Below are 72089 nucleotides of genomic sequence, written 5' to 3'. Positions count from 1 at the left end.
TTTGGTGCTGGCTGTGGAACAAGTTTGATATTACTGTACAGAACAACTGACGCTGGTGGAGGCATGTCTGAGGTGTGATTGTGCAAGGACACAATTTTCACCCTCAGTTCATTGGAAAGCTTATCAAGCTGCTTAGCATGAATAGGTTGAGGTTGTCTATTAATTCATGGCCACGGGCTCTTTCTGTGATTTCCTGTGTTCTCATTCTCACACTTTCCTGAAGGTGATAATTCCTCCTTGAAGTAAGGAAGGAATTTACCTACTTTATCAGGTGCAATGACTTGAATGTCCTGGGAGACTAATGGGGATTCTTTCTGGTGATGCAGAGGTCACAAGGGAGAAAGGAATGGATCCATGGCAGAGGACTGCCCCCCTCTTTGGTGTGGTTATATTTACATGGACTTCAGTAGGAGCAAAATTCACTTCTGTCCAATGGTTTGAGACAGTGTTAGTTCAATTAGTAATAGAATAATTCTAGTAATCAAATACCCAACAGAGTTAATGCTTAGGTTGTTATGTAGTTCTTAGCACTGGTTTTGATCCTATTGGCAGCAATGTGTTCCAAGTGGGATAACTTGTACAGGAAAATCAGGGAGGCAGCCATCCATTGAGCAGCATCCTTCAGGGTAAGGGTGTATTTCCAGGCTTGGTGCTGGCAACAGCTGGAATTGTCAGAAGCTGAATGGAATAGGACAAGTCCAATTTTTGTGTGCCTGGGATCTAGGCTAACACAAACCACTTTCAGAAAGGTTTGCAGGAGGTGAACTTAATAGCAATATAAAGTTCCTGAAAGCCTGGCTAGTCCATGGTTTTCTCTGAGAATGATTGAGACCAGTTATATCTGACAAGTTATCAACAATCCCCTGTTTTAGATGAAATATCATCTAAAATCTACAAAATATCCTCTTAATCCTGAAGAGAGATTAGATAAAATCTTGAGGCACAGGGTTTCTGTCCTTCCCAAAATATTCCTGGCATTATAGTTCAACATCTGGATATTCATGTCTTCTTCTAAATATATTGCCAAATCTAATCCTGCTTTAAATCTTTCCTTATTGTTACTTTTTGATGCTGTGTCAAGACATGTATCCCTATAGGTGCCAAAATGTAAAGAAATATTTTCCTGCTTCCATTTTGGACCTGCTATCTTTGAATTTCTTTTACTGTCTCCTCCTTCTTATGGTACAAGACAGAAGAATCAACAAAGAAAACAGAAAAGCCTTCTGACCTGCCCCACTTTGGGTAAATGAGGTGTAGGAGAAGAAAGTCACCATCTTCTAAACTGTTATAGCAAACACACACAAGAATGGTCACTAACAAGCTGTGCTGGGAGAAAAATACCTACTAGGTAAAAGCCCAAAGAAAATCTGGCATGTAGGCAACAACTCCAAGTCAAGCCTTTACAGGTCTAAGCATCTCACAACTCCCTTTTCTGCAGTACAGAGACTGTCTTGCAAGCATCTTCTCTTCACAGAAGACGATAGCTGTCCTCATCTTGTGTATACATTAAATATGTTTTAGATTTTGGCTGGGCTGGAATTTTTTCACTCACTTCATTCTGAATGTATGTCTGAGTGGGGCATTTAAACTGGAAGTGACAGTGTGTCTGCCTGTACCACAGCCCTGTCAATCCAGTTGCTGACAAGGAGAAAAAGTGAGAGTCATGCTGCTTCAGTTCAGCTTCTCTCTCAAAAATAGATACCAATGTGAAGCAGCCATGAAAGGGCTTTTTGTGTGTGGCTTTATCCTGTCATAGCAGGGGTTGCTGTAATGAACTGAGGAAATGTGAGATGAAGTGGGAATATAGACATAGATGAAAAAACTGACAAAATGTCAGGAATCCTTTTTTTGTAAATCTAAATGCAGCACTGAAACCAGAGCTGAAATGTATTAAATAACTGTCAAATGGAGAATTACAGGGAGCTGCCTTCCAATCTGTGTAGAAGATGCCTTTCAAAATACTAAGTAGCATCATTTTCGTCTGATGTTTCACACAGCAGTTTACAGTAATGCTAAATTGGGACTAGATGCACAGCCCGGGCAGAATGACAATCCTGCTACAGGCTTTGGTGAACAACACTGATTAACACCCAGTGGAAACCTGCCCCCTGCGCAGAAGAGCTGTGGAGGTGTAGAAATGTCCAATAACTCCTCTGTTGTGGCCTTGCGCTGGGACCTTGTGAAAGGGAAAATCCTGATCAAAGCTGTCAAGATCTTGGAATGCAGGGAGACCATCTTTGACATTTCAGGTGAGATCACAAAAGAAAGAAGGAACTATGCACAAAAGGAGCTGACTGAGTCATGGACAATATTGTGAGCCCAGGCCAGTTAGATACTTTGTCAATGACCTCACGGATTGCCATCACCACCTGGTCTGTTTTATCCTTCCTTCTCCCCTGCAAAAAACAGCGAGAGCTCCCCACCATGAGTTCTACAGACAAAATGTAGGATTGGAGTTTGAAGTCCGCAGCTCTGCTGTGCCTGGGTCATAGGTTTTGGTGTGCTGTGCTCAAAGACAGTCACGCCTGTGTCATGGTGATGGCCACAGGAGGAACTGACATGTGGAAAAGAAAAGATCTGAGGAAACTTTGATACCATATACAGATTCTTACAGAAATCTGGAGAAAAAAAGTAGAGAACACCAGAGCAATCAAGGACAGTGTTTGAACTTTCTGCTTCACCTTTCCTTGCTATGGTCCCGTGCTGGCTAGCATGATGTCCTGGGCACTGAGCAAACTTCTGCCTGCCTTGAGCAAGGACGGATGGAGACCGAGCATGGTGCAGGAGGGCAGGTGAAGCACCTGCTTGGGTTCACCTCGCCCACCAGTGTCGGAGGTGTGCAAGGAGGTAGGAAAAAGGCGGAGGGACTTCTTTGTGGGGGAAAGGGTTTATTGCAGGGAAAAATCCATAGAGAGAAGCCTAAGCCGCATGGCTTGCAGGGAGTTCTGTACTCCCACAATCTGGGTGTGGAAAACACACAGTAACCAATGGAACATCAGCCAGGGGGTGTTACTGAGGTGGGGAGAAGGAATTACAGCAAATGGGAGAAGGGGCAGGTGGGGACGAGTAACAAGGGGCAATTAACAACTGAAGAACATAGAACTCTCTGGAAATACAACCAAATATGAGAAATAAGGAGAGGGGAGGGCTGTAAGGCACAGGTTTATGTATTTTTCATGAATGCTCAAAGCTTTGGGGCTATGGCAGCATCAAACCAATGACTTCTGGGTCCACTTGATCCGGCTGACCCTGGCTTTGGCCATGGTTCACCGCAACATTTCCTGATGAATGGCTGAAACGAAGGTGTGTTTCTTGAAATTGACTCTCTCCTTGGTCAGTCACCCATCCTGTGAGGGCAGTGCACTCTGAGGCGTGCCTGTGAAACTGTCCATCTGACTTCACACTGCATGAAAACACTTCATAAATAATTAATTTATGCCTCCAAACAAGTTTTAATGGCACTATCGTATACCCTCCCTATCCACTGACACCAAGAGAGCTCCTCCATTCAGCAGGGGAACACACTGGTGCTTGGTTTTTCTGAGCTTTGTTTGATCAATAAAAGCACAGGTCAGCAAAGGCCACAGCCTAAAAACTATGCCAGACCTTGCTGACAGTGTTATCTTGTGTTGACCTGAGGTGGGACCATTGCAAAAACCTCTCTCATTCATTTTGACAAGTCATCTCTCAAATGCCCAAGCTCATTAAGCTTATTAATCTACCTGATGAAAGAGATATAAAAACTTTCTGCTACACCAACTAATCCCCCAAATATACGTGAACCAGGCTTCAACTTTGGCTCTCTCAAAGAGTGTGACATTGAATTGCAGTTCTCTGTCTCATCACAAGAAGCTCAGCTGTTGTGCTGGTAGAATCTCACTGCAGGGATCGCATTCAGATGTGGCACTCATAAACCAGATGTGTGGCATATTCACCCCAAGGCATTTGCTTCAGAATGCCTGTCCTTGTTTCTAGACCACTCTAAGGCTGTGGGATGACTTCTGAACCAAATCAAGGGCAGATTAGTGAATGCTAACTGTGCTTGCATAAAGGCACTGGTTCCAGCCACCATCCCCATGGACCAAGCCTAGGAAGGATGCTGAAAAACTCCAAGCTGGCTGTGGGACACATCCTGTCTTCTGGGCATTGCATAATTATGCCATCCTTTACTTATTTTTGTTTCATTTTGTTTTGTCTTAAATACAAAAACTAAGAAAAGGAGTGGGAGGGTAAAGACAGAGACTGAAACAATCTTGCAAACACTATGACTTCACCTTTTATGGTAGGTATTGCTGTTGCATTTAGCCTACATTATGGCTTTGCCTAGTATTTGATCTCAGACTCAATACTTGAACAGATTTGCCATAACAAAATACTGCTTTTAAATGATGTTTGCTTTAAGTAAGTCTGAGTGTGATTATTGTGACTGGAGAAAATAACAGACTGTTTGTTTTGTTTTAACTGAATTCATAACATATGTTTGTAATAAATGGACTTGGGCAGTTGTCCTGGTGATAAATGGGCCAAAATTTGAAATTAGTACAGCCTTGATGAAATTTCATCTCTGCAAAATCCAACAAAAAAAAAAAAATCATGTGTGAAAGTTAACAACTGAGTTGAGTGAGGGACCTTGGGGTTAGGATTTACGGCTGCACAGAATACTGGGGGACAGGGAGCAGTGGAAATGCGTGCTCAGAGGGAAGAAGGAGTTTCTGAGGCCCCCAGCAAGTGTGTGCCCTGTTGCTGTTTTTGGGGCTGCAGACCGGGCTGAGCCGTCAGCCACCTGTATTTCTGCTCAGGAGCAGCAGTTCCTGCTCAGACCACCTACTTTGAAACCAAAGCCAGTTAAGGCAACATTTAACAGCTCTGGCTCAAGACAGTGATGCAAACTGCCAGTTACCCAGGGAGCCTAAGCTGAAGGACTTCTTTGGCTGGCTGTGCCTCCAGCTTTGTCTGAAAAGTTCACAGAGTACCTCTAAATGCAGTGTGTTGTTGATGGGCTGAACTGGTGGACTGAATTTCACTGGGGAAATTTCATCTCTCAGCTCTCACCACCTCCTCATTTGATGAGAGAAAGTCTTGGATGGACAGCAAAAGCACTGACCTCTGACTACAGAAACTGGTCTTTTGTAATGGATTTCATAAAACCAAAGACAAGTTTGCTGATTACAGTTGCTTTACAGTGCATATGCTCTGCTTCTGCCTCTTTTGTCTTGAAAAACAAGAGAAAATGTCACTCTGTGCCCTTCACATTTGCAGGGTATACAGAGTCTCTAAGTTCCATGGGCTCCCCAGGTTCACCTCCCCTGCTCTGCAGCCATCATAGCTCAGATGGGACCGTTGTCTCAATTTCTTTATTGTGATTTCCTTAGTAAATTAGACTAAGCCTTGGACTTAATCCCAGCACAGTAAGCACTGATTGAAGCAGTGAACAAAGCCTTGAGGGAAAACCCCACAAGAACATTTTAGAATCAAAGCTTCTAAAAGCAAATAAAATTATAAAACAATAAAGTCTACAACATAAGGGCCCCACCCTCCATCTTATCTTTTTTGAACTTGTGCTTGCAAAGAGCATCCTTGTATTTACTTCTTTGTTTCTTGCTTCGTGAGAAAGGACTTGTAGTACTTTAACTCTCTTCTGATCTCTTTATTTCAGGGATATGAGTGGACAAAAAGACTCTACTGTTTCAGCCTGTGGTCAGGAAACATGCAGATGTTCTGAAATGACTCTCTGATTCAATTTCAAGAAGTTTTTCATCTTGATACACTATATTACTTCCCAGATTTTTTTTCCAACAAAACAAGTGAAAACATTCATACAGAGAATAATTCTTTATTGCACAGAAACTGATTCTTTCTGTCAGTTAAGCTCTAATTGTTGTACACACAACAAGCCAGATATGGTCTTGGGGATGGGGAGCAGAGGGCCAGGGGAGGTGAGGGCTAAGTTAATGTGACCAACCACATTCCCACTTGCACACAGAGCAACTCTGTGAACACCTCATTTAGTCTATGGAAGGTTGTCACTGCTTGGGTCAATGGCCATGGCCCTGCTAAATCCCTCCATACCTGCCACACTGACAGGAGAAAGACAAAATCTCTCAGGAAACTTATCTATGGGGTTGGACACATGTTGTCTGCCAGTGGCTGAAACTGCAGACAGGGGTGATGGGATTTTCCTTGACTGAGGGCTATGTTGCATTTGCTTCTGGGTGGCACATCAGACACTGTTCCTTTTACATGAGAAGGATGTCCCAGGTCTTTCATTTACATTCCTACTGATTACTGTGCAAAGAAGTAATGCAGCTGTTCTTATGGACCAATATTACACCTTAGGTAGACCTTTCCTGCTCCAGTCTAAACTGTCATTACTGATACTGCTTCCCATCTTTACAGTTTTGCTTAGAAATGGCATTATTTTTAGTATATTTTAACTCTCTTTTACTTATGAGGCCCATACAAAGAACTTTCGGTGCAACTTTAGACAATTATTATGTTACCGTGGGAAAAGCTGTACTTTTCTATACATCATAACCCAAATGGGGTCAAGTTATACTTCTAACACATATGTGCTACAGGGTGCACTGTTAATGGGAGGATATCCTCAGCAGAAATCACAGAAGTTCTTAGTAAAGACAGTATCTGCACACACCAGAGACTGCAAAGACAGCAGCAAAAGGCTTGCATATCTTCAGGCTGTTGCCTCTGCTGAGTAGCAGTTTCTGGGGGAAGGATGCTGTAATGTCATTCTGTGCTCAGCCAAGAACAGCACTTTGTGGTGTGTTGTTCTTAGGATACCCTGTAAGGAAGGCAACACAGACTGTGTGGTGGGCATGCAAAGGATATATCCTTCATAATTACTACACAAGCACGTTAGAACCAGGTACTATATCTTAGGGCAAACTCTTCTGATGACGTCCAGTTACATTTCCAGTCAACATTACTTTTGAATCATGACTGTAACTAAATCCTTTAAAGGCTTATGGAAAAGGTATGCCCCTTCTGCAGTATCTGAGGGCCCTAAAGCTGCACAATATACTGAGAGACTATGGAGTCTTTCATTATACAAGTAATTAAATTTAAAATTTCATTAAACTTGTTAATAAAGACGTAAAACATACAGCTTCATACTTCGCTTTGATTTGTTGCAAGTTTTCACTAAATCCACACTACCCTGGTACATGAATATGAGTGCCCTGTGTTTAAAGCTACTCTGGTTTAACTGCATAAATACAAAGTAGTGCTGAGAGAGCTGTGAAGCTCATTTCTGGAGCTTATTATGATCTCTTTTAAAGATGAAGGGGGGTCAGAAAGGGGGATAGCTGTGAGAGACAAACTCCTCAAAGACAGTCCAGAGAGGTGTCTCAGTCCTTTGACTCCTGGAGGAGCCAGAGAGGGATTCTGGATCCAAGAAACAGCCCACCATTACTTCTTCTTGCCTTATTCCTTCAGACTTCAGGCTTTAGTTCCCAGAGGGTACTCACTGAAACATAGGCTCAGGTCCTTATTTTAAACTTACTTAGTTTTATAGAACATAATGAAAAATAAAAGTCTTCCCCTGTGAGCTTCCTTGTCTATTTAGAGGAAAGACAGGTTTCAAATACTGAGTTCTTTTTCTCTCTCCTTTTCCAGGAAAAAAAGTTGAAGACCCACAATCAATATAGCAACAGGAACATTCCTGTGATGCCAACAGTAAAGAAATGTGCTCCACAACAAAAGGTCAGTGATGCTAGAGGCCATACAATTTTCTTTATAATGACATCCTTCACATGATTGGCTTCATAGAGCTTAATTTTCAGAGGTCTGCTGTGATCACACATTTTAGGAAAGACATGCAGAAAATTTTATTCTTGTTTCAAATAAGAACTATAATATACTCATACTTGTGCTGTTAAAAGCACAGATTATAAAACACAAACTCTACAAGGTGGCCTCCCTGGCTCTGCTATTCTACAGCTTACTCAGTTCATTTTTAAACATTTACATTTGTTCCTCAGACATTAACATACCTTTTGCTCTGCCATGCACTGTGAAATAAATTTGTGTTCCTAGGACAAGCCAATGAAGTAAAAGTTCATAAAACTACTCAGATTCACAGCTGTAACTTGAAGCAATTTTGACCTTTCACGGGAGGAGAGAAAACAGAGAGGAAGAAGGGTATGTGTATATTCATTATAGGCCTTAAAGTTTACAGAAACACAGGCTCCCAAGAGCCTTCTCAATAATGGTTTTAGTCAAATATTTATATTTCTATAACTTTATATGTTTAATGATTTTCCCCATTAAGGTTTTTGTGGTTTACCAAGGAAAATCCAAATATTCTTGATGATGATTGGTGAGTTAAAATCTCTTGTAGCAAGACAGTGTATAAAAACCTCTCCAAAAAACTGCCTTTTTCACACATCTGGAAAGACTCCATTTTTTTATCTGCTGGAGCCTTACAAGGGCAGCTTATTGCATAAATAAACAGAAGAATACATGCAGTCACAGAATGACTGAATTGAGTATAATCTTACAAAAACAAACCCTGTCTCAAAACTCCTTTGTTTGTTGCTTTTTGGCACTATTATTGACTCTCCTGTGTGTATTGTATAATCATTACTGCCCCCACTTTCTCCCTGATGTGAAACATGTCCAGGTGGTCAGCAACAAGGCCAAGGCTCGCCTAGCACTGCAACCTTCTGGAGCTGAGTGCATCCTGGGAGTGGGATCTCTGGTTCTCACTCATTTTCCAAGTGCATAAGAGCACCATCACTGTTCAAGAACTTATAGATGATGTATATAAAAAATCTGACCTGCTGAGGCACCAGTAATTTCTTCTCAGAGACTCTACAAAGAAGGTAAGGGACCTGAAACATAGAATCATAGAATTATTTTGGTTTGAAAGGACCTCTAAGGTTCTTGAGTCCAGCCATGGCCATGAACATCCCAAAAAGTACTTTGTACTGGAACACTAATTCTGTCAGATGGAAGGAGAAAGCTCATGAGCACTCATAGGGGAGAAAATATTCCCAGAAACCAGAGGGAATTCACTCCTGTGTGAATTAAAACCATCTTCTAGTCTCTTGCAGATCCATCTATGAATGCCACTTGCCACTGAGAGAAGATGCTGTCACATTATTCCCATTCAACAGGCACTCTGTAGGGTGTTAACTCCCACTCAGTCCTTTGATGGGAAGGGAACTGTGCTGCTGCAGCACACCAGGCCCAACTATAAATGTCTGTTTCATACACTCATTGGTGAAACATGACTCTGCTGGGTCAGGACTGCATTACAAAATCTGGCACCTTCTGGCACTGAAAAGATTGGAACACTCTGAAAGCATGGGATGTACTTCCATATATAGAAGGTGCATGGCATTATAACTCTGGCAGCAGAGATACTTTAGTTTCTGTGTATATTTGTAATTTCAACAATTTTATTTAGTAGAGCAAAACAGAAAATAAAAGGTATTAAATGTATTTTCTTATTGCTATCTATCTTAATCTGGTCCTAGAAGCAATAAAAAGGCACACAAAAAACTGAGTAGTCTAATCAGATGACATTTACTGAAAACACATTTTCATTTCCATCTGTTAAGATAACTTTTATTTTTTGAGTCATGATTTCTGTGATACAGCTCTATTCATTCACCCTATTGCAACAAATACCAGCTACACAGATAAAGGCTTATCTCCTGCATTTCTTGAAGCTTGGGAAAGCAAGGAGGTTACTTCCCAGTAATGCCTTTAACACAGAGTTCATAATTTAGCAACATTTGTGTGATGCTGCCACTTAAAGTGAAGGGAAGTTAGGAAGTGTGTGCCTGAAGTTCAGACTTGTCTACAAGTATTCATGTGTTGGCTGAAGGAATTAAGTTCCAATATGTAAGTAAAGTTCAGCCCAAACCCTGGAAACCCAAAACTGAAAATAATTTTTCTGCTTGGCATCATCTTAACTGTAGGCTCTGTGCTCCCCCAGGCACAGCAGTTTGGAAATGAGAAACCTCAGGCTGCAATTGCTCAAAGCTTAGGGTGCCACATGTGGTTCTTGCTCTTCTTCTGCCGTGGCTCTGACAGAGGAGGGAGGCTGAGGTAGGATGCTGTATCTGGGACATCACACATTTAGTTGCCTGCACAGCTCTGTGGCTGCTCTGGTACCCTGGGACTCAGCAGCTCAGAGCGGCCGGCGCAGGGCAGGGATACTCACCATGTGTAACACAGCAAGGCAAAACAGAAGAGAAGCCATGCTGCTTCACAGGCAACCTGAGCTACCCCCACAATCAGCTAGAAATGTAGGAAGCAGATGGAAGGGTCACAAAACCAGAAGTTCTGGGACATAAACACAACATTGTGAAGTAGGAGGACCTCGACCTGTGGAATTGCAAATGTCATCTTTCATAGCCAGCCACCAACCCGTGTCCAGCCAGAAATAAGCCCATAGATCTCAGGGACAGGAACAGGGGCAGAGTGCCTGGCAGTGCTCCTGAGCACCAGCTGGGGAGCACAGGGGCATAAAACACCCAGAAGAGTAACACATTGTTTTGCTTGTCATTAGAAAGTTAAGCCAGTTCCAAAATGGCAAACACCCACATATAGTGAACTCAGCTTTCCACATTTATGGAGCTGAGTACTGAAAAGGACTCATTTAGGGGAGAAGACAGTGAGCTATTTTGCTAAGATCCTTCAGATGCCATGGTTTAAATGTGTTCACCACGTTAACCCAGCTCTGCTTCACTGAATCGTGTGCTGCAAACAGGCCCTCCACACACACCTCTGATCAACCCTGTCATTACAATTTGCCACACACCTCATTTCACATTCGGTGTTCTATGCTATGTCCTCCATATCGCTGTAGGCTGGAGCAAAGCATGAATGGGGGTGGGGATAGAAAGCAGGAATGGGAGGACAGAAAAGAAGGAAATTGCAGGTATCAGAAACTACCAAATTTCCTCTGGAGGTCTGACATTTCTAGTAGAAATAAATCAGTGCCCTGACAGTGAACACAGTATAGTGGAGGCATGCTCAAGCTGATTTAAAGGTACCGTCAGCATCCTCAAACCCATGGAAAGAGGAGCTGGTTACAAAATCAGCAGAGCTGCGTAGTGAATGCTCAGCTCTGAACCACCATGGAGAGACAGCTGTCAGCATCTGGATCTGCCAGTCTAATGTTAGAATGGCCACATCACTCTGCAACATAACCAAATGGAGCATGTGGACACATCTACAAGGAAAGATGCATCTTTGCTGCATCTTCTTTTGAATCTTAACCTGTTACCCATCATCTGTCACATATTTGTACATTCTCTTTGGGGCAGTAAGGCCAAAGCATACAACAAAGGAGATGTAGTTTGATTTTTTAAATTATTTTCATTTTGTTGGGTTTTTCCTTCTCCTGATGTCAAGTCATTCCTTCAAAAAGGTAAAAATATCTATAAAGTAAAAATTGCCATGTATTTGCAGAAAACTTAGCAAAGTGTTGTACTCAAGTTTATGTAAAATATGATACTGGTTCCTGTCCTAGGGCATCCATGCAAACCTCTTTTTTAATTTTACTGATCTAATAGCATTTAGTTTTGCCTTGGAAAAAAAGCTGGTGATGAAAAACAAAAGTAACAAAAGCAGAACAGTGAGAGGACATAATTTCCATTCCACAAGTAATACTGATATTTGATATCACTTTGCCTGAAATCAGAAGACAACTAATTTTCAACTGAAGTTGGAATATTTTTTAAAAAATCAGTTATACACTTTGGGTCGCTGAAAGAGCTTAAGTTCGGGAAAATGAAAAGAGTTCAGTACAGAATGTCTCCTCTTCAATTAATAATTGCTTCCGTTTCATTCTATTTCTAAAGTGAACTCTAGAAAAATAATCAAATGAAAAATAGAATTTCAAGTTAAGTGTTTGATTTCCCCTAATTTCTCAAGAAAAATGTACTGAAATACTTTTCCAACTCAGTAAAAAGTCCTTAATGCACAGCTTACATCCACAATGCAAAAGGCAAAAAAAGTCACAGTCAGATAAATATATGGCTTGAGACAATAACCAGGCTGTGGAAAGGTTGCTAAAATCAGGAAAGTGTTCTGGTGTGAACAGCTGTGGCAGAATCACAGAATCATAGAATTGCTGAGGTTGGGAAAGACTTTTAAGGTTACTGAGTCCAACTGTAAACCTAACACTGCCAGATCCACTCATCTTTTAGCAGCATTCTTAGGATAATCCTTCTCCCCTAGCATTCACTTTGATGGAGAGAAATAAGCTGTCAGTAAGAACACAACTTTTCTCAGCAGAAATACGTGGGCTTTTGTTAAACTGTCTGTATATGAAGCACTTACAAAAACCCCTCAGCATAAGCCTCACTTACGGCAAATTGCCTGCAGCTTTTGTCAGCAAAACACGCAAGAAAAGGAAAAGTCATCCTAGATAACTCTACCTAATGGTTTCTCCTGATTTTGTTACCCCAACAAAAACCAAAACAAATCCCTCCTCCATCCTCCACCCATTCCCTCCTACGTTAAAAGAGAGGCAGCAGCCTGCTCAGGCTATAAAAGTTCCCAGTCTTTTCACAGCCCCAGTCCCCAAGGACTGGTTGAGCAGCCAGCTCCCACTAACCTCCTTCCAAAGAACACCCCCACCCCTAGTGAGTGAGTCATTTTCATAGGGCTCCCCAGGGTCTTCCAGGCTGCTTTTGCCCAGAAATCCTGCTCCGCTGCTCCAGGCTTTCCACCTGTGAGGAGGTGGCCTGCAGGAGACCGGGCACATTTAGGTTACCTCCTCGCCTACCAGATGCAGGGTGGGGTCTCTCACACTCCTACATTGCATGATGTCAAAGCTCTTTTTTTTTTTTCTTTTTAACTTAAAATTTAAAAATCCTCTGTGTTTACATTTCAGGAACTTTTAATTCTCCTTCTCATGCTTTGTATGTTGTATTGAACTGGTGAATCTTTCTCATTCACTGAGGCTGATTAGAAAATCTTTGATGTTACTTGTATGGGTTTTTTCAACTGGAAAATGTAGTTGTTTTAAAATCAAAATGCCATATGTAAAATCATTGCAGTTATGTTTGAATCTCCTTTTGAAAGTGAACCAGGAATAAATGGTCTGACTCAGCTGAAATCTCTGTCCCACTTCAGCATTTTTTGTGATGAGTCTTTGTCCCATTTCAACATTTGTTATGATGAGTCTCTTGAGTATTCCATTCAAAATAACCTTGAGTTTATGACATTTTTCTATTTTGTATGTTGTATGCCTCTATGAAAATGTCCCAAATCAAAATGAAACACTTTGTTCAATGCAACAATATTTGTATCCAATTTCTCTTAGAGTTTCAAAACTTGGTGGTTTTGTTCTGAATTGACAAAAAAGTTCTTTTATGGAGATAAAAAAATGTGTATTATGACCAAATGCCTGTGTGAGGAGAGTGCTTGGGCAATGTCTATTTTTTAAAGCTCTACTTGTGGAAAGCCATCTGTGACTGTCTTCCTGTGACTGTAATTATCTGAACAACACATTTTTGTAGCACACAACCTGCAGTATTTACTTTGCATCCCTCCCCCATCAGTGCTGATCTCCAGGATTTAGTGCTTTTCAGCTCTCAGCATTACATCGCTGAATTTTCAGGCCCAGACCATATATCCGTAAGCCTAGGAGAGATGTTCGTGCCCTGAGCGAGTAGGCTGGAGCTAACAAGTGTGAACAAAGGAGCAGAATGCTGGCCAAAAGCAGTGCTTTGAGGAAATAAATTCACTAGAAACATTAGAGAATAAGGGGATTTCTTAAGTCCCTCTCCACTCTGCAGTAGCCTTGGATAGCTACTTTCCCCACTAGATGATGTTACTTTCCTTGGAGGATTCATGCCTTGAACTCTGCTGAGAAAGGGGGAAACTATGACATTGAAAATACAATGTTAGCAGCAACATTATATTTTCCAGATTTATTTTCTGCCCTTATTGCTCTGATTATGTCCAGGTCAAGATCTGACCAGACATGAGCTGGCAATGTGCACTTGCAGCCCAGAAAGCCTGGGCTGCGTCAGAAGCCCCATGGGTGGCAGGTCAAGGGAAAGGATTCTGCCTTTCTACTCCACTGTCCTGAGACTCCACCCTTAGCACTGCACCCATCTCTGGGGTCCTCAACACAGGAAGGACATGGACCAGTTGGAGCAAGTCCAGAGGAGGCCACAAAGATGATCAGAGGGCTGGAGCATCTCTCCTATGAGGAGAGGCTGGGAGAATTGGGATTGTTCAGCCTGGAGAAGGGAAAGACCTTACTGCACCTTCCAGTACCTGATGGGTGCTTACAAGAGAGCTGGAGAAAGACTTTTTATAAGAGCATGTAGTGACAGAAGAAGGGGTAAGGGCTTTACACTAAAAGAGGGTAGTTTCAGAGTGGTTATTAGAAAGAAATTCTTGACTGTGAGGATGGTGGGGCACTGGCACAGGTTGCCCAGAGAAGCTGTGGATGCCTCATCCCAGGAACTGTTAAAGGCCAGACTGGAGCCCTGAGCAACCTGATCTAGTGGAAGGTGTCCCTGACCATGGCAGGAGGGTTGGAACTGGATGATATTTAAAGGACTTTTCCAACCCAAACCATTCCATGATTCTAATATTGACCTGTTCTCCTGCTGCTGGCATGAAATTCAGCAGAAAATCTGGCAAGTGCCCACATGCTGAGGCTGATCTGGAGTCATGGAGCTGGGGAGTACTGCACTGTGCAGGTCTTGTGGTAATGATGGGGAAGTCACAAATGCCAGTAAATTTTTAACTGAGTCCTTCTTTGGAATTCATTTTTAACAACTCTCTGACACACAAGTGGGTGCCTCCCCACAAACCTTACTGAGCCCTGCTTTCACAGGATTACAGAATCAAATAAGTTGGAAAGGTCCTTTGAGATCATCAAGTCCACCACCACTTTGCATAGTGCACAGAAAAAGGGTGGGAAGTTCCTTCTAAACTTGGGTTTTTTTTCAGAGGATAAGAATGCTTAAGGTTAAAATCTAAATTGTTTTCAGGCAAAGATATGTTTGGGAGATTTTGAATGTCCACAGAAGTCAATTTCATAGCAGTTTTAACACTACTGGAGAAATCATATCTCTGACTGTGCAGCAGAACTAAATCATCAATTTTGCTTCACAAAGCTGCTTTTTATTGTGTAAGGACAGCAGGAAAAACCCTCAAAGAGCTCCCCAAGCATCATGAGAGAGAGAGAGAGAGAGATGTTGTGACTCATCTCCATGGCAACTGGGGCTGATGACGTGAGTGGACACCCTGGATTATTCTTGTTTAGCAACAAGACTACAATTCATAAATACATGTTTAGTGACTAGAGTGTTACAAAGAAAATGATCAATTGTCTGCAGATCCTTATCCATTGAACTAGCCAGTAAACCTGTGGGTGATAGAGATTACTGGAAACCAACATGGTTAATAACAGGAGCTGCTGTTCTGCTGGTTTAATTTTCCTTTTAATATGAAGATAAACAGAAGGAAGTTATAGTATACCTAAAGGATTTTGTTCTGGAAGAATTAAGAGGTTACTTTAATTGTTATTTATTTTTTAGGATGCAGCCTACATTGACAGGTGTTAAAATCTCTGCCTGTGTGATGACCCTCTCCTGGGCTGTGACAGAGGTGTGATGTGGGAGCCCGGAGCTGCCAACTGTCCACCACCATCTGTCAGCAAAAGGAAACAACTGTTGCGTTTGAACCACTGGGATGTTTTTTCACATCTGCATGAACTGCACACACATAGTTGCAGCCATAGTGTGCACTCAGGCAAGAGCAGGCTTTTCACAAGCTGCTCTAGCCATTGAATTTCTTTACTGAGTATGGAAAATGCATATTGTGGTAATGATGTCCTTTTTATAGATCCTTTCTAAGAAACATGAAGAAATGCCCTGCTCTGTAGCAATTAAAAATGTTTTTTTCTTTTCTTCCTGAAAAAGAGGTTACTTCCTGTTTTAAAAGGACCCACACCCCTACCTTATGCATCCCACCTGCATTTCTATAATACCTCTCTATTTAATCTGTAGCACTTTCCCATGTGTCCAAGGAGTATCACTTCTCTTCAGAGTGCCCTTTCCAAGCTATGTGCACTTCTGCACCTGGGTGGCAGGTCAGACCCTTGGAGCAGCTCTGCTTTGTAACTGAGTCATAGCAGACAGTAATGCTGCAATGGAGAGGATGTCCTTTCACTCAAGTAGCTGTCACTGTCTAACTCATACCTATGACCAGACTGGAAGTGACTGAGATGTCTGAGATGAAATATCTAAGCTGACTGTGACTCTAGAGGCAGGAAGCACAGCTAGATGAACCACCACTATGACATTTTCTTTGTTGCTGTGACCTGTAAGCCTTTATCTACTAATCAAAGTACTTTTCAAACTGTTTTTCCATATCCCCTTTTTCCAATCAGGCAGACTTTTTCCCTTCCCCTTTTTGGGGGAAGCCCCCTACCTCAATTGGTATTGTGGCTTCCAGGTAATAACACAAAATAATAACACAAAAGAGTTACATCCATTTCGGAAGCACCTCATGCGAGGCAGCAACTCAGAATGGGGAAATCAATTCTTTTTGCTGAACTGTGGATCAATTATAAAATACATCCTCGCCAATATTAAATCAGAATTATGATAGGGAGAGAGTGAGCAACAGGCAGCCTACCACAGCATGAGACAGCCCTGCACACATAAAGCCTTACTGAAAGGCACACAATGCTAAATCCTCCACCACAGCCAGAGGAAACAAAAGTCACCTCCATGCTGAAGGAGGCTGTTTCCAAATGAAAGCAGTCTGGCAGCTCTCCTGGAGTGAGCAAGTATCTGGCTGCACAGCAATTTGGACAGCTTATCTCCCTGTTTGCCTGGCAGCTGGAGATGCAAGACATGCTTCATTAAGAAGGATCACTAGATAGGGATGGGCTTGTTTTTTAAAACAGAAAATAAGCAACATTCCTGTTACTTTAAAGTATCGGTTTTCTTTGGAAATTTAGCAGAGGCCTGGTAACAATTACCATATTTTAATGGTTATCAACAAAGGGAATATGTAAGTCAGAGCAAAATTTTAGAAAATAGTTGGTGGTTCTGAAAACATACATTTTTGGTGCATGACTTGCATGAGTTCTCCGGAGCCTGATTTTCAAAGGTCCAAATGTTCAGTGCTTTCAGAAAATGAGATGGATTTATAACTTGGATCAAAAACCAGGAGGCATTCAAACGCATAAATTTGAAAATCTCGACATTGTATGGGCTATTTGTGCCTGCTTATCCAATTAACTTCCCATTATGTGCACAGCTACCAAATGGACTGTCAGAACCTGTACCTGTGCTCCTGCTACTGTCGTCTTGCCAATCCAGAGAGTTTAAGTATTATAAATCAGCTTCTTCTCTCCACAAAAAAAAAAAACCCAAAAAAACCAAACTTAAAAAAACTAAGAAAAAAAGGAAAAAAAAAGAAAAAAAGAAATTTTTTGCTAAATGTATAGGTATTTTTCTCCAAAATGTTTGAGTTGATCTACAAGACCTATTGAGGTACCTTCCAATTTAAACTATTCTCTGATTGTCTCATCCTAATCATGTATGAGTTTGGTCCTTTCCTTTCCTTTTTGTGCTATCTACCATTCCCAGCAGTCATAGGAAAGAATTCTTCCAGCTTTCTCCTGCGCATGCTGGTGTAAAGTTGAGCTTCCCAAGGTCCCACAGGCTCCAGCTGGCTCTCAAAGTTTGTATCAATCTGAACTACTTTCTGCATGTTGAAGCAATATTCAGCTCTTATGCAGATAAAAAAGTTGGCATCAGTTGGCCATCCCTTCCGATGCCATCCTTGTCTATTGCTGCCACTAATTTTATGTCTGAGTGTCTCAGCTGAGACCACTGATCTGAGCCTTGGACAAGCAATGACCAGGCACGAATCCCTCCTCAAGCAATTGCATACTAAATGTAAGACCAGGATAAAAAATAGATATAAACAACCAGAAAGAAAGAGTGAGACAACGTTGATCAGAGAGAAAGGCAGAATATCCATGATTTTAGCGGTCTAGCAGCTTTTATAGTGGGATGGGGACTGATGAGTTTAACTTGCAGGAGTTTACAGGAGCTCTTCCTGAGACCAGAAGGAAGCTTGGGGGAAGAATGCTGAAGGTTCTACTTGAAATTACACAAATAAAAGGTGAGTTGTTCAGAGCTGGAAATGGATCTTCCTACAGTGAGCAACAGATGATAAATGATCCAGTTGAAGATAATGAAGATCCCTGAAAGCACAGATGTCAGTGTGGTGGATTAGTTAGAGAAGGTTGGTTTGGAAACATTCAGAGAAACAGGAATGCTAACTATTTGTGCCCACTTTAGCTCCCAGTTAATTTCTACAATTTTTCATTTATTTAATCAGAATCCCACAGTTGCTGTTCACAATCAGTGCTGTCCTCAGTCTGCCCACACTTGTTTTCTGTCCCCAGCTTCATTCCTGTGCCTCCAGTGTTATCCATCTTTATAATTTATGTTTTCAGCCCTCAAGCATCTGGTGTCAGAGACTGCTCTTCCTTTCCCTGGCCACAGCTCAATTCAGTTTCCCCTGTGCACTCTATAAGATTATCACAATCTTTTTCTGTGCGTCTGACAAAAAGGTCAAACCAGGTAAACAAAATTGATCTCCTCCCACAGTGCTCAAGTACGTTTGCCCACTGGTGGAATGGACTGACCTCTTTGCAAGCGTGTGATATCATATTGATATTTCCAACTTCAATTAATAGAAAATAATGATTATTATCAGAAAATCTAAGTAAAAGTTTAACATTTTCCAAGCTTGTAAAAAACAACCTCAAGCTTTCTTTTCACTTTTCATTATGAGGAACTCAAATACTTTTAACTGACATAGGAAGGTGTTGAGATGATTGCTTTGAGGATCAAGTGGCTGCAGTCAGAGGGACAAGATGTATAGGACTGGTGTTAAACCAGTAAGTATAGCTGCAAAATAGCAGGCAAGCTTTCATTGCTCTCAGGTCTGAAATGAGAATGGTGATCTTCCCAACTCAATAACAGGTTAGTAATAACTCCTCCAGGTTTGACTTGACCATTTCAGAAAAAACAGGGACAAAAACTTGTGGGCAAATGATGGGTAAGGGATTTTCAAGCAAAGCAAATGAGAGTTTTGAACAGTATGTTACAAATAGACAATCATTAACAAGACCAGTGATGTTATCTGATTTTAGAAAAACTCCAAACACCAGATTATGTCATTGTGCATTTTAATTTTCTCCAGAAAGAGATTGGAAAGAAAGACTGTGGCAAGGGAAGGTAACCAAAACAAATCTGTATTTTAAGAAAGTGAGGGAAACTAATATCCTTGTGTCCACTGGAGCTCTCTCATATCCCAGATTTGTCAGGTGTATTTAATTCCTGACAACGAATACAAATGTATCTCAAATAGAGCAAGGTTAAGAGAGGAAATATTGCTAAATATTTTTTTTGCAAGATTTTTTTCATTTTTTTTACAAGAATTTTACATCTTTTACAAGAATAGTCTTTGAAAATCATATTATGGAAGTCTAAAAATTATTTGTATCCAGCACCTCAGGAATTCAAATTCTTTCTGAGCATAGGGCTGGATTTATTACTATATCTACTTTGGAAAACTAGTCTGGGTGGGTAGCTGACCCCTGCCATTTTATGGCTCACTGGCTCTTTGACAGCTACTTCTGGGTGGCTGTAGGTTATGACACAAATATTTCTTCAGTAACCATTTACCTGCTCCCTTGTGCATTTCCCTTCCTCAATGTCTCCCTGGCTTCTCATGAAGGACTGGAAAGTCATCACGTGTGAGTTTGTAAAATCATGGGCAAAGGGAAGTGACTGACTAACAAAAGATCCCAAACAACTTCTAGCTCAGCTCTTTCTGTAAGGGTCACATACATGGAGTTTGTTTCAGGAACTTCGTTAAAAGATGAGAAAACCCCAACATGCTCATGTTGCCTATCTCATCTTTTTTCCTGGATTTTGCATGCAAATATAATGCTGACTGGAAGAAAAGAATGTTAGAACATTTAACTCTTATTAGGCTTTTCAGTGCAAGCTAAAAAGGAATCTGTCATGCTCAGTGGCTTTGCTCTGTTTAATCAGAATCAGATGAAATGTTTGTTGGGAGATTTCTGCAGAAACGTGAAATGTATTCACTGACAATTTGTGAAAAAAATTCTGCATTTCAAAAATTAAGGAAGCCAGCAAGGTTCATTTATTTCTTCATTCTATGTTTCCTGTAAAAGCTAATCTAGAAATTCTCAAGAATATATTGCATGTAATTTATATGTTATTAGTTTGGGATGTTATCCCTTTTTACAACTGTAGGAGCTGTTTTGACACATCAGAAAGGGATCCTGACCTGAACAGGTATCTCTGAATTGTTGACAGGTGAGAATTGCTGCTAATAAAAGCTGTGCAGTAGTCCTAATCATGACATTTGATTTAGCATTTTTCACCAAGTGAATTCAAGTAATGTTACATCATGGAAACGAAACGGAGCAACGTCTGCTTTAAAAGGCTTTGGGTACTGCTTTGTTAAGAAAACTCATGTAACAGACACAGGCCCCTAGACCACAGCCCTCTCCCTCAAGACAGTTGTCCAGGCTCATATGCTGCACCAGTGATCTCAGCTGGACTTTGCACAGCTTTAGCATCTCTAGGAAGATGAATTTGCAGAAACAGGGTTAATTTTAAAACCACTGGTAATTTGCCATTTTTGCATACTTTTTACTTTCTCTCTAACATCTGTTTTCTGCTATTGTGTTTTCAAAACTAGTAGTTTATACTGTCAACAGATTACATCTGAAAAGGAGTGGGTCTCTAAGTTTTTCTGCATTTCTTTCATAAAATACAATTCCTTAACCAAGACAAGGAGGAGAAATACAGCTATTATCCCACATCCAGGTCAGTGTCCAGTGTTGCCACTATTCTACTGGCTACTCCACTGGGAGAGCTTTTTTCTCAATGAAAATGTGTTCATAACAGATCCATATGTGGGAAAAGTCAGATTTGGGTGAATCATCTTTTTTTGCTAGGAAAACTTTCAACTGAAGAAATCCTGATCAGACCTCAAACTGAAGCTATAATGTCATATTGGAAAGAGGTTTTTGGTAATTTGGCTCTTATCCCTTTGTCTCACTCTCTCAGATTGATCAAAAACATGCAGCTCAGACCTAAGCATAAGAAAAGCCCTTCCAGTTAAAATGCTGTCAATGTCAAGATTGTTTTAACATTGCGTATCTTAATTCTCTTAATTCTTAGACAAACAGCATTAAACCCTTTTTTTTTTTTTTTTCAATTGTGTTTTAACTAGAACATTTTTTTCCTCTAAGGACATAAAAGGTACATTTTCACTTGGCCAAGTCAATAAATGAGCAAAGTTGCCATATTGGTTATTGTCCTTGTAGCAAAGAAATTACATTATATCAAACACACACACAGTTGTACCAGCAGTATTTTAGGATACAAGCTTCTTGGGCTTTCATCCAATCAAAAATCCAGAGAGAAAATGAAAATGTATGTCCTGGACACTTTATGGTTAATTATAAAGAGGCGTAGAAACACTAACTTAATAAGCAGCCTTTGTAAGGAGTATATGCTATTAAAATACACTTGTCAATGCCCAGTTCTAATGATGAATGAATGAATAACACTTCTGTGATGTATGAGGTGGTGGCAAAAGGGAATGATAAGAAGGATATCATAGCTAAAGGATTAAATTAAGTAATTTGAGGAGGGCTACACCACACAGAGAGTCTCCCTAGATGCCCTGCCTGCAAAGGAGGACAGCTATCATCATTCATACCTGTACTTCTCCTGTCTCTGCTCCCATGCAGGTCCTTGCACATGTCTAGGATCACTTCCAAAGGCCATCCTAATTTTTCCAGAATCCAGTATGATCTTTACTTTGTACAAATCTCACAAACATGTTCTGAGATTTGATTTCGCTTGTAAATTATATGTGGCACTAGGGCAGGGGAGTTGGCAAATTTAGCTTTTATTTCTGAACAATTTATGAGTCTTTGGTGAACATGATTTAATTTCAGGTGGATAACTAAAACAGTTCTGCCTATTATCATCATGTTGTCTTTGGAAAAATAAGAAATTACCTGAAAAAAACCCCCATACTAACATGTGTTCTGTCAGAATCATACATGATCATAATATTAAAGCCATTAAAACTTTTTATTGTCTCATCAATGAATATACAAAAGCCTTAGTTACAGTGGATTGTACACCTCCAATGATTTTAATAGGAGTAACATTTTCTTCTTATGCAAGGCTGGCTCTGACTCTCCTCAAGCTCCTTATTTTATGTCATAAATATCAGAAAGATTAGGTAAGGACTAAACTTGTTGGTATTCAGAAATTACTAAAAAATATCCCAAAATATTTCTTGGCAAATATTGCCAGTAAGCTAGAAATAAGAAACGTAGAAAGTATAATAGAAGGTGATTAATTTTCTATATTTAAAAATAAAGAGAGTCAGATTTTCTGATGATGATGCCAACTCAAGCCACCCATATGGCTGGATCTTTGTTTTGCCTCCCTTCTCCTTTTGCTCTGTCGCTTGAAGCCCTCACCTTCTGACTACTGGTTCCACTGCCTCTGGGCCCATGTTGGGCTTTGAATTAATGAAATGTTCTGGGTAAAATTATTGTGCTTTTTTCTTTTTAAATTAAGTCTGAATAATTTAACTGAAATTGTTTCTACTACATGCCTTGATCCAACAGAAGACAGGATTCAGTGCCAGGGGACAGGGAGCCAGCGTGTGGCTTTGCCAGTGACTGGACAATGTGAGCACACCTTCACACAGCACCTCTGGTCACCAGAACTTCAGGAAAAACACTTTGATCTTGTTTCACTAACAGAGAAAACTATGTAATCTGAAGTAAATGAAGTAATCTGAAGTGTTTTGGCTCCTTAAAATACAATTTTCTTAGTTTGGTGCTAAATCACAGAACTTTTGGCTGCAAGAAACTTTGGCAGTGTTCAAGTATCACTGCTGTGTTTCTGGCTGGCCCAACAAATTAATTTTGTCTTGAGAAGACAAAGGACCCAAATGGTCCACAAAGACCAGAAATGATCTGCCAGTCTTTTGTATTGCATGCAGCACATTCTTCTCTGTGAACATAATTAGGTGCTATCATTACATCCGACTGAAGTGATACAAATGTACAGTAAATAATCTACTTTGGCTTTGGAGCCACTGTAAAATAACCACCATCAAAACTCACGAAGAACACAAATATCACTCCTTAAGAAATATTACTACTACTCTATCTATGAAACCAGAAACTCCATTTCTTACCTTGTTATTGCAAATCCAGAGGGCTCTTTTCCTCCTCTAAGGAACTAAAAAAAGCACCCCTCCCCCCCAACCCCCACCCCCCCAATTATTATGAATAAGAAAAAAAGCTTTAGAGACGTGAAGGAGGGGGAGAAGGTTCAGTGAATAGCTAAACAGGAGAGTGTCTTGAGTACATCTTCCTGGACATTCCCAGGGCAGTATGACAGTGCTAGTGCAGCTTATGAGCCACTTGGATTATTAAGACCCAGCTATCAATCTGAAGGGATCCACATCAAGGCACATAACAGACCTATAACCCTATTTCAGTTTGAACAATTGTCAACCTAATGCTCATCCTTCTGTGAAGAAATCCTTTTTTTTTTTTTCCAAAACCTCCTTTTTTCTCCTCACTTTCTGTTTGTAGGATTACAGAGGCAACCTTGCCGTACAATCCACCACCACCACTACAGGACAGACAGTGTTATGATGCACTGCCTGGAAATATAGCAGTTGTAGGACTGGGAAAACATTTTCCTTTCGACAAAGGCGTAAATGGTTTACACTGCAGTGCACTAATAGACGGTTTAAAGGTGTTTTTGATTTTTTGTGGCTTTGTTTTGTATACATCGCATGTGCACAAGCCCTGGGTGTTGTAAGCTTAATGTGTGTGTATGTGTGTGTATGTTTCAATAAAACAGATTTGTGTAACACAGAAAAACAAAAAAAATGTATGCACAAATGAAACATAAGTTGCCCATGTTTTTCAGTAATCTATGTTAAATATTGAACACTACCATCTGTTCTGGAGGGAGAAAAAGAAGTTGTTCACAGAAATAACTTGCTCTAGAAGAAAATCACCTGCTAACCCCCTATTCATTAGAGGTTGATTTGTGCACAAAAGCCTGAGGGTTTCTAACCTTTCCAAAAGTCTTAGATATATTTGTTCTATAAACAGTTTTCTGAAAAAATAAAAAATCAGTTTTGTTCATATAGTTCACCCTAATAGTGAGCCTAATAGTTTGCTGAGATTATATTGATAAAATGGTCTGGACAAATCATACAGAGTGACTTATATTTTACATCATTGGAAAGGCAGCTTGTTTGCTTGGATCAAGCCCCATCAGGATGGTCAGTGACTCCATCTCTACCAGACAATAAAGCAGTACCAAACAACCTCTGGAAATGGGAACTCAGTGGTCTCTACTCACAGTCTGTTCAGGTGGTCCATGGCACTCTGTTGGTTGGGTTCAACTCCCATATAATCCCCAGGCAGTGCTTAGATTTTAGTGCAGGCCAAGGACATTTCCTTTTGGTGGAGGCAGTATAGACCCCTTGAGTCCAATGTCTGCCTGGTGGTCTTACACCCACGGACTGGTCCTGGGCATCTATAATTAACCACTGCAAATACTGTTATATTAGGCACACTGCATCTCTCTGTTTGTCTGTGTCTTTATCTATTGTTTCCCAGGTTATAGAGTGCAAGCATTTTGCAGCAAGGACTTTGTTCTCTTTGATCATGCAGCCCACTAAGATTGTGGTTCATGGCTGTATACTCTTCTGCAGTCCAAATAAAAGATAATTCTAAAACTAATTCAGAATAATGCTTCAGACTAGGGTATAGTAAAGCATAGTATAGGACAGAGCTATCAAAAGGCGGAGAAGAAAGCAAATAGCTACCTTATTCACTGTGGAAACCATTTATTTACTTACCTTTGTTATCTGTGGGCAGTTATGTTGTTCACAAAACAAGCAACTAAAGGAAGGTGAGAATATATTTTTTAGCTATTGCTAGTGCTGAAACTATGTGCAGCTGCTGTCATGTAAGACACTTGATGCAGTCATGAAGAAGTCCCTCCTCACACCGTGTGTTAGGAGGCTGGAATGAGGGCTGACTGCCATGAGCTTTCCTATTATAATTTTCCTTTTTCCTCTTGACATTTCTGAACAAAAACAATTGTAATCACTTCTAGAAGGCAACCCTGTGTTCATGCAAAGCAGCAAGGGATTCCAGCAGCAAGACAGATACATCTGGACAATTTGGTAACCTCCCAAGCTTTGATTTAACTATTAAATTGTTGACCATATTTCTCTGCAGTCCATGTGGAAATCTTCAGTCTGGAGCTTTGGAGGGCTGGTGTTGACATTTTTTTGATGCATTCAGGGCACTCCCAAACACTGCAGATGTTCAGATGCACCAGTTGGAGTTCTGACATTAATGAAAATGTAAAAATATTACAAACAATCTGATTTCAAAACTCAGAGATAGGACCAATTCATTTGGGAAGTGTTTCTTTATGAAAGGCAAAAATATTATACCCCAGAAGTAATTTGGCATGAAAATGTGTCTTGAAGGATACTACAGTGTGTCTGAGAAAACACATTAATTTTTGAAAGTTTACTGGGGAAAAACTCAACCATTTTGCCTCAGGGATAAAATGCAGTGGCCAGGTCAACACATGACGAAAGCTCATTATGTCATACATTACATCAGTGAAGGCCCTCTGCTTCAAACATGCAGCTTATTATCTTCAATAGATAGGAAGGTGAAACTTTTCCATGGGATTTGAGTTAATGAAAACAAATATAGTGTTGGGATTTTTAATTCAGCTGAGACTCCACTCCTAATTAATTAATTATGTTAATTCAATGTTTTTTCACGGTGTATAAATCAAACAACTGTGTCTTTTGCTCTAAGGCAACTCTAAAATCCAGCTTGGAGATTTTTCCTTTGACCCTTTAAATCAGCCTTAGCTGGTTACATTCCAGAACTGTGCCTTTGGGAACAGTTTGTCAAAAATAAAGAGAAAAACTCTCAGAAGAGAAATTTCAGGCTGTATTTTTAGCCCTTTTATGTTTCAACATTTTCATTGACTTCAGTGGTATTTGCCTACCTGCATCTGGCTCACAATATTCAAGCCTCTAAGACTGGACTTCCCAGCATTACCTGTGAACATAACTTCCATGGCAGAAACTGCTCCAGGCTTTCACTTTCCTATTGTGTCCTGGATCTAATAAACCTTCTCTGCTGTTTGTGGACTTCTAGAGCTAAGAGTCTGGGCTTTGCTGAAAGTCATCCTAACCTCAAACACAAGTTACAGATCTGAAGGAGGGATTACTAGGTGATATTTTATGCAGTAAATCCAATTATAATAATAATTCCATTTATAAAAGAGATATCAGCTCCCTGTCTTTTGATTGTGTTCTGAGGTTTTAATGAATATTTCTATCCATCATGATAAAAGGCATAAAAATTGCTTTAAAAAGTCATGTGTATCCTACATCTGATCAAATTTGTAAACTCCAAGATCTACTATTCTGGGATACTTCAATAAAATTACCTCATGAAAGAAAGTTGAGTGTGCCAGATAAAGGTAACAGAGATTTTTTGCCTCCACTTTCAACCACAGACAAAGATACTTAAGAAGGACCACAGCATGAGAAATACCCCAATATGTCCATGAGACTCCACAGCAAGGTATTCAAGGGACTATTATTATCCCACATCAGTCACATATGAAGTGACTTATTCAAATTTGGTCAAAGATTTTAGACTGCTATATAACTTTTGAGTATGTTGCATAATTTTGAAAGAGCCTTGACTTCCTGAGAGGCTGAAAAAATAGTTTGTTTGTTAAAATTACAGATATTCAGCAGTTTATAACTTTTTCCCAATGCACAAGTTTTTGTGACTGTGGTTTCAAAAAATATATTAAAGGGAAAATTATTTTTTTTAAAGTTATGGACAATCAATATCTATCCTGATCTTCTTCCCCATAACCTCTTAACTTCTAGTCTCCTATGAACATTAGGAAAATTGAGATGTGGTTGTCTATCTTGGAAAAATACTATGGTTCCTTTTTCATTTTCTGCAACACCATGAGTTATAGATGGTGTTGTCAAGCACAGCAGTTTTTCTTGGCTATATCTTGGATATGCTTCCTCTTGTACTGAACTGGAAATAAGTATCTATAGTGCTGAATTTTCCTCACTGTCACTGGTAAAGGGCTATTGGAAAAAAGTTGGTTTTGCTTCCGTCTGTTGTTGACTGCACCTGCTGATTACGTTGGCGTGCTGTCTTTGTCAGCCCAGTGGCTGTGCTGCTGAGGAAGTGAAGTTCATTTGCTTCATAACAAGAATAATAACATTCTCAAAGGGTATATTTTGAAAGAAAACAGGCCATTGTGAGATCAGTCAAACAAGTGGGCTGTTCAGAGCAAGCATTTGCCTTTTTGGTCATAATGCATATGCCAGCATCTAAACTGGAAAACACGTGTGAGCCCACAGCAATGGTAGGACAAACAGCTGCCTTGCTCTGCCCTGCAGGCAAAAAAAAATAGCACAGGAAGTTTTATTTTGAGTTTTCATACACTTATTGGAAAATGCAGTAAAACAAGTTGAATTACAGATGATATACTTTGGCTGAAGTTTTCACATCTGCCTAGGAGATTTCGTTATTAAGTTCCTAAGCTTTAACACGGACAATGGTCCAACATCTTTGCACAACTTTGGAAATCTCAGTCAGAACATGTAAAATAAACACATAAAACTCACAGATATTAAAAGACCCTGTTTTTCTACCATATCCTGAGAATCTCATGTGCTGGCTAAGAGATCATCCATTCCACCCTTTTTCCTCTCCACTTTGCTCTGCATGATTGATGTAGTTACTCAGTTCAGCTGAGCAGTTTTTCCACATGGCGTGGAGATCAGGGTAGTATCCTACCTTGTTTCACACAAGCAGAAACTTACACAGTTTGAATTATTGCTGGAAATCTGCTGAGTACTTCTTGGAGCTAGAGCTAAACTGTGCATGTTCCTGGTAAAGTTAGCAGAGAAAAGGATGTGCCTGGATCTGGCTGAGCTGCAGGAGTTGACAGTGAGGACCTCCCAAATGCAGAGCACCTTTGTGTACCTTAAGGATGAGTTAGTTTAGTGTGAGAATTTTAGTTGCATCAGAAAGGTTGTAAAACAAGGTGTGTGTTCTGTGAGACACAGACCATTCCTTAAAGCGTTCTGCCTAGCAATGTGTCTGTTTTTGAGGAGCTGCTGTAAAGATCCCCACAGCCCCATGTGGGTTTGTGCAACCCACACCAATCCTAGAGCTGCCAGTGGTTCAGTTACCTGCATCTGTGGGATGAAAGCTGCCTTGGGTACAAGTAGCCATGCCTTGCTTCACAGTGCAGATGGCTGTTGGTGAAGAAAAAGGAATTTTAAAAGTGACCTGACTCACTGGTTTGATGTTCTGGGTCAGGCAATAAGAATGGAAAAATTGGCCTTTTTTCACATCACAAATGGGTAAGAGCTGGCTCTGTGTCTACTGACACCAGGCTGTCTCCAGCCTCTTGCCCCCGGCTATCTTAGTAAGGCCTTGGCCAGTGTCCTCTTGTTTCCTTCTTGCCTGAGCTCTTGCATTCCTCCTTGTGAAACCAACCCAAAAGGGTGGAGGGCTGGGACACACTTAGGTCATTTCCCTGCAGGGCTCACAGGATGGTGGAGGCACGTAGCCAAGGTCCATCATTTCACATGGACCTTGTGTTTACCAGGGTTCACCCTTAACAGCACCATGGCATTTGGAATGGGCTTGTCCACACTGCCTCAAGGCCAGCCTGCCCTTCCATGTAGAGTCAGTGGTAAGTCCAGCAGCTGAAGCATGTCCAGAGTACCCAGTACTCAGAGGCCAAGCACACCTGGCTGTTTAGAGCCAAATTTGTGCCCAGAGGCTGTCCACCAGCTTCCAGAGGGGTGTCAATAAATCAGTCAGCAGTACTGAAGGCAGATGGGGACAATCCGCACTATGCTCACCACTACTTTGGCTGACAAAACAGGAAATTATGGGCAAAACAGGAGGAGAGATAAAGAAGCTAAGTCTGTCCTTCCAGGCAATCTTTCCTGAAAAACAGAAAAACTCACAGGACAGTGTGTAAGGAAACCTGTAAGCTGTCTTCCCTGTCCTGTATATCTTGCAGCTGAATCCAACTCCACTTTTTGCAGCTGCTCTCATTTCAGCAGGTGAAGCACTCTGGACTTGCTGTAGCATGTGGAACCACAGGAAAAAGCTCATTTGCAATTTGTTTGTACCTCCCTGTAGGGTTCATATAATTACTGGAAAATGTTGTTTTAGACAGATAGAGAACATGGCACTACTCTTCTCCAAAACAGCCATAGCTCTAGCAGACTTACTTAAAAAATCATCTAAGAGCACAGTGAAAACATAAAGTCTTTAAAGCAAGAGAAGTGCAGCCTTAAATGCCAGGGGAAGATTTATATGAGAGATTAGAGTTGTGGCTTTCTATAGGAATTTGTTCTTGGATCTAGTCAAAGATTTTTTTTTTTCACAGTTTTGGAAGATTTTTTTTTTTTCACTTGACGCATTGGCTTGAAAAGTGGTGACACCCCTGACAGAAGGGTAGAGTGATGCCAAAGTAGTGCTGCCATGTATTTCTTTATGAGCTACCTTGGTAAAACATACGGACATACTTAATGCTAACGGATTTAAGAACCTGACTGAAGCTCAGATTTGTTGTCTAGGCTTGCCTGCAGAGTGACAGTTGCAGTGTTTTATTTTTACCAATAGGTTGATATTGACATGGCTTGATAAGGAAGCTACTGTAAGAAAAACATCAGATGCAGTCTTTTCCATTTGATTCAGTCCTTTTCTACACTGGGTCCTGTGAGTTTGTTTCTCTCATTTTTGTTCCCTTTTGCTCCTAGAAAAGAAAATGGTGATCCTCTGTTCTCAGCAATGCTTTTCTTGTTTGTGTTTCAAGTCTTGGGAAGTCTCAGAGACATCCCTGGAGACAGAATACCATCTGGGGTAAATCAGTAGCAGAAACACTACAGAGAGTTCTCTTTGAGATGTTTCATTGTTGGGTGTTCTCCCTTGATTTGGGTCAAAGTGACCACCAAATATGGGTGTAAGAACACATTTACCCTTAGTACTCATTACCTTCCTTGGCAGTGTGTGGCATTGGGCCAGCAGTGGCAAGGTGGATCCTGATGTGTCGTTTTCACACAATGCATGGCTATGAACATATTTTACCTAGTTTTACCCTCTCTCTGCTTTTGGCACCTAACAGTGCTTTGGCAGCAGCAGAACAGAATACCTACAGGCCCACTGGAGTTCTGAATTTATGATAACAGATAAACAGCTTTAAAGTCATGCTTTTGTAAACATTCTAAATCTTATTAATGTTTGACTAGACTCCTGTGCTGAAATGTGTTATGTGCAATTACCAATACTATTTTTTTTATTCTGAGGCAAAGTAATAGTAGCCATTTTACAGACATGCAAACATTTCAGTCAGACAACTGCTAAGTATACTTGAAAATCATATTATATATATGCATGTGGACACCCCACGTGGAAGATCAGAAACTACTAATATTTTCCAAAGTTGAAAGATATCTTTTAATTCTCAAAGAATTAAATGTGAAACATAAAACATTTCCCAGATAGTTTAGTAGCTTTGATCAAGATGAAAACATAACTAAAATTCAGGTCAGGTAGATGAATACCTGCATTTAATGTGAAGCCATAACCAAAGTCCAGGTGAAGGCAACATAACTTTAATCTGGCTTTCAATTTCAAGGTACTTAGAATCATAGAATGACCTGGGTTGGAAGGGGCCTTAAAGATCATCTAGTTCCAGTCCCCCTGCCATGAGCAGGGACACCTTCCATTAGAACAGTTTGATCAAAACCGCATCCATCCTGGCCTTGAACACTTCCAGGGATGGTGCAGCCACAGCTTCTCTGGGCAACCTGATCCACTGCCTCATCACCCTCACAGTAAAGGTCTTTTTTCCTAATATCTAAACCAAGTCTACTCTTTTTCAGTTTGAAACCCCCTTTGTCCTGTCACTATATGCTCTTGTAACTTATGGACAAGACATTTGGATTTGCCTAGAATGCAAAAGAAACTGTTTTGTACTACATATCACATGTTTTTTCTAAGTCACAGAAGATTTATAGTATATAACTGTACAAATAGGTGGCATAAAAGACCAGAATCTGTGCTAAAAATCTTAGATAAATGTCAAGTGATAGAGAGTTCCTTCAATATACTGACCCCATGTCATCATCTCAGCAGGGACCAGAGTAACTGAAATAGAGGAAAGAGGTGTTACCCCATTTCTGTACCAGGAGAGTTGGCATTTTTTGCCAGCAGAAGAGTGAGGAATAAGTGGGATTTTGCTCCCTTTTGGCCATGGCAATGAGGAAACTCCCTCTTTTTCTTTTAACCTCTCCAGATCCTACCAGCATACCTACAACAGTGAAATCTTTGAAATACATCTAAGAAATACCAAAGCTGTGTACCAGTAAGATATTAAAATGTTATTAAATCTTAAAAGGTAGAAATCCTTCTGCTAAGAGGAGTTTTTACACCTACACCCACACCAAGATGGGGGAATCCTACAGACACCATGATAAACAATAAGGGCACAGCCTGAAGTTTTATGTGGAAGATATTTGTATGACATGGTGATGGGTAACAGTGAAAAACATCTTGGAGAGATGAATAGGCAATGACTTAGACAGATTACACCATGGGAGCTACAAAATCCTGCCCAAAATGGATTTATGATGCTTCAGCTGAGTGTAGAATTACTGGTGTAACTCAGCTGCATCTCCGGAGAAACACGTGGAGCTGTTGGTGTTGAAAGGGTCTCTGAACTAATAAGCACTTTAAACACTTTTCCAAACATCTTTCTGATGTCTGTGAATGACCCTTTCTTGTTCCCTCATGTTATCCCACAAACCACTGTTAACCCCACGACAGCATCCAAACAAGAGGCACGTCGGGTGGCTCCAGGAGAACGACTTGCCACCACATTTATCACCAGACTTTTCCGTCTCCCAGGCTTTTGTGATCCTGACAGTTATTTGGGCTTAGTTTCCACCAGCCGGTTGTGATGAATCTGAGCCTGCCCTTCAGCTGAAAAACTCAGTGGCTGGGTGGGCCTGGAGGAATGGCCCTTCTTTCCCCTCCCTGTTTAAGCCTCTTGTGAGTAACTCCCTGCAGCTGTCTGTAAACATCACTTTCTGAATGGAGTGAGAGATGTCTGGGGCAGGCCGGGCTCTTGTGGCTTCTCAAATGAAAATAAATAGTGCTGTCAGCCACTGCACAGAGCATTGCTGCCTTACTCCAGGGCTTCACAACCACCTCAGGCTGGGTTTTTCTGTTTCCAGCATTTACTCTCTGAACCTAAGTGTCCCAGAAATCTATGAATTTACATAGTGTGTTTGAGTAAACACACACACCACACAAGACAGGAGAGAGCCAAAACCCATAACCCTTATCTCTTCTGATAAACCTCACAATTAATGGCAATTATTAATTAATGGCTTACTAAAAGTGCAAAGCAGAAGACTGTGTAAATGTGGGGCAGCAAGCATGTCTTTACAGCCAGTGTGAATTTTGCCTCCTAGAAAATTGTTGTTAGCCTGAAGCTGTGCTTATACACCCATCCTTCACACACCTTTGCCAGCTGAGGAAGCCACCTCCTCTGACTTCTGCTCATCCTGCTGAGGACTGTGCTCTTCCTGGAGCATGGGGGTTGTTTGTGTCTCCTAAGTCGATTCACATTCCCTTGGCCAGGTTTGGCTGAAAAGTTGACAGGCTGCTAGTGCACCACCTGCTACCTCTGTGGCATGGATGGATCCACCCCTTTTTCCTGCCCTGGCCACTGGTGTTCTGTTTCTTCCTGGCCACCAGTGGCCATTATACCTCCGGTGTCTTGGTCCCAGAATTCAACATGGTGTTTCCTCATCCAGTGTGGTCACACAGCCAGACAAATCTAAGGCATATAGACAGTAAGCCCTTTCTTACACAGCTTATTTTGACAAAAAGGGTCTGGTTTTAGCCTGTTGTCTGTCTCATTCAGAGGATCTGAGGAGGCAGCAGCCTCCCTCAAGGGCTAACAAGACGTCAGGAGTGGGCTAGCAATGGCAGTGTCCTCAGCTGGCACTGCCAGGGCTGGACAAGCATGTCTAGCCACAGCCATATTTTTCAGGCCGAAGTGCAGGATGTTAAAGCAAAGTCCACTTGTTTTTCCCCACTATTTCTGCTTTCTCTTTGATCTTTCCAGCTTTGCTCTCTTCTGGGCATTTGGGTTTGCTTGTATTTTTGAAAACAGGATGAACTGGTTTAACAATTGGAGTTTTATTTTTGCTTACTTTTTTTTTTTTTTGGTCTGAATTCTGTAGAACTGAAACTTCATTTCCATCCTTTTAATTAGTTTTTCAACATCCTGGGCTGCTGAAAAATTTTCAGTGTGGACCTGAAATTTTTATTTGCTATGACACAGGGACATAAACACTGGTCTAGGCACCCAGGGTCTATCAAGCCCACACTTACTGTGTCTAAAAGCAACCCAACCAATAAAGTAACAACCTGTGTAGAAGTAGGGGATTAAAGTGGGGTGGCTTTGTTCAGAACTTACAGGGATTTCAAACTGTGGCAGAAAAATTCAGAAATTTTTCAACTGAATCCTTCTAAGAGTCTGTAATTATCTCACCATTTTGAACACTGATTAACTGTAATTTTAAGAGTGGACTGTTTGGTTTTACCAGCTCAGTAATGTTATTATCAATATTTATCTTATTGTGACCTGCATAACTACCCAAGATTTTTCAATTACCCAACTCACAAAACCAAACTAAACCCCCAAACTGTATTGTTTGACATTATGTGTCATATGGGTAGGGCACCTACAAGGTTGGAACTGTTAGATCCCAGCCCAAAAGGACACCCAAAAAACTGATAGCACTAACAGACTATGAAAAGACCCTGTAACCTCAAGGCGACCTTGCAGGATGGACCTTGTTTCATTATTTGATGTCTATGCTCAAATTCTCCATTTAGCTGCTTGATCTTGGAAATTCCAGGAAATTTTTCTTTTTGCTTTTATATTTAGCTAACTTTACTGCTGAGATCTCCAGGTGATTTAACTGAGAAACTTTTGTCAATTCTGTAGTTATCATAATCAGAATGCAACAAATATGCTGCCTGGGGAAAGTAACCAATTTTTCCCAAAGATTTAGTGAAGTAAACCTGTCCTTTCCCTTATATTTTTGCTGGACGTCAGGGCATATGGAGCTAAGATTAGATAGATGACTTGAAGGCTGAGATAATTTCTTGTTTTTGAAAGAGAGCAAAGAATTATCTTTGAACAAAAGCAAGTCAGTGTCCAATGAGCATCTCCTTGATGCTGTCTTTGTTGTTCTCACTGTGCAACAATCACTTCGAAGACTCATTTTACTACAAGGGCACTTGTGTGAAGAGTAGCCCACAGGACCCTGCAATGGTGATTAGTCTTTGTATACTCCCGGATCCTTTGTGCCAGACCTTCAGCATGACAGTTCAAATGGGTTAGGAGTTCACTCTCACTTAATTAATCCCAGATTTGGTTCATATGGCACACATCGTTGGTGGCAGGACTTGCAGGCAGGACTGCATAGGTATGAAATCAGCAAACAATGACTTCATTTTGCTTTGTGGTTCTCTGTGAAGCAGGCCTTAATCTAGCAAAAAAACCCAACCAAATGAGCTAAAATAACCCCTATATACAGAGGTATTTTCCAGAAACAATATCTAGATAAAAAACTTCAAATGTACATTTTAAGTGTTATTTTCAAGACTCAGAGTCACAAATTGTCAGAAAAAAAGTCTAAAAGCTTTTGATTTTCCTTTAATATGACAGTCTTTCAGCACAGGATTTTAGGGACTCCACCTCCTTTTCCGGTGCAGAAACCTAGAACAAATAGAGTCACCTTAACGGCCTGCAGCAGTGAAATGTCACTAAGGTCCTGGAGGTGCCTCCTTAAGTTATGTTTAGAAGATGTGATTGCAGAGACAATGTCCAGAGGTTGGCAAAAGGAGCACTGATAGACAAGTGTTCGAACACCATCAATGTGCAGAAGACACCTTATCTTCCTCATGTCTGCAACTCTTCCACTGGTGTTGTCCAGATCTTGGATGAGGTCAGTTTTTGGTTAAACAGAATTTACCAAGACTTATTCCAAACAAAGCAGAGGGTAGGCAGCTAGGCAAGCAACAATGCTTTGAAAGATTCTGCAGGTTTAGTACAAAATACATTTAGATTAAAGATATAAAAAGAAAATTGCTTAATTTAGCGATTAATTTAAGAATTCTCATTAACTTCTTGATGTTGTTAATGCCATTCTGCACAGCAGCTCCAGGGTCTGTCTAATTCTGGTGGACAAAGTGACTGCAATTGTACAGGCCTTTGCTGTCTGGGCAGTATATATTATTGCATCCCAGAACAGCTGAGAATTAAGGTATTAGAAAGTAGGTAAATTCTGCAAACACTGAATGTTGGAAGCCATCTCTATGTGAATGTGAGCTTTGATAAAAGAAGCGTCTAGATTACATACCAGCATACCCTAAAAATCCATTAAAGTTTCAAAGGCACATGGTTGATGACTCTTTTCCTCCAACACAAAGGGTCTTTCTCTCTGTAGTACACTGCCTTACACTTTGGCCTAAACTAAACCTTCGTCTAAGAGTCAGGAATACGTGTCTCAGAGAAGGAAAAGTCTTCATAGCGCTCACCACATTTCCTCAAGCTGCACTCTGGAAAGGAACAATACATATTGAAGAGCAATTCTGCCAGGTCTGGTGAAGCCAAAGGCTACAGTTCTGAAGAATTAATGCAGCTATATATCATAATATTAGTTGTGCCACTTAATGTGCAACTATTGGGTGTTTAGATCCTAAGGCTACCTCTCTAATAAAAATTAAGTGCAGCCAGGACTTCTGTCTGGCACTGAGGTCACCTGATATGGAGCACTGCCAAAATCAATACTGCTAAATGCTATTAAATACTACATCGGTATATTAAAATCTCTTCCTCTGCAAAACAGGGCAATTGCCTATTGGGAATGGCTCCTGTCATGTGCTAATCTCAGAACCATGCCTGGGAACAATTTGAGAAACTGCTGAAGCGGGCCAAAAATATGCCAGAAACTTCTCTGATAGTTTAAAACTGTAGAAAATTGACTTACAGAGCCTGGGAATATTCCTTCACCCTGCTAAATTTATATTGTAAGTGTAGTCTGTAGACATTAAGGCAGTCTAAGAACCTATAGAAATAGGGTTTCAGGAAATATGGACCACTTGATAAGTGACTTAGTTCACCCAGTTATCTGCAACCCTACATTAAGTCTATGTCTAATTAAGTATGTTGCCCTAGAAAACATTTTATATGATGAAGCATTGATTTCTAATTTCTTATTATTCCATTGTTAATTTTAAAGTAAAAATTCATCAGACTCAAGGAGAAGAAATGCAGTCTTTATAAACTAGGGATTGGCAGATAACTCAGGAATATATCAGAGCATTGGGACCAGGGATTAGCTTCACAGAAGCTAGATGCAATTGGAGATGTTAGGATCAATGAGCTGAGACAGTCTTTAATTTACATGCCTGAACTATGTTTGAAAGTTTAGTTTTTATTTTGAAGCCTTTTAACAAGCCTCTTTCCTGGTTGTTATAGCAGCCTCAGTTTGTCTGTGTAAGGTTTTAAACTTCTCTTTGTGTGTGAAGATACAGAATAATTAGTATTCTGACAGGTTCATATTTTTATTTAAATTATGCATTATCGAGCATAGCAGGCAGTGCATTTGCAATAGTATCAAATCATTTGTTCCATCAGGATACTCTTTGCATGACAATATGCACCTTGTTCTCTTGACTATGAGATGTAAAAATTCTTTATGAGCTTACTATATTTAAAGGCGAAAGGAGAAAGCACTAAATCAGGCAAATACTGAATTTCATCTGGCCATGTGTTGCAGATAAAACCCCCTCCGTTAAACCCCACAAAGTCAAATCTTTACATCTTCAAAGGAAAATAGAATTTTCCTTCTGAGGCTATTACATCTTTTGCCATGTAATATTACCACTAAAAAAGATTGCATGTTAGTGAGAGAGGCCCTGAGTAGGTTCAAGCAATAGACAGTTTTGTGGTTTCTGTTGTTAACAATCTATCAAAGTCAGGCTCCCAAAACAGTGTAAAGGAAGAAATAGAAACAGACAGAAAGAGAGAAAGAAAGGAAGAAGAGAAAGAAGGAAGGAAGGCTGGTTGACTTAATACAGGGGCACAAATTAAAAGCAGCAAAAAAAATAATGAAAAGAGACCAGGGCTCAGGGAGGAGAGATGAAAGTAAAAGAAAAGACAAACATACACAGCTAAGGCCAGAGTGCAAGTCCTTTCAAGTCCTCATTAACCCCACAGTAAAGAGTTTCCTTGTGAACATTTAGCCTTTTCATTGAGCTCTTCTTTTTCATTGTCAAATGTCAGCTGTGAAACATGTTTGGACACAGTAGTAACCCTTTAAAAACCTCTTTCACAGAGTGCAAGCCAAATCCACCACTATGTTTTAGCTCCATAAGCAGATGCACTAATGTGAATAGTGTATTAAACCATTATGTGGATGTGAAAATGACACCCACGTCTGCGTGAACAGCTGTGCAAGAACGGGGAAACTAAAATTTCCCTGGTTACAACCTGAGCACCAAAGTCACCAGGGCAGCATAATTGTGAGGGAAGGATGAATGATCACTCATGGTTGATTTCTTTGAAAACCCCTCAAGAGACCATGACTGCCTCATTCATCTTTGAGGGCCTCAGGAATAACTGTCACAAAGAGGGACGATAGCACTGCAGCCCAGGATGGCTCCTTTCTTGCAAGCACAAGGTCAACATCCAGGCTCTCTCACCGAGAGCCTAAACATGCACTTAACTCTTCAGTTCATAAGTAAACCCATTAACTTCAGTGTGGCTTTTCACAGAGGTGAAGCTCAGCTGAGGACCGGGATTTTTTGAAAGCCTTGAAGTACGACCCCTAACAGAGTTTGAAGTATTTTGAATTTACAAAGTTCCTTCCCAGGTCAGATTTTCAACAACTCTGTAAATAGGTTTGATATAGGGCATTATATGATTTAGAAGGGACAAAAAACAGAGTGATATTTACAAAAGACTCGTAAGAGGTTTTTGTTTACTAGAAGTTCTTTTCTTGCCAATGGTTGTTAGTTTGTTCTTTCTTCATTTATTGATGCCAAGGAAAAAAAGAGGGGGAAAAATGCCAATTATTTAAGAAGGTCAAATATGTCCCAGCCTAAATTGTGAGTTACTTAAATAACAGGACATGTCACAAAACTGACATCAGTGTTTCTCTTCAGTCCCACCCAATGATAATGAGAAGCCATTTGAACAATTTCAGCAGAGCAAAATAAACAAAGATTTTGTGCAGACCCTGTTGAGGGCTTGATCCAGCAAACCTGTATCCAGCCAACTCTTTGTAATATTAGAAATCTCTCTAATATTTCCTTATTCACCAAGTAGGGAATGTTTGGATTACTGCAATAATGAGCATGTACAAGATCAGGAAAATGAAATTAGTCCATATTTCTCTTATTTGTATCAATTGACATCCCACAGAAGACAGCTGTCATCTTTAAACCTTATTTTAGAGGGAATGAGATACCACTTTTGTGGAAGGGGAGGAGAAAAGACAAGATCAGGGAGAAACAGTTTAGCTACTAAGAATAGTTACCAATTATTTTATTACCAAATGGTACAGACAGAGAACAACAGGGAACAATGAAAACATTCCTGTGAGAAAGAATAGGAAAATATTATTTGTAATGAGAAAAACGTAGGCAGCACACTTGGAAGAATGGTTTTCAAGGAAACCCCTTTTACAGAGATGAGAAGCACATGGAACAAGGCTCTGAAGTGGAAGCATATGTGCTCACCGAGGGGAGCTGACGTAACTGGTTAAGTGGATCTTGGCTTCCTCCAGAAACCACGTCTTTGTGGAGGACGGCAGAAGGGTGTGTGGCAGCAGCAAGGGAGGGGTGTGACAGGGAGCTCTCTCACAGCTGAGGTGACGTAGGCAGCTTCACTGCTGCTGTCCTTGGAGTCCACACCAACACCTCCCGGACACCTTTGTCTGCAAGAACAAGCTGCAGCCTCCTCTCTGCTGTATGACATGCTGGTTTTAATTATTCCGTGGCTAAACATAGCTACTTTGTCACCAGTCTGGCCAGAAACACTCTCAAAATGGCTCATGTAGTTGTCAGTACCTCTGAGCCCTGAATCCATAGGGCTGGACCCTGACAAAACGCAGACAAAGAGAGGTGTCCAGGCAATAGATACAAGGTGGTGTTTGCCTTGGCAACAGCCACTTGTGGCAAATCTCATCTTGCAGGTGAGTCAGTGACTGCACATCCCAGCCTGTGTATCTCAGCCCAGGTACCAGGCAGCCCCTCGGAGGGTTCCTGTCCTCAGCTGCACACACTCTTTTATATCTTTTCACTCTGTACATACAAGGTACAGTTTCTGGCATGTGAATTTGTCCTTACTACTTATTTCATTCGGCCTTCCCAGATCCGAACCCTTAAAATAATCAACTTTGCTATCCTTTGGGCATTCCTTGAGGACTGCTGGTATTACAGAGGTTTCCACTGCCATAAAGACAAAAGCAGAGGCTCAATGCAATGAAAAGGTTAATTGTTGTCAGTATGTTTTGGAGAGGTATGCTAGGAAGGAGGAGTGTGTGGTTAGAGCAATAACCAAGACAAAAGATCCAAGCTCTTTCCCCATCTGGGCAGCAGTCCTCTTGCATGACTTAGGGGGAGCCACTTCTATCTTCTGCTGATGTTGCTGCTAACTTTGCAATATATCTAAGCGTGCCCACCTGATTGCAGCCCTGGGCAGCATGAAAGCACATGAAATTATTGCTTAGTCTTCATGAGAAGGAAAGAAAATCAACGGACATATGAGGTAGAGCAGAAGGATAGAGATATTACTTTGGACCAGATGAGCCCGCAGAGAGCACAGCTGCTACTGAGTGTTACAGCAGAGGTGAGTGTTGAAGAGACAGCATTACAGACTGGGGGACTGGGGAGCCCTTCTTGTGCACAGGATGCAGCAGGGGATACAATCCAAAATTTTTAAGAGAAAATTACCCTAACAGGTAATAAAAAATGGCAAAGCAGGCAGGGGAATTGACAGCAGCATGCTAATAATGTCATTGGCATATATTCTTTTCAGGTTCCATATGTGATGGATAAAGCAGATACATCCCTAAGCATCCCCTCTCCTCCTCACTTCCCACCTAACCCAGGGCATCACCTCCTCAGATGTAGGGACTGAATAGCTCCTGAGTGTCTCCTTCTATTATTCTAATCAAAGCAGTTTTGCAGAGTAAATGCCTGTTATTTAAAACCTAGTCTAAATAGGCTGCCTTTATTTAAATAAAATGGAATAGAGCATGAAAAAAGAGCCATTTAAATGGCATTTATGAGGAAGTGTTACTTTTTGATGATGAGGAAGTTGTGATGAGTGTCTGGAGCTGGTAAACCTTTTCCTTACACACCTACAGAGCATGGGTTTCTGACCTCAGAGAGGACAGGCAGGTAGGGATATAACATTTATAACCTACAGGAGGGTAACCAGGTAAGACGGATAATGTTTAAGTAGTGGCACTAAAATGATTAAGGCATTACTGTACTTCTCTAGCTGGAAAGCAGTAAATGATTACAAAGCATTATTATCTCATCCTAAGAGCTCACTCAACACATAAGGAAAAACAAATAGTTCACTTTGTACATTTAATTTAGTCATTTGCCTGTTTACATTGAAACCTGGCTGCTTTAACTCCCCAAATGTTTAATATCAAGTAGGTTCAAAGAAAAGTATAACTCCTCAGCAATGAATTTCCTGACTTTGCTCTTTCTGTTTAGAAAAGATGATAAAATGGATTGCAATGTTTTACAGAATTTCAGTATTTATTACATATTGAAGCTATTGCCTAGCATTTTAGAAAGATTTACAGGTTTTTGTCTTCAGATGTCACATAACAACTTTAAGACTAATCTCAACCAGAGATGCTAAATTGCCAAAGTAGTTTCACAACTGTCTGCAGTCTTAAACCTTTCACACCAGAATTTTGCTCTGCAGGGTCCAAAGAGTACGTGAATAAAGGAAAAAAGGAAATAAGTGAGCCAGCTAAATCATTTGTACAGTGATTAAGTGAAAACACTGCAGTGACCCTTCAGCCGATGAAATGAAACACTGCGGGAAGCAGAAAAGCAATAAACAAAATGGCAGAGGTTGTTGAAGACTATGGATAAGGTGGTGTTACCAAATACCAAGCCCCAAATACTGTCCTGCAGGTAGAGGCACTGTTTCCCTTATCCTCCTCTAATGCAGGAACACTATACTCTACTAGGGTTTGTCAAACATTTACAAAGCACATTCCCCTTTTGGTTCATCTTTCTCGACGTGACTGTCTCTTTCCCAAATCCACTGCAGCTTCCTTCTTTCAGGGCGAGAGAGCAAGGGTGGGGGATTAAATGCTTGTCCTTTCCTCCCTGTTCCTGCCAGGACTGAGTGCTGATAGCCATTAAAGAAGTGTAATTAGCAATTCCCTTGCTATTGCAAGCACTGACAGCCGATTCTCACTTTGCTTCTCTGGAGGAACTGAGCTGCTGCTGATTTCTGCTGTCTAAAATTTCATGACCCTTTTGAATGCTCTTGTAACCTTCAAGGGGTTCACGACCCTCACTGAGAAACATTGGGCCGTTTCTGTAAAACACTATTATTTTTTCATGGGTAAATATTCCTGTGTTTTGAAGTGCACCAATAGCTTGCAATGGGCCCCTGCAGCTGTTGGACAGTGGGGACAGACTTGCATGACCCTGGCACCCCAGACAACATCATGTGCTATCTCTGTAGCTGCTCATCGCTGATGCTGTGCAACATCCTGCCAGTCCAAAGGGCAGAGGCAGCCTCAGGCTGAAAGGAGAACGAGGGAGAGTCACGTGCTCTGACCACAGAGCAAGATGGGCAAGTGCACAGAAAACATCATCTCATGTGAGCTGCAAAGCTACAGACAGGCCCCTGGGCCCTACAGACACCTGCATGCAGTGGATCTGGATGGTTCCAGGAGCAACAGCAGGAGATTGAATCATGTTGTAACTGAAAGCAGCACTCTGTTGCAAGGTGAGTGGCTCCAATGCTGGCGTGATCCACTGTGGAGTGGTCTCATGTAGTGCTTGGGGAGGTTTTCCAAACTGAGAGAACCTCAGGGGGAGCCGAGAGAGCCTCTGGGATCCTGCAGCTCACATGACAGCAGACGGTGGGACCTCGGTGGGGTTGGAGGCAGAGGTGGCCAAATGCCCTCATGCCTATAAAAGAACCACTTTGGCAGCCCTGGTGATCCGCAGTGATACCAACAGGGTGACAGTCTGCATGGCAGTTGGCACAGAAGGTGTGCAGGAAGGGCACTAAAGACCTGACAACTTGCCCAGGGAGCAATGGTATCCCCCCACAGAAAGTCATGCACTTGCTAAGCTCTGCAGCTACCGTGAAGTCTATGGGCCCCGATGAGCACACCCATTGGGTACAACCAAGGGTACTGAGGGAGCTGGTGCAAGAGCTGGCCAGGCCACTTTCAATCATTTACCAGCAGTCCTGGCTAACTGGAGAGGTCCCAGCTGACCAGAAGTGAATAAATGTAACACCCATTTACAGGAAGGGCAGGCAGGAGGATCTGCAAATACACAGACCTGTCATCCTGACCTCAGTGTCAGGGAAGGTTAGGAAGCAGATCATCTTGAGGGCCATCACATGGCACATACAGGACAATCAGGGGATCAGGCCCAGCCACAATGGATTTATGAAAGGTAGGCTCAGCTTGACCAGTATAATCTCCTTGAATGACAAGGTGACTCACTTTTGTGGGTAAGGGAAAGGCTGTGCATGTTGCTTACCTGGACTTTAGTCACCAAAGCCACAATATTTTCCTGAGAAGCTGGCAGCCCATGTCTTGGATGGGTGCACTCCTGACCAGGTAAAAAACTGGCTGGATGGCTGGGCCCAGAGAGTAGCAGTGAACGCACTTAAATCCAACTGGCAGCTGGTCACAAGTGGTGACCCCAGGGCTCAGTTCTCAGGCCAGTCCCATTTAGTGTCTCTGTCGATGATCTGGACCAGGGGATTGAGGGCGCTCTCAGTAACTTTGTAGATGATATCAAATTGGGTGGGAGTGTTGATCTGCCAGAGGGTAGGAAGGCTCTGCAGAAGGATCTGGACAGGCTGGATCAATGGCCGAAGGCCAATGGTATGAGGTTCAACAAGGCCAAGTGCTGGGTCCTGAGGTCACAGTAACCTCATGCAGTGCTACAGGCTGGGCAACAGTGGCTGGAAAGGTGCCCTTGGAAAAGCACCTGGAAGTGCTGGTCTGAACATGAGCCAGTGTGTGCCCAGATGGCCAAGAGGGCCAATGACATCCTGGCTTGTATCAGGAACAGTGTGGCCAGCAGGACCAGGGCAGGGATTGTCTCTCTGTACTCAGCACCTTGAGTGCTGTGTCCAGTTTTGGGCCCTCACTGTGAAAAGGACCCCGAAGTGCTGGTCCAGAGAAGGGCAACAAAGCTGGTGAAGGGCCTGGAGCACAGGTCTGATGAGGAGCAGCTGAGGGAGCTGAGGGTGCTTAGTCTGGGGGAAAGGAGGCTCAGGGCAAATTTTATCACTCTGCACTTCCCTGAAAGGAGGCTGTAGCCAGGTGAGGATTGGTTCTTCCCACAGGTAAAAAACAATGGAATGAGAGGAAACAGCCTCGAGTTGCACCAGGGGAGGTTTAGGTTGGATATTAAGAAAAATTTCTTGACCAAAATGGTTGTCTAGCATTTGAACAGGCTTCCCAGAGAAGTGGTGGAGCCACCATCCCTGGAGGTATTTTAAAGAATATAGATGTGTTGCTTGGGACATGGTTTAGCAGTGAACCTGGTTTAGGAGTGGACTTGGCAGTGCTGGGTTAATGGTTGGACTTGATGATCTTAAAGGTCCCTATGATTTGCATTACCCCTGGTTGACACCTTCCTTTCCCTGGGACAGAACTGTATAGAGCTGATGGGCTCAACCTTGGCACTTTTCATCCTGCCATGGAGAGCTTCCATCTGAAGTTTACTCTGTGCCAAATGGAAAAGTAAAAATTCATAGGAAAGCAGTATCAATCTGCAGTCACCTGATGCAGAAGAATGAGTGAAGAAAGGGGCAGGAGATTGGCTAATGTATGACACAGAAAGACTAGGAATAAATACTGAATACCAGTCCAAAAGCCATGCACATGAAGTTTACCTCTTCTAACTTACAGACTCCCAAATTTCTTTATTGGGTATGGTCATCTGAAGGTGATATGAATTTATGTATCCAAGGAAAGATGACACATCCAGTGCAAAATATTTATAGAGTGATAGTGAGAAAGCAAGCCAGAGTCACCTCCAGAGAGCAATTCAGCACAGAAAAGGAGAGGTAGCAGGAGAAGCATTCACATGAAAGTCTCTGGCTTGATTCATAGATCCCAGCATAACTGGGGATCCCCTGTACTGCAGTATCAGGCTTTGGAATCAGTTTTGCACCACTCAAGCACGGAAAAGTGTTCAGCCCTAGGAGTATATTCACACAGGCAGTCAGACAGGGTATGGCAGTCAGCCTTGGATTTGGTCCCAGCTTGCCCTCCCTGCTTGATTTTAAGCAGCCTGTGAACAAACATTTACTACAGTAACAGCAAACAAGGGAGTCTCTGTAAGGTGTAAAGCCAGGATGCAAATTACAAACATATGTAAATTGAAATAGTTTAGGTTAATTTCTGGGTACTGAATTCAGTGACTAAATGCTTATTTCAGAATGCTCATTCCATGCCTTGAGCTACTGCTTTGTCCATCTATCTCTTCAGTGGCAGAAAGCAATTTAGCATAATCCTTCTACTGTAATGTCCAGTTTTTCCATAAAGATTACAGATTAAACCAAAAGACCTCATTCTAAAGAAGGCTTACTGCTTTGCAAAGCTGGCCACTGTGTGTTTAACTGCATCAGAATGGTCCATTGGAGAACAGAGGGAAACCTCACATTTAGAAGGATGCAATGAAGGAGTCCCAGACAACCTAAACAATCCTTGTTTGCCAAACAGTGTGTGTGAGGCTTAAAAAATGATGAATTCAAAACACATTTCCCTGCTTCACAACAATTGGAAAATACCTTTCAATCAAATGAATAATAAAACTCATTGAAACCAGCGAGGCTGATTATCATCTAGCTTTAATCACTGTAACTACTCATGAATGTGACTGCACCCACCAGCTGATATCATCTGAGGATCTGGTCCAGGGATCTGCGTAAGGGAGACTGCAAGATAACGATGGGAGACCTTTAAGTTTTTGGCACACACGGCTGGCTGTTAATCTCAAAGTCAGTTCCCTTACCTCCTGTACTGGAATACTATGGGTTTACTTTTTTTCTCACGGTATTTCTGCTTCTGTCTTTGACTTTCTTTGACTTCAAACTGAAATACAAATGTTAAAAGAAGCACACAAATTATTTTTAAATGTGGCTCAGAAATCTTGCTGCATTGTGGGGGATGAAAATTCAAGTCGTTGTTAATTTTACTCCAACTATTCAAGCAAAAATAGTGAGACACTATGTTTCTTTAGAAAAAATAAAATGTTGAGGTCTGTTTATCTAGAAGGATATTCAACGTTATAGACTTGGCCTCATGAGATGTGGTTCATGAAAGTGGGACATTCAGCCTTTTATTGAACTACTCTTGCTAAGGATACAGAAGAAGTCTTAATCAAAGATTTCCTGGTTTTTGTAAAAGAATTTTAGTTACTGGAAAGTCAGTCTTTGTAAGTCAGAGGAGAAGAGGTTGATGTTTACCTTCAGAATTTTAAAAAAGCATTTTTAAAATGGACCAAAGCTATCAAAATGACTTTAAAAACCTTAAAAATTTGATACAATTTTTTTGGGGGGATGGGAACAGTTCAGTCCATTTCACTCTCCTTTCAAAGCCTTACGTGGCTTTCTATCCCCATTCCCAAAATCTGCAACTTCCCAGCATGAAGCTGGAAGAGGTAGATTTGCTGTAATAGGATGACCTTTTTCCCTGGAAAAGCTAAGGTAACTCAGAACTGGTTCCTCTGTCCTTTTGAGCTCGTGCAAGTGGAAAAGGCTGTAATTTAAGTGTAGGGGATATGGTTCTTTGAAGCATAAGATATATATACTGCAGACAGGCCACCCAAATCTCTCAGGAGTTCACCACCTCTGTGGTTCCCAGAGTACTAGCAAAGAGTTTTTCAGCGCCTTGTTTTCAATCATCGCCGCTACCATGTTTGTGCACTTTCCCTGGAGAGGATGTTTTATGATTTAGGCTGTTTTTAAAAAGATTCTGTTGGTTTGGTCCACTCCAGCTGGCCCCAATGTTTCACTAGGACTCAATCGAATGTATTTGCATCCATTTTTAAGATCTGTCAAGAGTGCAAGAATTTAAGCGTCAAGATCAAGTCAAGCTGGTGTGGGGTGAGCTTGGAAAAATGGCTGAGTTTACATTCTGCCAATGCTTTAAATACAGCTTCTGGGTTTGTAGCACCTTCACCCTAAAGAAAGTGTTTAAGGATATTGACTTACAAGAATAGTAGGATACATCCCTTGCTGCAGGAGCAGCTCTCACTCCCAGCTGTGGTAGCTTCCCCACTCTCCCACTGCCACTGCAGCCTGCAAGCCTGAACTCTACATCAAGTTGCTCCTAAATGATGTGAGCATGGTGTGCTGGCCCAGCCCACTTGCAAATTCTATTTGACTTTCTAGTTCAGTGAACTACAGGCATTTACTTCTACCTGTGATTTGCCTGTTCTTGCCACAGAAGGTGGTAAGAGATAAGAGTGAGGCACTCAGGGAGACAGGGAGACCAAACCTCCTCCACTACTGGTGTTTCATCTGTTGTGTCTCTGTGTCAATGCCTGAAACCTAATCTGGGTTTAGCCAGCTCGAGGTGGTGCAGTCTAATCTAAACTTCCAGCTCTGCCTAGCTACTCCTAATGAATCCTGATGGGAGATTTCAGGGTCTTGCAAGAGAGGAAGGTCCTGCAGCTGAGCCAACAGCATGTGTCACCACAGCTGGGCACATTGGCATAATTGTCCATTGAGTATGTATTAGTGCTCCAGCTCTGGGGTGGGTGAAAGGACACACCCTTCCTGTCCTCCTGCCTGGTGACTGTGGGCAGAACAACAGAGAGGGTGGCTGCAAAGGCAAAATATGTCCTAGCACCCCACTGAATTTACACAGAACTTGTAGTCAGTCTTCAGGCACTTCCCCTAATATAGGCTAAACCTGAGCTGTGCATTTTTCATGTCCAGCTCTCAGCTGGAACCTCCATGAACAATCACAGTCAGACAATGTTATTACAATTGCCATTGTTTGATAATTGCATCAACCTTTATTTTTCAAAGATCAGACACTCAAAATTAGCATGGAGTTTACTCTTAGATTTACTGGCACCATTTCGAAGTCATGTGCAGGAGGACCAAGAAAATGAAGCAGCAAAACAGTCTCTTCCCTTAACTTGTTAGGACAGTTGCAGTCCTGAGACTGAATTTTCTCCTCTTATTACCTTTCTGATTTTGTATTGAGTATATGCAATACAAAAAGAAACAAAGGAGAGTGAAAGAAAAAGAAAGACAGACAGACACTGTTTTTTAGTTCAAAACAAGCAGCTACTTTAACGACAGTGCTTATAAAAAACAATATTATGCTAAATTATTTAGTAGGTTTTATTTAATAAAAAGGAAAAAGGAAGATGAAATAGGGCATTGAGGAAACTCCTCTGTGTTTATTTTTGTCTCTGTGGTGGTTCATTTTACCCACCAGTGTTTTTTTTCTTCACTGCAAATCCCTCTTCCCTCTTGATTAAAAAGAGACTCTCTAATAAAAGTGATTTAAGATCACAGTGATAACTTCAATTCAAGAACATGAATAAAGAGCACCCTTGGAGGAAAGACCCCATCTGCTCACATATGATATTAGGAAGGGAGTGCATAATGCAGAGTAGTGATTGCTACCACGTGTAAGATTATTCAGGTCTTCCACGTATGGCTTCTAATCTATATGGCACTTAAAAAAAGAGGGATTCAAGTATCCTATAAAACAGGTCCTATGTTTTACATTTGACCTCTTCCTGAACATCAACCTTATTAAAAACAAATAAAAAAAAGTCTTGAATGGAAGCTGTAGTTTGATCTGGAGCTTATGGAGGCTGACAGCAACCCTGCTATTGCTTTGAGCAGGTCAGGAGCTGGCCTCTGCTTCATTCAAGAAGAAACCCATATCATATATGCCTTATGATGATCACTCCACAACTGGTTTTTATTTCATTTTATTCTAATAACCTTACAAAAATACATTTTTCACCAAATTGAAAGTTTGTCTTCCCTGAAGTCCTGGAGAGGATTAGATAGCATTACATCAGACATTTCAAACATTAAACTGTGAACTTGGACGAAGCACTTCAAAGCATGGTTATGTGAAGCCTCAAGTACCCAGGCAGAACAGCAAAGGTGAAACAACTGTAATCTCTGCAGCAGAAAGCAGTGACTCAGTGAGTGTAAGCTGTGAATCCCATTATTTTACTCTAAAATACGTATTATTGTGAGGTTTGAAATGCATGTTTGATATGCTGTGCTAATTGCTGTAAGAATGTATAATACAGGGCCTGGACTCCAAGACAAAATTTAATCAAGATAAAAGCAGGTTATGAGCAGAGGTGGAAAGACTTTTGTGCACCACTTTTTACAATTTTTAATAGAAGTGGAGCAACTGGAATTGGAGAAGGTACAATTTTTTTTTAGCTAAAATGGTTAAATTAAAAAAAAACCACAAAAAACCCCCCAATTAATATAGAAATAAATGAACATATGAAGAGAAACCTTCTTCTTGTAGAGTTTGCTCATCTGAATTTACATTAATAAATTAAATTGGAATTACTCTTCTATCTGTGTAAAGCCAGGGATAAGGGCTTACACTGCCTTAATTATTCTGGTATAAGCTGGCTAAGGACCTCTGCTTATTCACACAAAACAGGTGCCACTTCTCCAGCAATGGAGATGTCTCTTTGTTCCCCAAACAAGGCTTTAGTGAGCTAGTAGCAGTGGCCACATCTCACTGCTTGCCAAGTCATTAGCAGGAGGCAGAAATATATGCACTCAAGGAAAAGCTTGCTTTGGAGGTGGTTTGAAGTGAGAGGCAGTTTATCAGGTTTTGACAAAGATTGTTTCAGCAAAATGTCTTTTTGGGAAAAAACTATTTTGTGGGATTTTTTTTGTTATTTTTTAAAAATTATTTTTGCTTGAGGGTTTTTTGTGGATTTTTTTGGTTGTGGGGTTTAGGGATTTTTTGGGGGTTGTTTGTTTGTCATTGGTTTTGTTTGCTTTTGTACATTAAACACAAATATTTAATATTTAACTTAATGTGGGGGTTGATTTCTGCCAGCTTCCTTGGTGCTCTCTGCTCTTCCTGGGCTGAGTTTCATAGAATCCTACCACAGTTTGGAAGGGCAACATCTTTCTGAAGAACAGGAGCTACTCAGTGATCAAGGAGCCCCCTTTTCATCAAGCAGCAAAAGCACAACCACGTAATACTTCAAAAGCTGATAGGAATTGGACATTTTGGTATTAAGCTGAAAAGAATCAATGAAAGTTTCAGCCTTGGACTGAGGGCTGTTTCCAGTCACAGAAAGTCCAGATAGAGTCTTTCCTAGATGTTCTGCATCCATGGAAAATAGTTATAACAATTGCTCCTTAAAATACTTTTCTTTATATGTCTGGAAGCACATGTACAGTATTTTACGTTTTTCTCATTGCTATATGCTTAATAACAATCCTGGCTTATGTTTTTTGCTAAACTTGGAGCAGAAATGCTAGACTGTTTGCCCACAGCCATACCAGAATGTCTGAAAATGGCATTTGGATTCTCTCCAAGTAATTGGGATGAATATACTGCTTTGCTACCAAAAAAAAAAAAAAAAATCTTCCTTTACTATCAAGTTCCCATACTTACCTCTCCTACCCTGTGCTGTATAGCTGCGTTTCTACAGCCTTGTGACCCTCGTCTCATAAGCACCTCTGAAAAGGTGCCACAGGCAGGATACTGAGGGCTGTGAGGAATTAAAGCACTTGCCAGAGATGGGAGTTGACTGTTTTGCTAGTGGTGGGAGGCATGAAACCTTCATGTCCAGTCCAGCCACAGGCAGCAGCTTTGTCTCAGCCGCTGCTGGGTTGGTGCTGCAGCCACTGTGAATAAGTGGTCAGACCACATGCTTAATTGAGTTCAGATGTATGAAGAGCAGATAATCTGACATGAACTGACACCCTCACACTTCTCATACCTTATAGCTCCTACTTGCCTTCCATCACAGGACATCCACCATGATCCCAGTCTCCTCCCATACCCCACTACTTCAGTCTTACATCCCCTCCTCTTACAATACCCTGTTCCTCTTCAAGGCTTCTGTCTCCTGCAAAACCTACCAAATCCAATATTCCCTGAATTTTATGTTGGCCACTTCCACCTCCAGTCTCAAGCCCATATCCCTCTCAGTTGCTTTTTGGCACCTCCTGAGATATCTCACAGGATGCAGCCCAACAGCATCACCTGGATCCATCCAACACCAAAACCTTGGGTGTGAGAGGCAGCAACACTGACAGACCTGCCCCTACAGGGACTCTCACAACAAGTCAGGGCAAGGGTACAAGCTTTAACTAGCTCATGGTGACAGCTAGCTGTATTTCATGCTGGATGAAGCCTAGTGCTTAAGTGCAAAGCAGGTTTATTGTGTCAGTGCTGCCTCCTTGGGCTTGGGCAATTAAATATTATGTATCTCACACCTCTGTTTGTGAAACGAGGAACTTACTCAGCATGAAGATGGAGCAATCAGAAGGGCTATGGAAATGCTAAGTTATTGTTATAACCACTGAGTAGGTGGACCAGAGTTATGTGCTTAAGGATGTATATTCACTGATTTATAACTAACAAACAGGCAGCATTTTAATTTTCAATTAAATATACATCTGTCCCTTATCTGGCTTCTTTCTCAATTAACCTTACTCCTAGCTGTATTGTAAATGCCTTTGAAACAGAAGATGAAGAACACAGGTGCTTTCTGGGATGGGAGGATGAATAAAAGAGATCATGTGAATTATCTCAGCTGAAACAATAAAATGTAAGTGACCAGGGAATGTCCTGTGTGTCTGGTTTTGGACCATAAAGTCTGCCTGGAAATGGTGCCATTTATCTGCACTAGTCCCTTAAGCAGGCTTAGGAGTCTTTTTGCAGGCCTGAAACTGCGTCTATCTATCACTGCTACTGTAATCTTGAAAGCAGAAGGCTTAATGGCAAAAGCATCTTAAAGCTACAAACATGGCTGGAAGTAAAACACCACACTTGTAAGAAGGGGGAATTCCCAATCAGTCACTGTGCTTGTTGCTGCAAAAACATTTCAGTTGTGTTTCCACATTAAATATTCAACAGTCTGTGCAGCAGCTCTTTGGCTCACGGTAAGGTCACTTGTTGCTGTCTGCATCTCCCATACATGTAGGTCTGGGCTAGAAGCCCAACTTATAATTGCTTTAGTACCAAGAGCTCAGCAAAAGCACTGCAGGAAAGGCCTCTGTCACAGTCAGCTGTGATTCTCAATGACATCTTTAAATTCACTTGTGAATAACTGATTAGATGGATTAACTCCGGCTTTTTGCTTCTTATACCCGAAGGCAAATTTATTCCTTTGTAGGTAATAAAATATTCTACAGTAAATAAACAAAGCCACAGATGGTGGTTTACATGTTCAATTAATATTTTGTTCTTAATTATTTGTTACACACTCTCAGAACCGGTTCTCATGATAATAGAGAAAGACCATGGATCAAGAACCTTATGTTTGCTGTGGGACCAGTGTTTACCAAGGAGAGTATAATAAGTCCAAAAAATAGTCACAAAAGAATCACAATATGCATGAGATAGATTTATAAAAGCTAAAGAGATGAAATTGAGAGGGGTGCTAAGAAAATGTAGCCAGTCAAAAATCAATTAAAATCTGGTGGGAAATGGACATAGATGTTATAAAGCAATATGAAGCAAGCAAAACAGAAATGATAATTAACACACTTGTGGATACACTCCTAAACAAAGCTAAAGCTATTGTAGACAAATTTATGCTTGGTAGGATTAAGGACAATAAGTATGTTAAATATGTTGGTAATAAAACAAATCCCTAAGACAACATAAGCCTATTACTACACAAAGATGGTAACTTTATCAATACTGCTGCAGAAAAACTATGTTCAGTAATTATCTGTGCTATACTTAGAAAGCACAAGGTGAGGAAAGAGATGACAGATTTTCCAGGCCATTAGTAGCTGAAACATTAGGCAGCATTTTCTAGAGATAAATATTTTAAAGCAGAAGCTCAAATAAGAAGCACCCCAGGGTACCATGAGAACTGACTAGAGTGGTCTTTGCTGTGCAAATGTTCATTTTTAAGACGTTTTGGAATAACAGAGAAATACCAGGGAGGACAGCTAATATTGTGTCTGCATGGAAAAAAGGGAGCGGTGTGACAAGAATAGGCTGGTGAGCCTGACATCAACACCAGGAAAAATATTTATTGCTTTCTCTCCTCCTTTTTCACTCCTGACCTTATTTCTTTTTGAACACCAGCCCAGTGACCTCGAAGCAACCTTCTCATTGCTTAGTTTTTCTATGCATTAGGAGTTGAGACTGATTCCCACTGAGATCTCAGCAAGCCTGACTGGAATTCCAGTACCCTCCCTGCTAAATACAACCACACATGGTCCCCAAAAGGGCTTGGGGTAGCAGCTGGCCTGCTATGTGACAGCAGCATGCAGGAGCTGGGAATCAGCCAAGGAGTAAGAGTACCAGCTGATGGATTTAAATAGGGACTCAGCTCCAAGGGACCAGAGATGACCAGAGGCGCATTTCCGAGGAGGGGCGGTTCTGAGTGATACGGGCTGCAGGGGCTCTTCCCTGGTTTCTCTCCTGAGAACTAAAGTGGGAACACCAGGCCCATGGAAAGATGGTGGGTTCACTTGTGCATTTTTCTTTCTGGCTCATTTGTAGGATAGAAGTCTGGTCCATGCTTTTCTGGTGTTAACAGTCTTTAGCAAGCAACAAGAACTGTCAATAGCCCCTAAACCTTGTGTTTCCTGCTATTATTCTATCCCAATTTTTTCTGGTTTTCCTGCTTAGTTTTTTTTCTTTAAATATATATTTTTTTAGATATTCCTGGTACTTACCTTAGCCAGACACTTTGCCAAAAACACCACTTGCAATGTGCAGCCTTATAGGAGTAATAGGAACAGGACAGGATTTGCACAGGTGATGGAGGTCATACTACAGAGTGTCTGAAACCTGCTGTGGGTATTAAGTATATTGTGTTTCTAACACCGCAGAAAGACTTGTGGAGAGATTCACTTTTTGACCTCTGCTTCCACATATCCCAGGTATTTGGGCTTAGGTACTGTTTGTTGCACAGGCCAGCCTGAGACATGTGCTTGATGGTACAAATGTTTTCAGTGTGCCGTTACTAGTTTTCACCCAAAAATAAGGGAGACCTGCACGGATATTTAGGGGGCTGAGAACAAAAACAAAAGGTAGTACAACATCTGGAATTCACAATTTCTCTTTCTTTACTAATTTTCTACAAGCCATTTTGCAATAAACAAGAAAATTGAGGGGCAAAAAAGCAGGAGAACACTGTTCCAAGACAAGTTAACTGGAGGAGCAAGTTGAACCAGAGACTATGCTCAGCAAAGAGAATTTCAGCAAAAAGAAGAAGGTATAAAAATTGGAGACAAGAAAGGATAGCACCACATTGTATTCAACACCATTTTGTTTTTCTAGGAACAAAATTAGGACTTCTAATTATTCTTATACCCAAAAAAGTTAGATATTCTGCAGTTGATAAAGCTGAGTATGACAACTACAGCCACTGATTCCCTAGGTCTGAGATGGGTGTAGGACATTTTTGAAGCTTTTATTGCTATTATTTTAATGATCCTGGATATAGTCTCCAGAGGACTAACAGGATGTTATTTTTCATGAAAGGGGCCAAGGAGAAAAAACAATAACTTCATTTTCTTCAGAAAATTAAGGGAAACTCCCTGCTCTGATTACAGCTGTATAAGGGTTAAGAGAGGAGAAAAGGCAGGTAGTATCAGCCAGTGTCATTGCACATGTGTCCCACCATAGACCAAAAGATGCAAAAGGACAGAGAAAAGGACCTTCTGCCACCTCCTCCAGTGAACTATCATGGGTCCATGTGCATCATCTAGTTGGGAGAATGTGGATGCCTGAGAGAGAGTTCTGGCCAGTCTTTTCAAGGCAAAGGGATCCTGACTTGCTTACCAATATAAAAGATGGAAACCAGCTCAGTATTATATATATATTTCACCCTTACATGGCAAAAGTTATCAAGGCGTCTCTTATTGTTTTTCATGGAGGATCAGTGATGATGCTGTGAAACTGAAAGCAGCATCACTTAAGTAATTTGTCCAAGTAACATTCATTAGAGAGGCAATGTCGTCATGCTTTCACCCGTAAGTAGCTGCTCAGCAGTGGAGAGGCATTTACAAAAACTTTATGAAATAGCACATTTGTTGGTTTACTGCCTGAGAGCATGTTAGCTGGACAGGCTTTCTTGTCTAAATAAAATCGATTGATGTTAGCTAGACAGGCTTTCTCATCTTAGTGGATGCAATTCTTGTTAGCTAGACAAATCCCTAGTTTAATAATAGGAGTTGCAGTTGCTGAATATTGTTTGTGGCAGGCTTGTCAACAAATGTCTGGTTTAATTTATGAAAGAGAATTGTGTCAACAATGGGAATTTATTGTTTTCTACACTTCATGCCTTCTGGAGTCCTTGGTATATAACACATTGTTACAGGAAAGGACTTGTGCAAAATTCAAAGCTCTGAATGAATCTGGGGTCACACATTTACAGCCATAAGCATTAAATGCCTTGAGCTGTAACAGCCCTGGAGATGTTCAAAGTCAGGCTGGATGGGGCTCTGAACAACCTGGTCTAGTAGAAGGTGTCCCTGACCATGGCAGGGGGTTTGGAACTAGATGATCTTTAAGGTCCCTTCCTACCCAAAGCATTCTATGTTTCTATGAATTCAAACAGGCTCCTTGCAAGGCATTAGGTAGTGCTCTTCCTTGCTCACCATTTTTTTTGAGATATAATGTATGTATTCAAACACAAAACTTTTTCTTTGAGCTTTCCAGGATCTCCATAAAATAGTTGAAATATGCAGCATTCCACTAAGAAAATATTATTAGAAAACACTATTTTTTTCCCTACGTTGTCTTGCTGAATTAATGAATAATTTCAGGAACCCTAAAACTGCATCTCTCAGGGAAATTGCTGATGGCTGAGGGTATTTTAGCAAACTCTTCACAGACTGAGTCTTTCAGCTCACTCTTCAGGCTATGATCACATTTCTTTATTTCTGCTGGAGCTCTCTGGGGTTTTGTCCTCTGGTTGCCCAGATGTGGCAATGGAACCACTGCATAAAGCAGAAAATAAAGAGCGAGAATAAAAGTGTATTTCCTGATCTTTTCCTGATTGGCAGAAATCTGTCCTGGTCCTGAAAAGATGGAAATGTTCTGGAGTTTTGTAGTCTAGATAAATAATCTGTGTCCAACTCTAGCTCTGTCTCAAAGGAAAAATCTATCTCTAACTTAAATTTTCATGAGGAAACATCTCTAAATGTGACACATACTGTTTTCTTATGAGATAGCCTTTATAGAAATGTTCCTGGTGGGCTACGCAACTCTGCAAAAATCATTACTAATTTCAAAATGTAGGTCATTAATGTGACAGAATCTTCTACTGAATAGATGTTTCTCTGCAGAATTTCAGTACCTCTATTTCGGCTATGAAAAAGTAACTTCTTTTAAAATTTAGATATAATGATAGGTATTACAGGAGAGGACCAATTATGGTAGTTCTGATAAATAATAAAGTATTATACCTTATGTATATATTGATTAGCTTTCCTCTGTCATGGTACATACAGATCATGTCTAAAATGACTTGTAAGACCCCTAACAAAGCGATGGCTGAATCTTTTAAATCCTCTAATATATTTAATTTCACATCCACCTTGACAGGCAGGGAGATATTATAGTGCCCAAGACCTGTGTTCCTCCTCCTATCTGTAAATACCTCGCTGAAACACCTGCGTAAATTCACCCATTTTAGGGTCCTCACCTGGCCATGAAACACAAGTGTTGTTGCAGTCTAAGTCACCCTGAGTGAGTTCTTAATTTCCCAGTTGTGCCACCTCACCAGGAACTGAAGGATGGTGAAGGTCATCATTTAAGGACAGGAACTAACAATTTACAGTAGGTGCAATGAATTTGGGCCTGACCTCATGAGCATGGAGAGGTTGAAAAGAAAGTCTCTGCCATGTTGTGATTGCAAAGTAACTGTGATGCAGACATGCACTGACTTGCACAGTCAGTCAGCCTACTTCCCACCCACAGGCTTACCACCTTGTCAAAAAATCCCTCTGAGGTCTGAGACTGACAGAGACAGCCCTGAAAGCAGAACTAGCTTCTATCAATCCATCATCATCCACGTCAGAGTTGCTTGCTCCTCTGGAAGGGGTTAGTATTTGTGTTTTGCGTCTCCATGCTACAACTGGTAGCAAATGCTGACTAGAACTGGTCTGTAGCACCAGGAAAGTGCCATGGGCAGAGTCCAACAGGATGAAGTTTAGTAAGTCTAAATGCTCAGTTCTGTTGATATAAAAATGCTGCTAGCAAGGATTTTCTTGCTATTTTCTAAGTGCATGAGAGACTTTTCTCTCTCACAGAAGAGGTAGCAGGGAATGTAAACAACCAAGCCACTTGCAACCTTGAAAAGTCTTGTTTACGGTACAGTAGAAAAATATTTTGACAATGGATGTTTTAGGATTTTAGCCAATCACCCCCAAAGGGTGGCTGATCCTTATCCAATTAGACTATGAAGAAAAAAGTCTATAAAAGAGTTTGTAAAATAATTAAATAGATCAATCTTGCTGCACAATTCCTGCCTGTTGGATCTTCTCTCCTCCTCCTCCCTATGGCTGTGGGACACGGTGATATACCCTAGGGCCCAGGCCTGCAGTAATAGAGTTCTGCATTTTGGCCACAAAAATCCCCAACAATGTTACAAGCTGGGGACAGTGTGGCTGGACAGTGCCCAGGCAGAAAGGGACCTGGGGGTGCTGGTTGACAGCCGACTGAATATGAGCCAGCAGTGTGCCTTGGTGGCCAAGAAGGCCAGTGGCATCCTGGCCTGTATTAGGAATTGTGTGGCCAGCAGGAGCAGGGAGGTCATTCTTTCCCTGTACTCGGCACTGGTAAGGCCACATCTTGAGTACAGTGTCCAGTTCTGGGCCCCTCAGTTTAGGAAGGACGTTGAGATGCTTGAGTGTGTCCAGAGGAAAGCAACAAGGTTGGTGAGGGGCTTGGGACACAAGCCCTATGAGGAACAATTGAGGGAGCTGGAGTTGTTTAGGCTGGAGAAAAGGAGACTCAGAGGTGACCTTATTGCTCTCTACAACTTCCTGAAAGGAGATTGCTGACAGGTGGGGGTTTGTCTCTTCCATCAGGCAGCAACTGACAGAACGAGAGGACACTGTCTCAAGCTACATCAAGGAAGGTATAGGTTGGATATTAGGAAAAAGTTTTTCATGGAAAGAAGAATAAAGTACTGGAATGGTCTACCCAGGGAGGTGGTAGAGTCACCATCTCTGGATGTGTTTAAAAAAAGACTGGACATGGCACTTGGTGCCATAGTCTAGTTGAGGTATTAGGACATGGGTTGGACTTGAAGATCTTGGAGGTCTCTTCCAACCTCGTTATTCTGTGGTTCTGTGAATCCGTGAAGGGAACAGCTCTCAGTGAAACAATGGGTTTTTCATGACAGCCTGTGACAGGAAAAATCCAAGACTGTTAATCAAGAAACATTTCTTGAGAAAATTTATTTTATTTTAAAATATGTTTGGGAGTGTTGCAGGGAGTTCTGGTTATTTTCAAGGATTTTCTGATACAGTAGAAATATACAGAAAGAGAGACGGGGAAAAAGATAAGTCACATAAAAAGGGATTGATAGACAGAGTAGTAAGTGGTGATGTGATAATATTCTTATATATGGCACCATCATTTCTCACAGCAAGACTGTCTGACCAGATGCGGGTGGAAACAGGAGGAAGGAGGCAGAGAACATGTGGTGGGTGAGGGAATCCAGGTCTTTGAGGATGGTCTGTTAAGTGCTGGTACATGTATTTCTGTGGGAGTGGGAGGAGCTCCTATTGTATTTCAAGCTGAGAAAAGAAACCTTATACCAAATTATCACTTGCAGTAAGTGCAAGGTCAGCCACTTCTGAGAAGGCAGTAAAACATTCCCAGGGAAAGTTTCTTTGCAGTCCTGGTTGATTTTAAGAGCTTCCTGAAATTTTGAAAATTATTAATAGCGTCAGGCATAAATAGGTGCCTGGGAAGAAAAAGAGATTTCCAAGGAATATATATGTAAAAATGATCCGACCTCCTTTTTGCGGTTTTGCTCAACAACGAGAAGACACCATTGCTACAGGGAGGAGCTGAAAGGAGGGTTTCCCCTGCACAGACATCTGTTTCAGGCTGAATGTTCATGCCCATGTTGTTTTCTCTGCTGGCAGTAAACCACTCTGCTCAAATGATCATATCCCTGTATTAAGGGACTTGAATGAATAGGAATAAAAAACCTCTTCATGAAGCTTTGAAATGGCAAGAGGGATCAAATGAATATTTTCCTTGGCATCAGCTAGTCCCCCTTTGTTCAGAACAGGAACTTTGAAAGTCCAGTGCCTGGAGCATCACAGAGACCAGCACTTAGAGATCACCAAGATGAGAGGGAATACTGCCTCTTTGGATTTCCAGGCACTCCTTAAAAGAAATAAGGAACATACACAACTGGCACTGCCACCAGCTTTTTGTATTTAAAATTGTGCCCCATTCAAAGGCTTGAGACAGATATCCCCCTCACCTGATGGGGACAGTTTGCACAAATCCACTCTTTGAAGCTAAGAATCATTTTGAACAAAATTCTAGTTAGGAAGCACATAACAACACCACATCTGAGTCCTTTGCAGAGTGAGAGCTGAAATCTTTGGATCTCTTCCTCTGCCCACCAAACCCCATGTGAAAAGTGGGATGAGGTTCCCACAAGCAACTCCAATTTCAATCCTTTTCAGACTTTATTTCTTCAATTCTGTGGCCTCCTGTGGTAGCAAACTATGCAGGCTGGCTACCAGCTGTGTGAAGGCCTGACTTTCATACATTTTAAATTTACCTGCTGGCAGCTACCTTCATAATCAAGTGCCAGAAGAATGGAAAAAATAATGTAATGCATCTCAGTTGTTACCCAGCGTTGCTATGGGGACAGGATGGGTCTGGAAAAGAGTATCAGAGAAGGGTCGTGCCAAAAAACAGTATCATGTCTCTCAGAAAGGCTCTCCAGAAGAGGGTTTAAATCTCAGTCTGGGAATCTCCCAATGTGGAAAGTGGAGCAGGAAAGGAACAGATCGATCTGCAAGGATCCGGAAAGAAATGGTTTGACTGTCCCCTGCCTGAGCCATTCAGGATGTAGAGGAAGAGAGGAAGGACTGAAAAAGAAAAGAGACAGTTAGACATGGGTAGCTGTGCAAAAAGGAGCCTGTTGCCTGAGAACGCTTCACCAGCTTCACTAGCTCATGCTTCTGAGGAGTTTAGTATTAAGCACTTTGGGTTTCATTCAAAGCCTGCTAAGTCAATGGGAATCACTCTAGTTTTCTCTGAGTTTTGGACTGAGTCCTTTCAAAACAAGTGGTGAATAGAAACATAGGCTTTCTTCTTCCCTGTGGCCAGGATTTTCAGCATACCTCAACTTTTAGGATCATGACTAAGTTTTCCAAAACAATTTCCCAGGGAATGGACAAATGATCACAAGTGACTGGAATACCCGGGCTCTCTTCAGGTGGTTCACTGGCCAAGACAGAGAGACTCCCTGCAGCCTCACACTTTGCCTGGTGATCACGAGACAAGAGCAGACAGGCTGGCAGCCAGCACTGTGGTTCTCCAGCGCAACCAGGAGCAAGCAAAGCCTTACAGGAGCTGAGCTTTGCTCCTTTACATCTGCCTGCCAATACACTTCAACTGCATTTAGGAAGTTCAATAAATTTCTGAGAATCTGGACTTACCCAGCATGTTTTGGTTGTAATTATGGCCAGATTCTCCCAGTAAGAGCTCCAGGTAGTTGAATTCCTTCAAAGGTCTTGCCCTGGTTGTGAGTACTCAGAATTTTGCCAGCTCTGCCCCAGCACCCAGAATACATTCTTTATTTTCTGTGGTAGCAGAAGGATCTACAGTGCAAAAGGGATGAGTTTTTCACCACATGCTGGAGCTGGAGTTCTCTGAGCACATAAGCTGTCCAGAAGTGGTGTTAAGTCTACTGAATGTATACATGTGCAGTTCTCTGTTAAATAAATTGTCTATCTAATTAAATTTGAGATGAGAAAAAAATGAGGTTTTTTGCTTTCACTAAATCCTGGACTGTTGAGGTATTTTTGTGTGTGGTATCTCAAAAACACCTTGTCTAGCTTTTGATTTTAAAATAAGTACATTTAGAGCGGCAGAAAGTGTTGCAAACATTTATATTTTGCTTGCGTTTTATTTGAGTTCCTCTAATTCTGAAGCAGGAAATAATTTTTTGTCCTTAAGAGGAACAGGTCTTTTTATGGCATTTGTGTTTTCTAAGAGGCAATTCTCTATTATTTATTATCAGTTATATTTTCCAGCTCACAAAGCATAGATAGTTCATTTCCCTTTTCTAAAGGACCTCCATAGGTGTTTTAACATCTGCAGGAAAATAGGCACAATCTTTTCTGCATCATGGGGAGGTCCTAATGGGACTAAGGTAAAATAAAAGGGTGTGAAATCTGCTTGGAGCCTCTTATATAAAACATTTTTGCACTAAAATTTTACAAATTGTCAATTTAAAACCTCTTGGGGAGGAGGCCATTAAGTTTCTTTAATTACTTGCATTTTTTATTTATTAAAAATCCAATCTGTTTTTTTTTCCACGATCAAATTTTAAGCCCAGTTTCCAGCTTCAAATTATTTTTGCAAAACTTATAGTGGAAGTTAATTAGAAAAAAGAACAGTCAGATAAAAACAGTGTATCCCAAAGGCAGTTAAACAAAGCACAAGGATTGTCACAAACTTCTATTTTGCTTGTCCCTTTGTAACAAAGAAATAGTCAGAATGTCTTTGCATTATGACACAGGATGAGAAAAAGTGTGAAAAATCTCACAAACTTTTCTGAGACAGAGGAATTGTCTCCACCTGACCATATCTTCCACCTGAGACTTGCAAATTGCATCCCTTCCTCTGACTTCCACATTCCGTTGGCACAGGCTGTGCTTCTCGCCCTGATTCTGCAACACATAGCCCAGAAACGCCACCCATGTGAGGAGATGCCCTCAGCTTGGTGACAGCTGCAGGAGCACAGCTTACCAGCTGCTTTACAGAGGAATAAGGCTGTCAGGCTGCAGCTGCAGCTCTAACCAGCACCAGCAACTAAACCTCCAAAAAGTGGTTCTTTCCCACACACTGGCCAGCCCAAGTGGTTCACCTTAACTGCCTCAGGGACGCAGCCTCCTGGAGAGGCCTTGGCTTGTTCACTGCATCTGGCTCGTTACTGCTGTATATTCTGCATTTATGGTGTTGTGGCTCAAATTCAGAGTTATTGGTGGGGGTCTTCAGCTCATGTTAATAACATTTGTACCTGGTTTTCAAGTGTCTCACCGTCTCTGAGGCTGCTGCTGCTGCTCTCCAGCTGTCTGAGGGACAGGTCTGTGCAGACTACCCAGAGCAGGACACAGAATCATAGAAAGTCAAGGCTGGAAGAGATCTTCAAGACCACCCAATCCAACTGTCCACCCAGCACTGCCACTGTAACCTCTAAACCACTAAACCAAATCACCCAGCTCCAGATGCCTCTTAAACATCTCCACAGTGTAATTCCACACCTCCTTGGGCAACCTGCTCCAGTGCCTGGCCACCCTGAAAACAGCTTTTCTAAAATCTAATCTGCCTCTGCCCTATCTCAGTTTAAAGCCATATCCTCTTGTCTTCTCACTTCAGGCACAGCAGAAGAGACTGGCCCCCACCTCACTACACTCTCCTTTCAGGCAGTTGTGGAGACTGATGGGGTCCCCCCTGAGCCTTCTCCTCTCTAGACGGAACAAGGGTAGCTCCTTCAGCTGTTCCTCATAAGATAAGCTTTCTAGTCCTTTTGTGAGACTTGTTGCCCTTCACTGGACTTGCTCCAACACCTCAAAGTCCTTTTTGAAGTGAGGGGCCCAGAACTGAACACAGTACTCCAGGTGCAGCCTCACCAGTACCAAGTAAAGGGAGACAATGACTGCCCTGCTCCTGCTGGCCACACTATTCTTGATACAGGCCAAGATGCCATTGGCCTTCTTGTCCACCCAGGTACACTCTGGCTCATGTCCAGCTACTGTCAACCAGCACCTCCCAGGTCACTTCTGCCAAACAGCTCTTGAACCAGTCCTCCCCAGGACTGTAGAGCTGCATAGGTTTGTTGTAAATCAAGTGCAGGACCTGGCACTTGGCCTTATTAAACCGTGATCAAGGCTGTGCATCTGCAAGAAGATTATGTTCCCCACTGCTGCTATTTAACCCCAGCCAGCAACTATGTACCACACAGCACTCACTCACTCACTCCCCTCTGCCTCACCCTGCTGGGATGAGGAAATCAGAAAAAAAGGTGAAACCCATGAGCTAAGAACAGTGTAAGAATTGAAATATAAGAGTAATAATGATAATGATAATATTACTAATAATACTGTAAGGAAAAGGAGAAAGAAACAAGTGATGCACAGTACAAGTGTTCACCACTGTCCTCCACCAGTGATCAGCCCCTCTTGGCCTCAGTTCATATATCAGGCACTATGTTCCATGGAATATCCTTTTGGCCAGTTCAGGTCAGCAGTCCCAGCCGTGCTCCCTCCCATCTTCTTGTGCACTTCCTCAAAGGCAGAGCATGAGACACTGAAAAGTGCTTGACTCAGGGTAAGTGCTACCTAGCAACAACCAAAACATCAGTGTGTTATCAACATTATCCTCCTGCTGAATCCAAAACACAGCATTGCACCAGTGGCTATGAAAAAACGAATTCTGATCCAGCTGGGACCAGGACACTTATGTGAATGGCTGAGGATTCCACAGGACAATTGGGGTCTGTTTTGATTTCCTCAAATGGGAAATAGAGAGATTTCAGATTCAGACTTCTGAGTTTGCATAGGCAGAAGAGACAGATTCAACCCCCCTTTACCGAGTGTGTGCTAGTGCAGCAGTAGAGGTGTGGATTTCAAGAACTACAGTGAGCATTGGTTAGGACTGCTCACCCAAGGGAGACAGGAACTCTCAACAGGGTGATGGTGCAGTCTCACCCACAGGTACAGCCACAATGGGGTGGGCACAATGGTTGTGTTGCTGGGAAAGGGAACTGCTTATCTTAAATAAAGGGATGCAGAGAATGGCTCAGCCATAGCTTTCCTGTAAGACCCTGTATCCTTCTTTGCAGATGTTGAAAACTGAGCTGAACAGGGCCCTGAGGAAGTTGAGTGAGCTGGCCATGCTCTTAGCACAGTCAGTCAGTCAGTCAGAGGATGGAGCCCCTAAGATCTCTTTCAATGTAAATTTTTGTCTGATTGTGTACATGTCCTGCAACACCAGAAACACAGGTGAAAGAAATAGTGAATGGTCAGGAGCACTGAGAGAGAAAAGAATGACCTATGGAAGCCATGCAACCATTCTTAAGCATCATAGGATGGCCTATGTGGCCAGTGATGATTCTGAATACTTACAGACAAGCCCAGACTGACGGGGGTTCACAATGCAGGGGAATATTTTTAGTTTAGAAAAAAAAATAAAAAAAAGCCATTGAAGCTTGAGCTAATCTCCTGGAAACTGAATTTGCTTCCTTGATTTCACTGGTTTTCTGGAAGATTTTAAAGCTCCCATCAAACTATAACCTGAGGGATGAATTTATGTATTACAGGACCTAAAGAAACTGTAATGATCAAATTTGATTCCTTTCTAACATATACCATAAGACTACCCTTCAATCACTCCTGTAGTGACAAAAGTGTATCTTCTGGAAAAAGCTCTGGGATTTAATGGAAGGAACACAAAATGTTCCTTGGAGCAGAGTTAACTGGGACAACTGAAGTCCCTGCCAAAGGTACTGATCATTAGAGCAGTGCCTGAGAGCAGCTAAGCTACATGGGATGAAAGGATTTCTGTTGGACCAACCATGACTCTGGGGGCAAGAGACAAGGCCAGAAAAAGGCCAGAGATGCAAAATACCGAATTTGGAAAAAATCAGGCAAAAAGCTTCTGGCACATTTGGATTTCTCAGCAAGAAAACCACTTCCTGCTTACTTTTATTTTTTATTTATTTTGTGGAGCAAGGAGACCTGGCTCGCACTTCTGGCAAATAAATCAGATTGCACAAAGGCTCTGCATGACTCTATCAGCTTGTCCTCCCAAAAGAAACATGACACAGAAAAACCCTGAATAGCTGCTAAGCATTCAAGCCAAAGGAGCATGGGATTTCCTGCAGCAGAATTTTATGGTTTCTTTGCAGCATTCAGAGAATACTTGGTGTGGGCTCTTCTGCCAGAGGGGCTCATGTGACATATAACTGCTCCTCAGAGCACATAGAAATCATAGAGAGCACAATTAACTTTCTGCCTGTGGGTAACAGTGAAGAACACAAGGAACTACCCACATGTGCCCCTGCCAGTGAATTGATGCTGCTGGTAAGTGGCACTCTCAGTGTGCAACAGGGATGAGAAAGCTTCCCAGGAGCTCGCAAAGAAATCCTTAATGCTTGATTTCTTATTAACATATCCAGAAAATATGGGGATGAGCTTCAGATGCCTTGTGACAAATGTCCCATGTGGTGGTCCCCTGATTGTGCTGGGAAGAGACAGGGACAAATGAGCAATTGGGCCCAGGGTGAACAGGGGTATTAATTAAGGAGACTGTGCCAGCCCTGTGAGGCCTGTAGATCCCTCTCTGGCAAGTGGTTCAGAGTTTAAAAAAATCATATATTGCCTTTAGGTTATGTCAATAATGTAAAGTGTGTAACATCATATTCTCCATAAAATGCATCTAGCAGAAAGACAAGAGAGCAGCTGGAGCAGGAGATGCCTGGAGTACATCACTAGAGTTTCCCCAGCTACTTACAGAAAGCATCTCTCTTGAGAAAGAAGGTATCATTTATTCCTAATTACAGTAGGATATCTATTAGCACTTAAGTTTCCTACATTTTTTTTTATCCATTCACATCCTTACTACTTTTTTACATTGCATTGATGTCTGACAAGGACAGACAGGCATTAGAGAGACAACATCCTTACTGTCCAGCAGGCCCTGTAAATTTGATGGATGGACATCAACATCATTGGCTTTGGTTCCAAGCCAAATTCAACTACATCACATAGATGGTCCAGATTGGTTAAGCATAGTTAAAATTCAGATGCTTGTCATACATCTACAGGTCATGGCTGAGAGTGAGATCTATAATAAAACCCAGGATATCCATGTCACTAAAGTACTGAACCAAGTTCCCTACTGATTTCAATGGGACTGAGGTACCTAAATATTTCTGCTTGTAAGCCTTCCTCGCTTTGTTCATCTCTGTCCCACTATGGATAGTAAAAAAGCTGAGGTAGAGGCTATCCATCACTGTGTGATCTTTGCATAACTCGCACAGTTGGACTGCAGTGGCTGCTGGGTGGTTCGGCACTCTAATGGTACAAAAATGCAAGTAATTCTCCAGTTGATGGAAGATATGATTGCTAGGCAGATGGGGTGGTTGCTGAACTAAGCCATGGCTGGAGCTGAAACAGAAAATATATCCATTTCATTTTCTAGTCTCCAGTTTCACTGATCACTTCTTTGTCTCCTGAACTGCCTGTAATCACCTGTAACTTACTGCATCTTCATGTATATGGTGCCTCCAAGGAAGAGGACGAATCATTCCAGAATATTTTTACTTCCAAACAGATGTTTGCTTAGACAGTTTTGAATCCATAATGGAGGAATTCAGTTGGCTAAAGATACATACAGTGTCATCCAAGGTGCTTGGGATATCAAGGCAGATATCTGCAAAAGGCAGATGTAACAAAAAATTATGGGAAACTTGCATCTTTATAGGACAGCAACTGGTTGGGAAAAAGATATGAATTCACTAAAATGGTACCTGGTGCCTATATTCAGGCCACTGAGCCAGGCTCCAAATGTCATCTTCTGAAGTAAAAATTATTCTGGAAAAAGGTATTTGTCTGGAAACCTTAGACGACTTCCATCTTTATGTTATGGGGTTATCAAGACATACCATAAATTTTGAAGATGAAAGCAAGAGACCTTTCTTAAACTATATCCAAGCTTCAGGTACATCTTCTATGATTCAAACTCACCGAGCAATTTAGTCATAGGTGCTGGAGGCACTGGAGCTGGGCCAAGCAGTGAGGCACTGTGGGGCAGCAGGTAGCCCCAGGCCTCAGCAACAGCAGGGAACTGTGTTGGCTTCCGGTAGGTACAGGCAGTACCCTGCTCCCAGGGCTCCCTGGCACTCTCAGTTGATGAAGGTTGTGTTCAAGACACACATCGGCCAGAAAATTGCACTGGCTATCCTCAGCAGGGCTCCCCGATGGACACATCGCCCTGCAGTTACGTGGGAGCACACATCTGGCTGCAGGAGGAGTGTAAGGGGGAGCCATTTAGGGAGTGTCTTTCTTAACCCAAGAAACTCAAAAATTTTTGCATCTGGAGGAATTTTTGCATCAGTCATCGCTTAGGTGTTGGGGCATTTGATTCAGAAATGAGCCTCCTCCCAGACAGGGGCAGGAGAGAGATGTTCCCTGTGTCATGAGCAGGGTGGGGACTCACAGCTCATTGGTGTTTGTCCTGGTTTTCCTAACACATGTCTGAGTCAAGGAAGCTCTGCTGTCGGCGAAAGTGATGGCTGTCATGGTAAAGTGAAAATTCCTCTGTTTGCATCATTGCAAACAGCCTCTTTATTTCCTCATCTCTAGCAAATAAAAGCTGCTATGAAATGCTGGTTTTCCTTTCACCATCTGACAAGTTAGTGAGCCCAATTAAATGCAGCACAAGACAAAGCAGTTATATGCATCTCCCACTGTCTGACTCCCTTTCAGAACTCTTACATCACTTTTAAGTAATTTCCTTTCCCAGATGAGGCAGCTCCACTTTCACCAAAGGGCTTGATCTAAACCAAACAGCCTTATAATAAGCCAGACAACCTCATTTTTGATATCATTGGCCTTTATCCTCAGAGGGGCTTCTCCAGATAGAAGCTGCAACTTCTTAAGAATGTCAAAAAATATTCATCTTCAAAACCTCAAGTGACAACTTGGGGGTAAGTATCCTGAGCTTTGTGATTGTATTTTAAATGACAGAAATTTTTTTTGGTGTAGCAGTGTCCAGGGTGGCAGAAGGAAAGATAAAAGAAAGTATTTCAAAACCAAGTCACAACAAACCCAAGTACCCTCAGCTTGATGATTTAGGCGTTGGATTTCTCCATAAACTGCCAATCTGTGGTATGAAGAAGCAGCATTTGTGGGTTTCCTTAGAGAAGAGCAGAAGTGTTCCGCATATTATACTATAACAGTGAGTATTGAACATGTGACTCAGATATTATTTAGGAAGAAAATTTTCAGCAATTCCAGCCCAGGTAGAAGCACCTCTATAGTTTTATATGTCAAACAGGGTGGCCCAGGTGAGATGGCTTTACTTTGAGCAGAGGAGAGACTTAGCAGAAGCAGATGTAATTCTCCTTACTTTCTTTATGAAGTCTTATATATTACATGAATCAATAAACCCACAAAGCTAAAAACTGCTATCATGGAAAGCTGTAGCTGTTTCTTAACCTGTTGTTTCCAAAGGAGTTGAAAATAAACCCAAAGGAAAACCTGGATCAGGAATTGTATCTTAGCAAGACATATCTTCCCCTGATTGTGTCCCTAGTACACATTAATCTGTATTAGCAACTCTTACCAGATCCATCACATTGCCTTCTACACCAATTCATGACCACACAGACAGCAATGTGAAAAATCTTGTTCCTTTAAGAAACAGTTATTCCTTGGTTTCTTTCAGGACAATGCCAGAACTCATGGATTTATTCTTTATAAATGAGAAATTCCACCCCTCATTAAACAGATAAGGTTTGTAGAAGATAATTAACCACTTCTTATGGTTTATCCAACCCACAAAATTTGGGTCAGATATTGCTTGCCACCCACATTAATTGCCCAGAACAGACTGACTGGTTTTGGATGAAATAGTGTCTCGCAAGCACTTAATATCCCTGGCATGGCATAAAAGGAAACAGAAACCTGAGAAGAAGGGAAAATTAGAATGGTGGGAAGAAAAACAATTTTTTAACAGTGCAGTGGACTTTGTCTGTCTAATGAATCCCCTTTGAAAACCACCCATAGTAATAAATTAGGATGTAATATATTGCAGATGGATCAACAGGGGCACACACATAGTCTTAAGTATCTGCCACAGGTGTTTGATTTTATGTTTGACGGCAGGTCAAGGAGTAACCATGCATGGACAATCGTGCTATAGCTTGCAGGGCTAAAATCTTGTTCTAGATTGGAAGGAAAACTAAGCCTCTTTGTTCATTTGTGGAGCAGAATCAGTTGATATAACTGGCTTTTGATCGAAAACATTATTAAAAAATTCATGTCTGATCTTTTTTCTGCATATAGTATTTAGAAGACTTCTTCTAACCAGAAACATCATTGTAATCCAGTAACTTTAATATAACATTTTACTTTGAGAGAGCAACACATGCTGACAATATTATGTTAAAAATGTGTCTGGATCTGACCAGCTTCTGTGAGGTCCTTCGTGCATAGTCTTGTCTCATTGGCTTAGACATCAGATGGTTTCAAGAAACAAACCTCAGATCATACAGTCTTTAATTATACGAACCCTTTGGGGGTCTTCAGCACCAATTGTGAAGATATACTCAGTATTTTTTTCAGACTTTCAGATCAAGCAGCCAAACACAAAAGTATACACAGGAGAGTATCCTGTTCTTCCAAAGTAGTTTAAAAATCTACAGAGGAATAAAAAAACCCCCACACGTAAGGATGTTAGAGACATTTTCATTGAACCTTGTACCATTCGTCTAGATTCCTGCTGCTGTCAGTGCTCCAGTTTTCTACAGCTTCTCAAAGAATTCTGGAATGATTAGCCACTTCCTGAGTTTCAGTCAGGCTTCCTATCCATGTAAACAGTAAACTTCCTATTCATGTCTCAAGTCATTTAGATTTATTGTTCCTCCCCTCCTTGTTTCTGTTTCTCAAAAAAACCCAACCAAAGAAGAAAACCCCAAAGCCAAACTGCAGGAGTTTTGGGAATCTCCCAGTTCTCTCACATATACAGTATAGTAAGGGGTATGTGGTGCACCAGTCACTCCAGTGCACAGTACACTGAAACAGAAAGGCAACCCCTGGAAGCTGAAAAGTTTAAACTGCAGTTTATAAGTGTATAAGGGTTTACCCTCTAGTCCAAACAACTGCTAATAGTCAGCGTTGGAGCTGAGGTACTTACCCAGCTGGACCTGTGGTCTGACTTTTTCGTTTTTACAGTGCTTATTCCTGAGTTGAGCTTCTCCAGATGCTATTTACTGTGATCTTAGAGTAGAAAGTGTGCAGGACAGTCTTTGCTTAGCACTAGATATGAGTCTTATTTATTTAAATCATTCTCTCCTAGATGGCAGCTGATGCTGCAGGTAGGGTTGCACTGGAGCCGTTGTGGTCTCTACTGTGTCTGGGACAGTATTCTGCAGACAGAATACTGTGGAATGTCAGTGCATTTCTACTGCTGACTCTGATCAAATGTCATATTTTTAATTGAATTTCTACAGCAATGGTCCAGTGACAAATGTGTATGTTCTGCATTATGCCTACTCATGACCTAAAACTGTGAGAGCTACAGCAGAGTCTCTGCTAATAATAAAAAGTACTAAATGTCAGCCAGATGAAACTGAAGAGTGGAAAAAAGAATAGTAGGATTCAGGAGGTTCTCTTTTCACTTCCTTTCATTTTTACTGTGTTTAGAGGACTTTCACAGTTTCTCTGCCTTGAGCAATATTTTTGAACATAGAAATTCACTTCTATGTAGTGAAGTTCACAAGTCTTCCTACTGACTTGAGGAGAAGTAGGATCAGGACCGATGTTTTGGTTTCTCCTCCTTACCAACTTTCCCTGCCTTAGTAGTGTTTGTCTGCTCAGACATGTTTCTATTTTGAGTCTTTTCTTCTCCACAGATCCCCACTACATGCTGAGGATAGGCTTCAACTGCATCCAACGTTTTGCCACGAGAGGCGAGTTGTTCTGCAAGCAAGGAAGAATGTTTTATTGTTCTGGTACTTTGTCTCTTTGGATATGGTTTAGAAATCAAATAATACATTGAAAACATGCTTCAACAGAAATGAAACCCAAGAATCCTCATTTTTTGTTTATTTTATTTTGTTATTGTGACACTCCTAGCAAAGCTAACACCTCATAGCTTTAATGGAAGTCCTTCAATAAAAATGACAATAGACAAACAGTATCCAGCATTGGCACTACAGGTCAGAGTTTGCTGTGGTTCTACTGATTCTGTGGAAGACTTTCCCTCTTTTAACTCTTTCTGTCCTTTGAAAAGACAAAACACTCTTCGGTATTTCTAGGCTAAAAGTTAAGACCCATGAAAATCAGAAGCTATCTCAGTAGATACAAGAAATTATGAAGGCAGATTACCTCCAAATATTTTGCCTGCAGTTGCCCATAGCAAATAAAATTGCTTTCAAAAATTATACCCTCAAACTCTGCCTATTTTTTTATGGCATGAACCAGAAAAACAGAATTTGCTCCTCAAGGCTGTAGGTCAGTAGTTCCCAGAAAGTCTGTGGGCTTTATGCAAAAGGACAAAAGTAAAAAAGATTAAAAAATTCTACAAGTGAAGAACATTGTAAACTGCTGTTAATTTCAAACTTGAGGTTTTAAAGCTATTTAATCCTACAGTAATTATTTTAGGGAAGGTTACCAGCTATTTCTGGTATTTTTCTGGATATTTCTGGAAACAAACAGTCTGGCTACTCTGTCAGCATGGGTTGCATTTGCACAGAGACAAAATCGAGGCAATTATTTTTGTGTGTACAGAGTAATGGAGAGGATTACACTGGCAGCTCACATCACCTCAGAATCCACAGGATCCATCGTCATGAGCTTTATAATTAAAGCCTTGTCTAAATGGAAGGAACTTTCTCTGCAGAACCTTTCTCAGCTCACACAATTTTAGGAAAAAAAATGTACTAAAATATTCAGATTTTGTGTAAGGGCATCTTGAAAAGTAAACAGAACTGGAAAATTCATTCCAAGACTTGAGCACAAAAGTTCTCAAGAAATACTTTCGGGTGTTAGGATAAATATCATTTACTCAAGTCACAAAAATGTTAGGGCATGAACAACTGCACAAAGATGAGGTTTATCATTAGTGGAGCCTGAAAAAATGCTTGATTTTTGCATTCCTCTGTTCCTTGCCATGCACGCAGGGCAAAATGCATTACAGGTAAAATTACATGTAGTGGTGACCTTAGTGACAAGTCTCCCACAGAAATACTACCTGCTTCTTCCTCCACAGATTTCTTACCACTATTCTTTCAGACAACATGCTATAAAATCACATGTAATTGGAGGAAAAAAACCCCACCATCTTCCATAACTGGAAGAAAAAAATGATAG

General features: G+C 41.3%; 2 long non-coding RNA genes across 2 annotated transcripts; both read left to right on the top strand.

Annotated features, from left to right (window-relative positions):
- The first annotated feature begins 39936 nt into the window (after nt 1-39936).
- LOC121668386 lies at nt 39937-71223 on the top strand. The gene is made up of 3 exons (XR_006017355.1): nt 39937-40172; nt 42048-42314; nt 70631-71223. It is a non-coding gene; the product is annotated as an uncharacterized LOC121668386 (long non-coding RNA).
- Nucleotides 57091-64911, top strand: LOC121668387. The gene is made up of 3 exons (XR_006017356.1): nt 57091-57637; nt 58600-58602; nt 64901-64911. It is a non-coding gene; the product is annotated as an uncharacterized LOC121668387 (long non-coding RNA).
- Nucleotides 71224-72089: the final 866 nt, after the last annotated feature.

This window comes from Corvus kubaryi, unplaced genomic scaffold, assembly GCF_017639235.1.
Source record: "Corvus kubaryi isolate FWS band 111438036 unplaced genomic scaffold, C.kubaryi_AGA036_p1.0 37385, whole genome shotgun sequence".
In the NCBI taxonomy this organism is placed as follows: Eukaryota; Metazoa; Chordata; class Aves; order Passeriformes; family Corvidae; genus Corvus; species Corvus kubaryi.
The sequence above is the reverse complement of the archived record's forward strand: the minus strand, read 5'-3'. Positions and strand labels throughout refer to the sequence as shown.